The sequence below is a fragment of the Callospermophilus lateralis genome, chromosome 10 (genome assembly GCF_048772815.1).
Source record: "Callospermophilus lateralis isolate mCalLat2 chromosome 10, mCalLat2.hap1, whole genome shotgun sequence".
NCBI lineage: Eukaryota > Metazoa > Chordata > Mammalia > Rodentia > Sciuridae > Callospermophilus > Callospermophilus lateralis.
This window is the reverse complement of record NC_135314.1, coordinates 42,183,437-42,239,447: the sequence shown is the minus strand read 5'-3', so window position 1 is coordinate 42,239,447 and position 56,011 is coordinate 42,183,437. Positions and strand designations below refer to the sequence as shown.

At 37.4% G+C, this 56,011-nt stretch overlaps 1 protein-coding gene across 1 annotated transcript; it reads right to left on the bottom strand.

Annotated features, from left to right (window-relative positions):
- Positions 1–5,500: 5,500 nt before the first annotated feature.
- On the bottom strand, positions 5,501–45,922 carry Map3k13 (mitogen-activated protein kinase kinase kinase 13). The gene is made up of 13 exons (XM_076868293.2): positions 45,378–45,922; positions 38,168–38,351; positions 33,559–33,750; positions 29,333–29,491; positions 26,825–26,983; positions 26,148–26,256; positions 19,789–19,898; positions 15,856–15,972; positions 15,071–15,208; positions 10,820–11,606; positions 8,000–8,070; positions 6,760–7,057; positions 5,501–5,705 (listed from the first exon to the last, which is right to left on the bottom strand). The coding sequence occupies exons 1-13, from the start codon at positions 45,850–45,852 to the stop codon at positions 5,604–5,606; spliced, it is 2,901 nt and encodes a 966-aa protein (XP_076724408.1). The 5' UTR covers positions 45,853–45,922; the 3' UTR covers positions 5,501–5,603.
- Between the last annotated feature and the right edge of the window lie 10,089 nt (positions 45,923–56,011).

Below are 56,011 nucleotides of genomic sequence, written 5' to 3'. Positions count from 1 at the left end.
TCTAGGCTTTTACAGAAAACTCAAAAAGAGAGTCTAACAAACATGATGGCTCCTTTTGTGCTTGTGACTGAAACCCCAGGGTCACAGAAACCAACTTTCCCCATCATTTGTTTTTCTTGGCTGCAGAAAACCTACTCACGTAAAGTCTTTTATTGTCTGAAATTCTGACAAATACTGACACATTTGTTAAGGCAGCTCACAGGATACAGACAGTACCGTTCTAAAAAGGAAGAACCAGAAAACAGTGAAGTACACTTTTTGTTTAATTTCATGCATTTGTTTGCTTTGATAGTCATTCTCGTTCCATTGCTGTTCAATACAAAGAGGGGCCAGCATTGGAAAACAACACAAGGAGCAGGGGAATGGACAGTGCAGGTGACTGCAGGAGAGACAGATGAGGGAGTTCATTTTGAGATCTACCACAAAAGATTCATTTGCTCCAAATTAGAGTAACTCAAATTACTGTAAGAGAATCTTCCTACTTCCAGAGTCTGGGATGTGGTCACTCTGGAGATGGAGAGCCACTGGGATGATATGGTCAAGATGGGACATTTTCCTAACAGCTTGCAAGTCCTGGCTGGGGTTCCCTCTGGTTTGCAACCATCGGAGGACCATGGTCACTGGACAGCAGCCTGAGGCCAGGAGCCAGTGATCCCCTGAGTGCTGTGAAGTGGCTCTGGGCAGGCCTGTGATTCTGCTGGAAGCTTCCTGATAGTGGCCTTGCCATCTGCTTGATACTTGGCTTGTGTAAAATCCTGCTATCATGCCTTGGCCACATAACAGTTAACCAAAGCCTTAATCCAATTCCTTTTCCTGTTTCTCAGAGCTGCAATTTCAGAGCTCCCCTCTTCTGCCACCTGTCCCTGAGAAATACTCCAGGTTCCACAAGGGTCCTCCACTTAGCAGCTTCATCCATTCCAATTTGTAGTATCAGTTGTAACATGCAAATAAGCAAACTAACAATTCTAATGGGCCAATCTCTAAAGTGGGTAACATTGGTGGTGTGAAATTTGTTCTATGAAATCAGCAAAGAAAAACCTTGCTGCCTGGAAAGGCACTAAATTCATACTGACAGTACAAGACAAGTCTTGAAAAGAATGTCACGTTAGTCTCACAGCATCTTGGGAGGAAGCAAGTAACCAGGACTTTAACTTCCTGTTTATAGACAGTAAAGGAAGAACATGTTCATTCAACACAATTAGATGATTGGATGAGGAGACATTTGGAGGTTGATCCATCAGCGATTGGTGAGTGTTCAAGTGGAAGTGTGGTCCAAAAGGGCAGTGAGTAGAGGTAAGTGGCCTTTTCCCTGTCTTGGTACTGCCCCTGCCAGCCTTGTGTGGGATCCAGAAGGAAAACACTGGTGTGATCCTGTTCTTCCATCAGGGCAAACTCAAGAGCTCAAAAAGCTCAAGAGCTCACTTTCAGAAAGTAATTGTGAGTTTAAAGCTGGGATAGTCAACAGATTTCCCTTTGTTCACCAATTCCAATCAAGTGGTAATTGTTGCTCCAAGTGCTGTGTTGTGAGTAGTAGATGCAGTAGGAAAGAATATGGTGCTTCTTAAGTAATGCTGGTCTTCAGTGTTTAGGACAGAGATAGAAGAGGGTTGTATATGGTGGTTCTGGTTTCTGGCTTAGTGGGGAAACAAGATATACCACATATACTGAGCAGTAGGATAGGAATGCCTTGGATTCCAAATATTCTGTTCTGTTCTGGAGAACTAAGTTTTAGGAAGTTCAAGTAGGAATGTTTTAAGGAAAAAACTGAGACATAAAGGCATTAAAAAAAAAAAAGTAAAGCATCTCATCAATGAGGAAGCATTCACATACAGGATGCCAGTGCTCCACAATGGAGCGGGGCATTTAAATCTGGTAGGATAGTACCAGGGAAATCCAAAACCATCACATCTATTACATAGGGTAGGCTAGAAGAAAATTTAGCACAAGGAAACCTGGAGTAAATGTCCAGTACTTATTAAATCCTACTATATATTATCTTCATCCTAGAAGGATGAATTTGTTGATACTAAAGTTTTTAAATATTTGAACTTCAAGTAGGCCAAATCAAATCAACTTATGACACCTAGATAGCATCTTCATGTTTCTGGGTGGGAGCTCCCCACAGTCTTGCAAACAGGTCTAAACTTGAGTGGTGGTAAGAGATCCATTATAATTTCAAAGTCCTTCTACTAACCAATTTTAAGAGAAATTTGTATTTGAGGACATGATCTAGAAAAAGAATGGAGATCAAAACCAAATACTCATCTGCAATATAAATTGAAACTCATCTTGAAGTGAGCCAAACACAGATGCTCAATGAATGCAGACGTTGAACCCAAGAGGTTTAGACTTTCAATTGTGAGGAAGCCTGAAGTCATAGTCCTGTGAGGTCCCTTGAAGCACTACTCAGGCTGATAGGACCCAAAGAATACGCTCTTAGATTCCCTGAGCTCTTGATTCAACTCTTCTGGATTGAATTCAGTACATCACACACACTAGGCAAGCCCTGTACTACTGAACTACATCCCCAGCCCTCCTTTTTTTTGACTGAGGACACCATTCTTTTCTGAAAACTCTAGTCAATTCTACTCAAAAGTTATTCAATGTGGACTTTATTAAAATCTTGACTAACAAATGGCTGAAGTTTCAAGACTATCTATTTCCCTAACATGCTCAAAATAGTAAATCAAGATAAGGTGGCATTAGTATGACAGATAGCCAAGATGAGAATTCAAAAAATTGATCAAAATTATGAGACATCAGGGGTGGACATTCTAGGAAGACCATCACTGAAAGGTCTAAAGACAAAAATTGACCCTCATATTTCTCTGTTGACACTAAAAGTGGGTATAAACCTAAATGAACAAATGTGAGTATTTTGTATTGAACAGAAGACACAGTTGTAGCATTCTGCATTCCAAGGAGCAATGAACCACAAAGATGTGAAGTGCAGGGAAATCTGAAGTCAGAGAATGGAAAATAGCATCTTTCAAGGTACTCTTCTAAGCCCCATGATCCTTTACGTGACTTGGCCTCCTTGAATTTCTTTATTCATGATGGGATGACATCAAGGCCAGGAAATATATATGTATATATTCTTCTTTTAGTCTTCCTGCTCCTCTCATTTAGGAGAGAAGAATGGTTTTGTGGGCTCTGGCAGGAAGGAGATTACAAACCATATTGTCAATTCTTGAAATTAATCCATGAGTTCCATGAACTCTCTAGGTTTGTTCTTCTTGGGGGGATTAAATAATTCTTTTTGCTTCTAATGCAGTCCCATGATTTTATTTCTTAAGAAATTTGAGAAAGTTTACAGTTTTGAACAATTTGTCCACTCTCTTAGTCATCTGCCCACTGAGAGCTTTCATGATGGAGTCAAAACCACACTGTGCCCACTGGACTTCGGGGCAGAACATGCATCTTCAGATGATCATTGTACACAGAAAATTAGGGACACAACTACAGTGACTACCAGGGAGCTCCTAAGTGGCAGTCCCATGTTCACACCTTCATTAAAATCATAAAATCCATAATGATTCATGGTTAGCAATAAACACAATCATTGTGCTACATCATAAACTGCACCTTCTGATCGACAGAAAATGAGAATGATAATATTATAAAATAAAATAACAATGATAATAATGCCATAACTTAAGATCTTTTATGTAGTCCAGCTACAGAATTATACAAAATGGAATAATTTAATGCAAACAATACTGCTCTCTGTATAAGTTAAACATTTTCTTTCATCCTACTGATGAACTACAAATTATAGACACTAAATTTTAAATCAATTTATCAACATAAAGTGTAAACAAATGGAGGGATGAAATAAACAAAAGGAACTGCTCTAAATTCCCTCCTGCCTTTCCTTTTTGGCTGATGCAATCACTGGCACCCAGAGGAGGGTACCATTTACTTTTGCATTGGAATTGGTTTAGTATTTGCAAGTCTTTCCTAACATCCAACAGGACACACTATCAGAGGGTCTAGAGCAAGTGTATGTTTTCTTAGAGACAGAGACAAGAATTAGGTCAACATCTATTTGTACATAAAATTCTAGATAAAATTTTCCTTGAAGCCAAGGCACCATGAAGTACCTTTTGATGCTTTTTAGAACCCCTGTCCCTGGAGATAGGAAAAACCTCAAGCTTTTGACAAAGTAAAATCTTTCCAATTCCCTGCTCAGAATCAGTTGTGAAATTCTTTCCATGAATTTCCAAATCCAATTAATCAAAACCACACTGATTTAGAGTGAACTAAAACATATTTTACAAGTAGCATTTAACAAAAATGCTACTGTGGTTCGAAAAGGGTTGCTTTTTGCAAGTTGATTATTTTGCCTTTATTCTAATAATGACAGCCAGTCACTAAAGCTTCCAGGACAGAATGGGTTAATGAATCAAAACAAGGGGATGATTTGGGATTGGACGCTGGAAAGACAGACAGACAGACAGACACACACACACACACACACACACACACACACATCCTAGCTGCCTTCAAATTCTATTCTCCTATTTGAATCAATATGATTCTAGCAGACAAACCACCTGTTCTAGAGAGGGGTGGTTCCATCTTCTCCATATAGCTGAACTGACCATCCTGAGAACATGCTTTCACAAATTCCACACTTGCTTTTCTAACGTTGCTGTGGGTGGTCTTTCTCTCTCATCCTTGTCTCCTCAGAAACTCCTCCCTTTTTCCTAAAGGAAGTGGTCAACAGTAGAAAGGAAAAAAGCTATAGGAAAATGGCACTTGAATCTGAAAGATCAACACATTGGTCAAGGTAATACATTTGCCAAGGTAACGACAATGACAGCATTAAAAAGGGAAGTATTTGCCAGGGACAAGGTGTGATGCAATCTGTAAGCCTCACTACCAAATGCTGCTTAAAGTTTGAAAAATGAAGTCAGTTTCCATGTTAAGTTTTGTTTGTTTATCTCCTCCTAGAGGAAGTACATGCCTTTAATACTTCTGGTCACCGAACTTCTCTAGGTCATTTCCATCACCCACCTGGACAAGCTGGTTGAACTTAATGTGATCTGTTCACAAGTTAACTGGAATTGCGTTTTCCTTTGCTGTTCTTTGTGTTCTAAAATGCTCAATATGTCTTGCTCTGGCTCTTCAGTCACTTATGGCCAAAAGACCTGGTCCCCTGTTGAAGCAGCAATAATACCTCCTGGCCCCAAGTATTCCCAAGTATGTTGCTTTTTAAGTCCTCTTCTTTCTTTTTCTTTTTTTGCAAGAAATTATTGTGTCTCTCTCTATATCATATATAGTTCACTCTTTACAGTACAAAGTGTTAAAATGTCCAACAAAAATAAATATCAATGTTACAGTAGCTAGAATATTCAATAAAATAGATCCCTGCCATTCTTGATTGAAATGTTCAGTGAGACTTAATTTCATTTGGATATTTTTTTCCAGAGATTTGCGAAGTCTCAATGTTCCTGTTATTGCAGCTCATTTCTAGGGGTGGTAAAGATGGGGCAGTTCTCTTCCCTGACAAAAAGCAGGAAGAGAAAGGGAGGAGTCTAGGGGGTGGAGGATTTGAAACACCAGCATGCCATGAGCTCTTCTGGAGGGGTGTTCCTTCATTACCAGGTAGCAGAGCTGTAGTGTTTATTGGTCCTAACTGTGGCGTCAGAACACTCCCCATCTGAAGAGTCACAGTCTGATTCTTCAAACTGCAGAGGGTTCTGTAAAGCCAAGACAAGAGAAAACTCAGTTCATTTCTACAATTCCTCAGTGAGCCCAGATTGAACATCTCCCCCATGACAGGTACTGTGTAGGATAGGGTATATAAAGATAAATGAGACCAGGTCCTGTCCTTGGGGCTTATGGGGAAAAGAGACATGAAGTTGATAATGATGGTGGCTAGGCCCATTGGTACAGACCTCCACCTCCCACTTAGTGGTATTTACTATAGTGTTATCAGGCACTATTATTAAGTGCTTTACATCTGTTAATTCATGTAATGCTCACCACATCTCTGAGAGAGATCATAACCTCATAGATATGACAGGTAGTTAAGGTAGACAGATATTATTATCCCCACTTTACAGATAAAAAAATTGACCTTCGGAGAGATTCAGTGACTTGTCCATGGTAACACGTAAGTGGGAGGTCTGGGATTTGCTTTTAGACAGTATGATGCCTCCCTCTCTTGTCCTGCTTTTTGTCTGTGAAGAGAACTATTCCATTTTTTAAAAACATATATTTTTTTAGTTGTAGATGGATATAACACTTTTATTTTATATTTTTTATGTGGTGCTAAGGATCAAACCCAGTGTTTTCCACATGTGAGGCAAGCACTCTACCACTGATCTACAACCCTAGCCTCTGCTCCATTTTTATTACTCCTTTTAACCATGATGCTAGTCTGTCTCTCCAGCTGCATAATTCACGACATGCAATAAAGTATTTTATGTGCTGCAACAGCATCTTCCAGGGGAGACTAGGAACACAGAGGGAGAAGGCTCGGCTCCTTAACCAGATTGGGAGACGGCATGGAGACGAGGTGAGGTTCTGGTTAAATCTTGAAATGAAGGGTTCCTGAGCATTTCAGTGTTTATGCCTCATTTGGGGAAACTGGCCTCACTTCTGGGAGCTCAGTTATCTTGTGCTTCCACGTCATGGAGACAGCTGTCATATTTTATATGATAAATGGAAACTGTAAAGGCCCTAAGGGCTGGAGCACATCCTGGCCCAAAGGAACCAAGAGGGAAAGAGAGAGGAAGGAGTGGCGCCTACCTCATAGCCACGCTCCTCCACACACAGCTTGCCCAGAGACATCTGCGTCTTCACGCGGCGCACGGCACACTCCTTGTCAGAGAGCCCATCCGAGTGGGAGGATATCTCAATGGGGATCTCCGGAGTCTGGGACAGCAGGTCGTCCAGCTTCTCTGCCAGGCTGTCTTCAAGTTTATCAGCTAACTCATCAGGACTGTTTGAGTGGTCGCTAGTATTTCCCTCCTCTCCGTCAGACACAGAGAAATTCTCAGAGCTAAAGGTGGAATAGGACTGGCAGCTGCTGATGCAGCGATGGGGCCTAGAAGTAGGGAGAAGCACAAGAACTTCGTCACAGGGGCAGCTACTTTCTTTATCTGTCAGTCAGTCTTGGTGAGAGGTAATCTAGTTTATTTTTGCCATCCCTGAGGAAGACTAAAAAAATCAAGATGGGTACCATTTAATTTTAAAGTAATAGAGAGGTGCTAAGGATTGAATTATGTCTCCCCAAGATTCTCGTTCCTCATCTTTCCCTCTTTGCCCTGTGAGGACACAGCAAGAATGTGGCTGTCTGCAAGCTTGGAAGAGTGCCCTCACTGGCAACTCAATAATCAGCTATTACCTTGATCCCAGACTTCCAGCGCTCAGAATTGTGAGAAATAAATTTTTGTTGTTTAAGCCACCCAGTCTGTGGTTTTATTACAGCAGCCTGAGCAGACTAACTCAGGGAGGTCCACTAGGAACCAGTAAATGTACCCACAAAGAGTATGGCCATCCCTCCCACTGTCTTCTCTATTGTAATGGAGGATCTGCATTTACATTCCTTATTTTGAAGTTCCTATGAAATAAATTCTGATGAACTAAGATCTACTGTGTACAGGGAAATTTCAAAATATGGCAATGGAAGAACATAAGAACATGAACACAGTGAGATCAAGTTTCCCTATAAAGTGTCTGTTAAGAGTGACCTGTGGTTGCCGTGCAGGGTGGCACATGTCTGTAATCTCAGCAGTTTAGGAGTCTGAGGCAGAAGGACTTCAAAACTTAGCAAGGCCTAAGCAACTCAGTAGGGCCCTGTCTCTAAATAAAATATTAAAAAGTACTGGGGATGTGGCTTGGTGGTTAAGTGCCCCTGGGTTCTATTTCTGGTTCAAAAGAAAAAGAAAAAGAAAAAGAAAATGACCTGTGGGTTGAACAGCCAAATGCAACAAACTCAAGATTTACTCCATTACATTGAAAGCAATCATGGACAATTTGGTTTTACCTCTGTCTTCGTGGAAATTCAACTTCACTATCTACTTCCCCTTCTTCTTCTTCAGAGGAATCATCTCCACTCTGAGGAGAATAAGAATAAAAGGCTTTTATTTATTTTGGCATCTTTCTCTCTTCCCCACACCCTCTACCATCTGTAAAAAAATTTCATTATCATCAAAAACATTTGGTAGTGGTTGGCCGGATTTTTAAACATATGTATTCTTATTCATTCATTTAGTAACTTGTCCTGGTTGTCCAAGGTGACAGGCCCTATCCCAGATATAGAGAACATACAGAACTGAGTAGAAATTTATCTTTGCCTTCAGGGAGGAGAAGCCTCCAAGAGTGCAGTCAGAGGTGATGATGGAGGGGAACCAGGAGAGGCGGCCATGGACTTGTGGGCAGACTCTGATTTTGTCATTAGCAGTTCCAAGCATTATCACTGAGATTCCCCAAGAAGTGATCTCAGTTCTTCAAAGCCCAACAATACTTTTCCCCCTCACATATAATCACTTTTAACTAATATTATAGTTACACTAGGACATACATTATTTGAGGATCAGACCACAGCTTGTTTGTATTTTATTCCTTACTCCAATGCAATGCTGCAAAATAGGTGTTTATTACCCTAAATATATACTTTATTTATCACTTTTTTTTAAAAAAAGGTGGGGGCCTAGGAAGTAGATCAGTGATAGAATGCCTGCTTAGCATATGAGATGCTCTGGATTTGACTCCTGACACCTAAATAAATAAATAAATAGAACAAAGTGTTTCGTGCATTTTTATTGAATGAGCATGTTGGCAGGGACAAGGCGGCTATGTCTGGGACACTGAAGACCCCACAACAGCTGGGCTCTGTGGTCTAGCTGGAAGGCTGTGTAAGTGTTCCAGCTGAAAAGGTAAATTTTCCCTTCCAGGAAAAATCTCATTTGGCATCAAGGCAGAAAAGCAGCCACACTTAGGAACAACCATGATCATTGATGTGACACCCTGGATTATGTAATTTTGTGAGCTGGGTGACTGGGTCCAAGTCATATCAAATATTGAGGATAATTTACCTTTTAAAAAGCCAGTTCTAAAATCCAATTACTCTTATTCATTTGTATTCTGATTTGCTTTTTTGAATATGAAAGGCAGGGATGGAGTTATCCTGACTGCTGAGATGAGCAGTTTACCCTTGGAATCCACACGGGAGGGGATCTCAGTTACAGGAGGTAAGCTGCTCTGCAGGAGCTTGGGGTGAATGAGGACAAATGCGAGAGGTGTGTGTAGTGGGGCCTGCACTCCCATAGAGGGCATCAAAATGGTATCAGGATGGTTCAGAGGTTACATGTTATTTGTGGGAGACTGGGAAATGGGTTGACTGTCAAAGGGTATGGCATTTCTTTTTTGGGGGTGATGAAAATGTTAAAATTGGTTGTGGTGATGGTTGAAGAAATCTGTAGATAAAAACCATTAAACCAAACAGAGATATGAAAAATTATGCTCTATATGTGTAATAAGAATTGCAAAGCATTCCACTGTTATATATAAATAAAAAAAACAAAAACAAACAAACAAAGACAAAACAAAAACCCATTAAATCATACACTTAAAATGGAAGGACTGTATGATGTGTGATTTCGTCTTAATAAAATTTTGTCAAAAAATTACATGTAATTGCCCATAGGTGTGGGAGAGTGGGGAATGAATCAGCCCAAATCAACTGCTCCTCCTGAAACACAATTTTATCCCAGGAATGCTTGATCAGTAGCAGCAACACATGTGCAGGAAGAACATAGTTCTGAGATGATGGACCCCAGGGTCAACTTGTTTTCTATTAAGGTGACCAAAACATACTTATTTACATTTTAGACTCTTTCATTCCTTTAATCACATACCTGATGAACAGTGCTGAGATGAAACAGTACTTAGTAACTGGGTAGGTGTTTACCATGTTCTAAACACTTCTCCACTTTTCACATGATCTTTAAAACACACACAAGCAAGATGGGCAGGAGTTTTGGGAAGGTTGATACATTCCAGGCTCTGCTCTAACTGCTTCCTGTTTGTATTAATTCATTTACTCCTCACATTAACCCATGAGGCAGAGTCCATTATTAGGCTTGTTTTATAGACAGACAAATGGAGACAGTGGAAGAGGCTGGCTTTGAACTATGATCTCCTCCCAAGCTCATGATCTTAACCACTAGAGTAGACTGCTTCCCAGCTAATAAACCCCACACAGCCAGTGGACGAGAAAGAAACAAATTTCAATGACTAGTTAGCTCATTTCAATTATTAATTAAGAAAATATTTTCCAAAGTATACTGCAAAGAAAGCTAGTTCCATGGGGGATTAATAGATGCTATTTTTAAAACATGGTATGGCACAACAGGTAAGGAAAATGCTGGATTACAAAAGTTTTATCAAAACCTGGTTTCTCAAAACCTGTGGTGATGTGTACTAAGAATCTCCAAGAAGAGGCTGAGAATACTATTTCTCAAATTTAATTTTATGATTCAATCCTTCCAACAGCCCTCCAGATTAGAGTTCTAGGGTAGGGGTTTCCAAACCGTTCTGATTACATATCCCTGATATATGGTTATCCATGAATTATAAACAAATCAGTCCCTAGGTGAGTAGTTCTCAAAGTGTACTCCCCAGTCCACCGCTTAAGCAATGTGGAAAGTATTTAAAATAAAAGAAACTTCTATTTGTGTTTTTGTTGTCTAGTTCTTTTCCAAAATGTATATTTTTTATGTACATTTTATAATGTGCATAATACGATAGGCTCTGACATTCTTTGAAGGCAGTGACATAGACTACTCTTGTCATCACACCTTACCTTCTGAAGGGGCCTTGATTTTCGAGGTAGTGCTGGGGGGGTGATGTGATGAGGGGTGCCAAGGGATGATGCAGACCCACAGCTGTTGAATTCATTTTCTTCCATTTTCTCAGAACCTTGGGCATTTTCTGAGAGGGGATTGTGTGCTGGTGACTTGGAAAGATTGGGGCTCCTCCCGACTGGCTCAGTAGTGGGTATATCTAAGGACCCACACTGTTCTGGCCTGCATTGGAGGCAGGGGTCATAAGGGTCAGCCTGACAGCAGCCCCAGGGGTCAGCCTGGCCTTTGTCAGGCTCAGGACTTCTCCAGCAATCTGCTGCCATGGCTGTGGAGATGAGGTCAGGGCTAGAGCCAGGCATCTGTCTTTGAGCATGGTTGCTGAGAGGGCTCCGCAGGGCTGCTGCTGGGCCAAAATACCTCAGGTTGTTGGCGCAGGTTGCAATGTCCTGTCCATGCATACCAAGTCTGGAATGGTGACTCTGAGACATGGCAGAAGGGGGTTGCTGGTATTGCTGCTGCAGAGGATTATGGTGATGGAGAGAAGGGTTCTGGGACTGAGCTTGATGGAGGTAAGAGGGCTGGGGTGAATTTTCCTGGGCTGGTTGGTTTTTCAAGATTGCTGCAAAGTCACTATGGCTGCCTCTACTATTTCCCCGACGGTGGCGTGGTTTGCTCCGATATCGGCTCTTGCTGCTTGAGGTGGACATTTTGGGACTTCCAGATAAAGGGGATGCAGTGGGAGCTACCTCGGTAGTGGGGATACCTTCAGATCTCAACAGATCTGGCCTAGGAGAAAAGAACAGGTTTAGTTTTAGACACAAAAACATATTCAAGGGCTGGGGTTGTGACTCAGTGGTAGCACTTGCCTAGCTTGTGGGAGGCTCTGGGTTTGATTCTCAGCACTGCATATAAATAAGGTAACATAAAGGTCTATTGACAAGTAAAAAAAATACTTAAAAAAAAAAAAACACATTCAAGTTTGGGTAAATGTACCCCAAGCTCTAAAATATGCTCTTTGAATCAGCAGTCCCATGTACAGGAATTTATCCATTGGATATAACAATGTGCAAAGATGTATGTTGTTATATTACTGTATTGTTTAAAATAGCAAAAACTTGGATACAACCTAAATGTTCACTTACAGAGGATTTCCTTTGTTCCTCCTGGATTTTATTCTGTCTTCCTAATGTAGATATTCAGTCCTCTTAAAAATCATAATTTTAATTTACAGTGCTCTTGATCTCTTCCTCATAATCGTGTGTGTATATTGGTACCAATATGCCGAAGTAAGGGCCTGGGTGTTTACAGCTGGCAATCTGTCCAGTGATGGAGGATCCCTCAGGGCACCACATGGAAAGAAATCTGGTACCACAGAAAGGAAACCTCAGGTTCGCTGGACACGAGGCTGAGTTCACGGAGCCTAGACATGGTCCCTTAAACAGATGGGACTATGTTCTGTCTATCTTCATGTGAGAAAGGAGTCTTATTTATAGGAGTACTTAGTAAATTTTGAGGAAGAAAAGGAAGGGTCAGAGAAGGGGAAAATGGGAGAGAGTTCATTTTGAGCAGCAGCAGCAAGAAAAGGACTGGTGGGAAGTGACACTGTCATTCTTTTTTTTTTTTTTTAAAGAGAGAGAGAGAATTTTTTAATATTTATTTTTTAGTTCTCGGTGGACACATCATCTTTGTTTTGTATATGATGCCGAGGATCGAACCTGGGCCGCACGCATGCCAGGTGAGCATCTACTTACAGGGTAACTAGCTATGGTGATATTTAAAGGAAAGTTGAAGTGAAAGTATCTAAAGTCAGGGGAAGGCTGCACTTACTGAAGCTGGAAGTGCAAAAATCACAGAGTGTCCTTGTTACACAATTTGTAAAGCACTTTACAATATATAAAGTGCCTGGTTCCTACTATTTCAATGTCCATTTTATAAATAAGGGCACTGAGGATCACAGGTTACTTAGCTTGTGCTCATCATAGAGCAGAACACATAACTTGAACCCAAGGTGCTTAATTCCAAAGCACAGTTCCCATTTCAAGCTTATGACTAGTATATATTTAGACTATCTTCATGGATTATATTCACTTGGCTCAGAGGATCTAAAATTGAAATCAGCACTCCTTTAGTCCCTATCTAAACATGAACTGAAACCTAGATGTAAGGATGGTGAGTGGTTTCTCCTCTGATTACCTCATAGGTCACTGAACTTCTGATTTAGCAATCACAGGACTCTTCAAAAAATATGAAACTTTAATTATTCAAGGGGCAGTCTCAATGGACAGTACAACACTCTGCAAATTGCCTTCCTGGTGTTCTGTTCATATACTTACCAAGCTTCTCCAAGTCAACATAACAGCAAACATAGGTTCATATTTTTAAAAAGTTAAGGGATGGGGAAGTAGTTTACTGTATAGCATTTGCCTCGCTTGCTTGTTAAGAGACCCTGGGTTCAATCCCTAGCACCACAACAAAACAAAGAAGTTAAATAGAACGTCCCACTCCCGCCCAAACACACTCCTAGGTTATAAAACTGTAAGCAGAACCAAGGAAGATTGTAGGTGGACTTTGTCGCTCATTAGCACAAGAAAAGAAATAAAGGCCCTGGGATTTCCCTGAGGATTGTGCCAGGTGCCACCTGAAAAGAGTTTCTTAGAATTTGACCAGAAGATAGTAAGGGCGATAAGTAAAAGCAAAACTGGACTTCATCCATGTTGTTACTCATTAATAGTTTAGATTGACATTAGTCCTGCTGTGGTAGGACAGCCATCATTCAGACAGCCTTAAAATAATCCCTGGTTTGTGTTTTCTCATTACCTTTATTCTTACTGCATTTAGTTCAAATCTCACTATTGAGTCTACACCTCAAGTTTAGGAACACTTCTTTCTGTTATATTAATTTATCTTTATCTAGAATAGAGCCAATTCTTTGTTATTTTGGAGTTATAAGGCTCCAGAGTTTGGTAATAAAAAAGGAGTAAAAAAGTATGACCTTTTTTTTTTTTTTTTGTGCTGGGGATTGAACTCAGGGTTTCGTGCCTCTAAGCATATGCCGCTAAACTATACCTCCAGCCTCTAAGATTAAGATTAAACTAAGAGGGGCTGGGCTGTGGCTCAGTGGTAGAGCACTTGCCTAGCATGTGTGAAGCCCTGAGTTTGATCCTCAGCACCACATAAAGATAAATATAGAAAATAAAGGTATTGTGTCCCATCTATAATTTTTTTAAAAACAATGTGTACTTCTTTTTTTTTATACATATATTTATTTTTTAGGTGTAGATGGACACAACACAACACAATGCCTTTATTTTCATGTGGTGCTGAGGATCGAACCCGGGTCCTGCCTGTACTAGGCAAGCGCTCTACCGCTGAGCCACAATCCCAGCCAGTCCATCTATAATTTTAAAAATGATTAAACTAATAAAAGGCATTTGTAAAAATGGGAAAGGGTTTTTAAAAACTATTCAAAACACTATTTAAAATATATATATTTTAATTGTAGGTGGGCACAATATCTTTATTTATTTATTTTTATATGGTGCTGAGGGTCAAACCCAGTGACTCATGTATGCTAGGTAAGCACTCTTCTACTGCGTTACAACTCCAGGCCTCAAAACACTATTTTTTGAACACCTATGATTTGAAAGGTGATTCTACATTATTTAAAATTCACAAAAACCCTATGTAGCATTAGAATGAGGGGGACAATATGGTTAGATATAGGTAATTGTCAAAGCTCCTGCTTTTATCTTTGGTAGTGAGTTATTACATTATTAAAAAGAACTAAGTGTATAAATAAAAGTAGGCCATGTATGAACCATGTGTCATAAATAAAGAATTATGATTAACTCAATTCTGTGTTCTAGGGGTCATAAAAATAAAAATAAATCTCATGTACTGTGATTATACCATTTTACCCATAAGGGCACTGGGGTTGGAAGAGGCTGAATGGTATGGCTCAAGTCACAGAGCTGACAAAGCAGGGCTGGGATTTGAACCCAGGTCTGACTAGTCCCCACTGTATTTCTCTCCTCTATTCAGTTCTAGGACAATAAATATCCATGTCTCACATAGTAAAACCTAGATTTCTAGAGTCTAAGCCATTTTCTTTACCTTCCTACTCTATTTTATCTAAAGCTGATGTGCTATCAATGAGTTACAGAAGTTGCCTCATCTATCATACTATGAGAATGTGTTTTGGGGGATTATCATCCCATTTCTCTGAATATCAAGTGGGAATGGTGTCTCACCGCTTGGTCTGCACCCCAGCTTTGTGAGGCACTCCCTTTCTTTTCATGAGTTTCTCCATGGCATTGGGGTGGATTATTGGACGGACAGGGTGTCGTTTGTAGGTCCCTGGATACTTCTTTTCTACTGCTTGTTCTCGCCTGTAGGATGAAAGAAAAAGCCACATAGCAGTCACAGCAGACAGAGAGGATGGGCAGAATGTTTTCACAGGCGAATTCTACCCCTAAATTCTGGCCACATTTAACAGGTAAAGGCTATTTGAATAAAAAGGCTAATGATAATAATAAAAATGAAGATACTAAATTTAAATTAACCTGACTTCATTCTGCTTTTCAGCTCACAGACTTAGTTGGGCCTTTCTCTTCCTTAACACAACACAACGGCCAAAGTTCTTTTTTTTAGTACCTGCTGCTCTAGTCAGGACCTCAGGGATTTCTTGCCACCATTAGGGATACCTTGAAATATTTTTAGCAGCCATTTTACTTCCCCAGGGGGCAATAAGCTCTCACATAATCACACCAATGTCTTGAAATAAACTTGCATCCTCCTCTGAACCATGCAGGAGGGTGAAGTATTTAAAAAAAGCACGTTCCCAGCTCTGTACTGACTCCACTTATCTACTTGCCTGACCAGGGCAGGGACCTGGACATAGCACTTCCCTCAAGGAATGTTTGGTGAATAAATAAAATATCTTCCAGTTCTGAGTGGCAGCAACATACAAGAATAGTAATTTCTGTTGATTGACAGATTTGAATCAATAAGGACCTTCTTTGGTCTGGGTACATACTTAATGAGCTCCTTCTCCCGCATTTCTAGCTGCAGCATGATGGCACTCAGTTCCATATATAAATTATTAGCGCGCTCAAGTTTTCTTTCATAATGTTCACGAATATCCAAAGCATGCCTATCAGAGAAAACATAGAATCAGTGAGGCTAACTTTGGGGAGAACAAAGGTCAGTTCTAATGAAATAAGAAACAGGACAGTTTACTTCAAAAGCCAAGGACACTATTTTTAAAGCTCCCTTGTTTGACTCAATGATTCAGATAAGGAGTGAGAGATGGAAAATCCAAGCTTTTTACTTGGTTTATCCTTAAGGGTCCATCCAGCAGGACAGAAAACCAGGAGGGTCCTGGGTTTGTAGCTCAGTGGTAGAGCACTTGCCTAGCACATATGAGGCACTGGTTCGATCCTTAGCACCACATAACAGTAAATAAATAAAATAAAAGTATTGTGTCCCTATACAACTAAAAAAATACTTTGAAAACAAGAAGAAGAATAATGAACACCAATCCTCTTCAAATTATCTCATGAAATAGAAATGGAGGAAACCCTTCCAAACTCATTCTATGAAGCTAGTATCATCTGGATACCAAAACCAGACAAAGAACATCAAGGAAAAAAAAATTTCAGACCAATATCCCTGATGAGCATAGATGCAAAATTCTTAATAAAATAATGGCAAGTCACATACAAAAACATATTTAAAAGATAGTACACCATGATCTAGTGGGGTTCATCCCAGGGATGCAAGGTTGGTTCAGCATACAGAAATCAATAAACATAATTCATTACATCAATAGACTTAAAGGCAAGAATCACATGATTATCTCAAAAGATGCAGAAAAAGCATTTGATAAAATACAGCATCCATCTGTGTACAAAACACTAGAAAAACTAGGGATAGTAGAAATATCCTCAACATTGTAAACACTATATATGCTAAACCCAAGACCAACATAATTCTAAGGAGAAAAATTGAAAGCATTCCCTCTAAAAACTGGAACAAAACCAGGATGCCCTCTTTCATCACTTCTACTCAATATAGTCCTGGAAACTCTAGCCAGAGCAATTAGACAAAAGAAAGAAATTAAAGGGATCCAAATAGGAAAAGAAGAACTCAAACTATCCTTATTTGCTGATGACATGATTCTATATTTAGAGGACCCAAAAACTCCACCAGAAAACTTCTAGAACTAATAAGTGAATTCAGCAAAGTAGCAGGATATAAAATTAACACCCACAAATTAATTGCATTCTCATACATCAGTGATGAATCAACTGAAAGAGAAATTAGGACAACTATCCCATTCACAATAGCCTCAAAAAATATTTGAAAATCAATCTAACAAAAGAGGTGAAAGACCTTTATAGTGAAAATTACAGAACACCATAGAAAGAACTTGAACAAAACCTTAGAAATATCCTCCATATTCTTGCATAGGCAGAATTAATATTGTCAAATAGCTATACTACCAAAAGCAGATTTAATGAGAGTCCTATTAAGATTTCAATGACGTTCTTCACAGACATGGAAAAAGCAGTCATGAAATTCATTTGAAAAACAAGAGGCCCAGAATAATCAAAGCAATCCTCGGAAAGAAAAGTGAAGCAGGAAGCATTATGATACCAGACCTTGAATTATACTACAGAGCTATAGTATCATAAACAATATGGTACTGACACCAAAAGAGACTTGAAGTCCAAATAGAATAGAAGACACAGAGACAAAACTACATAAATAGTTATCTCAAACTGGATAAAGGTACCATAAACATACATTGGAGAAAAGATAGCCTCTTCAATAAATGGTACTGGGAAAACAAAAATCCATATGTAATCAAATGAAATTAGATCCCCATCTCTCACCCTGCACAAAACTCAACTCAAAGTGGATTAAGTGTTAGACCAGAGACCCTGTGCCTATTGGAAGAAAAGGTAGGACCAAATCTCCATCATGTTGGCTTAGGAACTACATTCCTCAACAAGACTTCTAAAGCACAAGAAGTAAAATCAAGAATCAATAAATGGGGTTATATCAAACTAAAAAAGCTTCTTCACATCAAAGGAAACAATCAAGAACATGAAGAGAGAGCCTATGGAATAGGAGAAAATGTTTGTCACCTGCGTCTCATATAGAGCATTAATCTCCAGGATATAATAAAGAACTCAAACAACACCAAAAAAAAAAAAAAAAAAAAAAAAAAAAACCAAACCACAAAACAAACAAACACAAAAAAGCAAAACAACAACAACAACAACAAAACCCCCCACAAATTATCTAATCAAAAAAATGGGCATAGGGACTGCGCAGACACTTCACAGAAGAAGAAATACAAATGGTCAACAAATATATGAAAAAATGTTCAACATCACTAGAAATTAGAGAAATGCAAATTAAAACTACACTGAGATATCACCTCACTCCAGTCAGAATAGCCATTATCAAGAATACAAGTAACAATAAATGTTGGCAAGGATGTCGGGGAAAAAAGCACATTCATACATTGCTGGTAGGACTGCAAATTGATGCAACCACTGTGGAAAGTAGTATGGAGATTCCTCAGAAAACCTGGAATAATGAAACCAGCATTTGACTCAGTTATCTCCTTGGCATGTATCCAAGGGACTTAAAATCAACATACTATAGTGACACAGCCACATCAATGTTCATAGCAGCTCAATTAACAATTGCTAAGCTATGGAACCAACCTAGGTGCCCTTTAATAGATGAATGGTAAAGAAAACATAGTACATGTACACAACTGAATATTACTCAGCCATAAAGAAGAATGAAATTATGGCATTTGCTGGTAAATGGATGAAACTAGAGACTATCATGCTAAGTAAAATAAGCCAATCCAAAAAACCAAAGGCCAAACATTCTCTTTGATGATGCTGACTCACAATAGGAGGTCAGGAGGGAGGAATGGGGGTTCACTGGATTGGAAAGGGAAGAGTAGGGGGAAGAGCATGGGGATGGGAATGGGAAAGACAGTAGAATGAATTGAACATAACTTTCCTATGTTTATATATGAATACATGACCAGTGTAACTCCACATCATGCACAACCACAAGAATGGAAGTGTGCTATATCAAAATACATTTTGCTGTCATGTATAATTAAAAAGAACAAATACAAAAAAGTTAAAAAAAACACTTAGCATTTCAAAAGGGCCTATGACACATTCTAAAAAAATTTAACCGATAAAAAATTGTACATATTTACAGGTATTTTATGATGTCCTGATACATGTATACATTGTATAATGTTCAAATCAGGGTAAACATGTATCTCCTGAAACAATTACCATTTCTTCCCTGTGTGTGTGTGAGGGGTACTGGAATGTACCAGATTCTCATGCATGCTAGTCAAGTGCTCTACCACTGTACATCCCCAGTCCTTTCTGTCTGATGTTTGATATAGGGTCTATTCCTGTTGCCAAGGCTGGCCTCAAATGTAAATCCTCCTGCTTCAACCTCCTGGGATTACAGGCAAGCACCACTATGCTTGGCAATTATAATTTCTTTATGGTAAAAATATTCAAAAATCTTTTATTCTATGTTTTTTTTTAAATTTAAAAATATATATACAGTACATTCTTGTTATAGTCACCCTACTGTGCAACTTCTTCTTTCTCTTATTTAACTATAACTTAGTATCCCTTGAAGAACTTTTTTTCATCTCTCCTTCCCCCTCAGTCTCCTCAGACTCTGGTAACCATAATTCTATACTTAACTTCTAGAAGATTGACTCTTTTAGATTCCACAGGAGAACTAACTATTAGGGGAACTTTTAAGCACAGGTGATAATAATAACAATAATAATAACAAGCACAGGTGAAAGGTGTGTAGAAAATGAAATGGTGATTCATAAGAAGCATTCCTCATATCTGAAGATCTGAGGTAGGAAGAAGTAGAGGAAGAGAGATCAGCTGACCTGAGTTCTTCTCTGCGCCTCCGAATCAGTTCTTCATCTAATCGGTGTATACAAGTTCCTTCACTTTTGATCTTCTCAAAGTGTTTTTTAACTTCTTCTCTCCATTCAGCCTGGGTGAGAAAAACTTGATTTTGTTAGTACTCAAGGTGTTTTAATCTCTGGTATAATCACAGGATCAGGCACAAGGTATTTTGCCTAAATGCTTCTACACGATTTTCTTGCTTTTTTCTATGTGCTTCCTGCACATTCCTAATTCAAAATGGGTGTTCAAGAAATATTAGTTGATTGATAGCAAAATATCTCATAATTGTGTCTGCATGCCCCTCCCCATGTTCTGTATATCTACTCTAGTATATGATGTTATGTCTTTCCCAGTTTCCTGGCAGCAATGGTCACCAGAAACAACACAGCTGGCACACTGGCCATCACCTCTGGAATGAAAGGACTCAATTTAAGTCAATACAGTGGCCAAGAATATGGCTAGAAAGAACAGCTCTGATAACCACTTGGGTACATGTATGTGTCTGTGAGAAAATGATCATCCTTAAAACTGGCACCAGAATTCCTTCTGTGCTTTGTTTAGGAAAATATCTGGAAAAAATATATGCCGTAGAAGATCCCAGGGCATACACAGCAGAAGATGGGAATAAACATATAGGAAATTATATAGAAATTGGGAACTGAGGGAGAAAACAAGGAGACATTATATAATTTTCCCAAATTATCTGTTTTACATCAATTTTTTATGTAGAAAATAATAGAATCATTTATAAAATGATCATCCTGCTTGCTTATTTACAATGTACTAGATTCTTTCTATATGTTGACTATTGGAGAGGGGTTTCTGCCAGCTGGTTGACTTTCACTGAGCAGGCACCAAACCTGCTCAACGTCTTCAGAAAGCCAGGATAAAGAATATACTATCGCATTGTTTGGCAAGAGTCTTTGACAGCATTTCAACAGTATATGAAGGTTCAGTTAAGCCCCCAGTAATGCTTCTCTCTGAATCATCAGATCAAAGCCATGGTATTGTATGTCAACTTTAATAGGTCAAAAAATGATAAACAAGAGATTTTAGAACAAAGAAGGATAAAGGAGAGGGTCAGTTTTAGGCCTGAAAACATCCTCTTTTGTGCAAAAACATGCTAATGGATTCCAGGGCAATACTTAAAGAAGGTACCAAGAAAAGGAATATCTCCCTCTGGTGGTAAGGAATCAGATTACAGGTCAGGTTTTAATTCTAGAGGCAGTAAACCTCCAGAAAGCTTGCTTATCATTATAGGAAACTTAAAAGATCATATTCCTAGAAGAAGATAATTTGGAGTTTTATCTCATGTACTTAGAATATGTTAACAGGAGTTGTGCCATTAATAATAATTAATCTGCCATTAAGAACTACCTGGCTTATCTGAAGAAATGGAGGGCGGGCAGGCCAGAACCCAATTTGCACAGAGATGAGGAGCTGCTGAGAGAAGGAAGAGTGTGCAGGAGCTTGGCCTACAACAGACCCACTGTCACAGGAGTGGATGGGACATTTCCATTGTTTCACTAACATACTTGTAAAACATCAGGCCAAGGCCACCTTTCACACAGTGTAAATCAACAGGGAAAGGAAGAGCTCATCACACAAACAGAACATGCAGCTTTGGAATCCTGGGAACTCTAGAGCTCTGCTGCAGCAGACAGCAGCTCCCAGAGGGGGAGGGCAGTCCCTTAAGGATATGGCAGCATCTAATGGATGACAACTAGGAATACAATCTTATAGCAGAAAACAGTGAGGGCTCACCAATATGGAAATGCCCAGCTGTGCCAGGAGGGAGAGGGCTGTGTTTAGTCAGAGTCAGGAGAAAGGACAGCAGATGACAATATGAGACTATTTGAGATCTCTCCTCCTCCCTGGGAATTCCCTGAAAATGCATAGTGTAGTGTGTAGATGTGGAAGGAGGAGGGTGCTTCACAAGTCCCGTGTAAGCAAGTAAGGGAACAATCAAGTGAAACCTGGATCACTCCATTAATGATATCCCCTTTACCTCCCAGAGAAGGCCTAGGGAAATCTGTGACATTTAGAAGGTTTCTATAGTTACTCAGTAGATGTTTGAAGCTTTTGTATCAAAAAATTGATTCTATTTATGTCCCATAATATAAATATCAAAATGAAGTCGAATCAACAGATGAATGGATAGAATGTGGTATTATACAATAGAATACTATTCAACTACAAAAAATAATGAAGTTCTGACAAATGCTGCAATATATATGAGCCTTGAAAACATGCTAAGTAAGTGAAACAAGCCCTACACTAAGGACAAACATTTTATGATTCCAGTTAAGTGAAATATCTAGAATAGGCAAATTCATAGAGACTGAAAATAGAATAGAGATTATCAGAGATCAGAGGAGGGAAAAGGGGTTATTGCTTAATGGATTGATGAAAATTTTTGGAAATAGTAGTGACCACTTACAACATTGTGAATGTAATGATGAAAGCCATTGAATTAGACACTTAACCTAGTAAAATGGTAAACTTTATACTCTATTTATTTTACATAATTTTTATAAAGGAAAAAAATGTCGAGCCAGTTCCAGGTTAGTTCAAGCTGGGGGCTTAGGAGTATGAATCATAGATTCTGAATCAGAAAAACCTTAGAGAGCATCCGATCTAGATCTTAACTGGCACTCGGTTCCTCTTTACTGCCTCCCCAGTGTGAGGACCTAGCCTTGGCACGTAATCACTCGAGAGAAGCACGCTTGTAAGGCAGCACAGGCTAGCCCCAGGACAAGTGCAGTTATCTCTTTAACCACTCTCTGGGTGGTTACAGTGTGGTATGATGGGATCTGGAATGTCCCCAAAGTCTCCTGTGTTCAGAGGTGGAGTTTGTGGTTAGTGATTAGATCACGGGGACTCTCCCCTTCTGGCTGAATGGACTACTGGGAGGTGGAATCTCGTTGGAGGAAGGTCACCGAGGGTGTGCCCGAGAAGGGTTTGTCTTCTCTCTGGCAATCCTCTCTCTGCTTCCTGGCTGCCAGGAGCTGAGCAGCTGTCCTCTGCCACATCCTTCTTCCATGCTCTTCTGCCTTGCCTCAGGCTCAGAGCTATGGAGTTGGCTAACCATGGATTAAGTTGTTTTAGTCAGGTATTTTGGTCACAGCAATGAAAAACTAACAATAGTGGCTTTCAAGAGGAAGCAAGAATGGTGCAAAAGCAGAGGATGGTGCGAGAATTTAGAAACTGAGCATAGGACCCAACTAGCAGCTGTTTTCTAAAGGCCAATATGAAATACAGCTGAATACCAGGAGCAATAATTGCCTCTTTGAAGAAATGGGTGATTGTCTGGGAATGAGTAACAGCCTTGGCAGAATCTAATATTGTGCTGAAATCCGTTGCTTTGTCATCTGTTCTATATGTATCTTTATACACGTGCTGCTGCTGAAGCCCTTTTTCTCAAGAAGGGGTCAGCTGGACACTTGGCAGCACTCCTGACCAACCAGTTTGGTGGAAGGTGGAGATCAGGAGCTAACAGCCACTGATTGAAAATGACACTGAGAACATCTTGTCAGCAGTCAAGAGGGGGCAAGGCCTCAGGTATAATACTGCTCTGGCAAGAGCAAAACTCTGTGTACATGAAACAATCAGATCTTCCCTATTGGGGCAGGATGAAGTCAAAACACAATTACTAGGAGTTTTTTTTAGCTACCATCTTATTCATCTCAGGAGTTCATCTGAAAAAGCACCCAGAAGGTAACAACTCAAAGGACGCTTTTTTTGTATAGCTTTGTGGGAGGTGAATAACATTTTATAATCACACAGTTCTTAATAGTTTATGCTGTACCTGCATTTTAATCTTTTCATTTGATTGTCACAGAAACTCCCTAAAAGAAGATACAATTATCTTCCTTGTTTGGATGGGTAAGCTGAGGGTTAGAAAACTTAGTGACTTATTCAAGGTCACGTAGTATATAGTGATAGGACAGGGGTTTACATTCAATGTTCATTGCTTTTCCTAGTAACTCACTAGACAGTTCATAAATATTTTACTAACATTAGTCAGAGGTAGTCTCAGCTTCAGACCTAGAGTCAGATCAGCTTATAAATACCTGAAAAAAAATCTTGAAACTAGCAAGAATAGCAGATTTGGGGTTGTTGAGGGAGAAGTGAAATTTTACATTGGAAGAAAAATGTGAATGTATTAATAAATATTAAAAGTGCTGTTATGGCCAGAAAAGGTGGTGCATGCCTGTGATCATAGCAGCTTGGGAGGCTGAGACAGGAGGATTGGGGGGTTCAAAGCCAGCCTCAGCAATGGTGAGGCACTATGCAACTCAGTGAGACCCTGTCTCTAAATAAAATACAAAAAAATAGGGCTGGGGATGTGGCTCAGTGGTTGAGTAGCCTTGAGTTCAATCCCTAGTACCAAACAAAACAAACAAACAAACAAACAAACAAAGTGATAACAACAAAAAAGGGCTGTTATGGTCTGAATGTTTGTACTTCCCCCACTCCAAATTCATATGTTGAAATCTTAACTCCCAAAGTAAAGGTATTAGAAGGTGGAGTCCTTAGGTTATGAGAACTTACCTATTTTTAATGGAATAAGTATCCTCAGAAAGCAGGCACAAGGGAGTTTGTTGACCCTTTGCCATGTGAGGACACAGTGAGAGGGCATCATCAATGAACCAGAACTTGGGCCCTTACCAGACCCCAAATCTGCTGGTGTTTTGAACTTGATCTTGGACTTCCCAGCCTCAGAACTATGGGGAAAAAATTTCTGTTGTTTATAAAACATCCAATCTATGGTATTTTGTTGTAGCAGCCCAAACTAAGGCAGATGCCCAATGTACTACATTTTCTCTTCAATTTTCTACCCAAAGAAACTTTCCTGAGCTCAGTGTAGAAACTCCATGCTTTGGGTATCTCAATACTAAAATAGGTTGGCCCTTTAAGGATACTGACTCTTGATATTTAGTTGCTCAAGTTGAACTAGCTTCAGAGTGGGAGAACCCCAGTAAAATTTATTTTACAGAGAACTTCAGTAAAAATCTGTTTAGAATTTGAAATTTTCCAAATATATACAATAGAACTGACTGTCTCAATGGTTTGTCAGTTAAGAGTACTTTAAAATATTTTTATAATTGGGATATGTAGTTTTATTGTAAAAGAAGCAAAGCTCTGATTGAAACCATATGCTAAGGTTTGAATGATTTCCTGGAGTATTCACTATCATTCTCTTTCATTTCACAAAAGGACTGTCTTTTCTGAATACTAGCAGAAGACATTTGAAAGATTTCTTATCCAGTGTCTCATACCTACATGTATTTGAATGGATGGGTTTTAATAGTTCTCAGGGAATTTCTCTGACTACATATCAAAGAATACATGAACTATAATGAAGTCAACCTCTTAATCATCTTATTTTCTGTATAAACAAACACTTTACTTACATAATAATTTCTCAGAAACACTAAAAAATATAGGGGCAAGTCTATTTATAGACATAGCTATGGGGAAAGTTAGGTTCAAGGATCATAGAGAATGTGTTAGAACTTTGACTAATAGGATAAGTCTCTGATTTATTATTCCTTAGAAACTGCAAAAACAAGCCCATACTAGCCTGTTAAAGGATTAGAGGCCACACAGAGGAGAACGGAGGTACTCCAGGTTAATAGCCAGAGTATCCCCAGACTTGTGAATAAATCTGTCTAGAGCCAGCCAGCCTCCTGGCTGACCTGGTAACTGACTGCAGACATGTGAGCGTACCGAGTCAGAGGCAGCAGAAGAATCGCATAGCACAAATCGCCATCCCACAGGAAATCTAAATAAAGGCTTACTGTTTTAAACCATGAGTTTTGGGAAGGTTTTAGTACAGTGAAGGCAAACAGATACATTAAATTATATTTTATTTGGAACTATTACTAGAATTAGAGAAAATTAGAGAAAAGGTTTTCTCTGGGCTTAATTGCCTCATCGGATCTTTCTGGTATTCAATCTCTTTCCTCTGTATTTCAGCTTTTCTGCTTCAAGGAAAGCAATGCTTTCATGAAGATCAGCCATAAATTCCAATTCAAATGGAGGTATATTATAGGTTTAGCATCCTCTTTTCTTCTTTTTTCTTCAATAATTTTACCAGAACCCACTATAAGGACAACATTCAAATACATGTTCTTTTCAAATGAGATAATGTACATCAAGTGCTTAACAAACTCCCAAATGCCATATGTGTGAAGTATCATTATTATTTAACAATGAATAGGATTATTTAATTGTTATAAGAATGAAAATGGCCTCCTTCTAAGAGTTACCCTTTTTCCTAAAAAGTTCCCTGTCTGGTCAGTAGCATCTGTTAGAAGGTTTCTGAGCTTACCTGAGACTTGAAGTAAGTTTCCTGTGGGGTGGCAAGTACATCTGCAGATGCAATATCTAAATGCATGAGTGTCTGCCGAAAAGAAGGTCTGTTGCGAGGTTTACTTTGCCTAAAAGTAAAAAAGACAGCTTGTGCATTTCAGAATTTGTGTCCAGAAAGATAAAAATTTTATTCTACTTTATGAAATACACTATTTTAACTCCAAAATAGCTATATCACAAATAGTTTTGATGTACTGAAGGGCAAACAAAAAATACAATTTAGAGATACCTCTACTGATGAAATGGAAATCTAGGAGCAGTGAGCTATTTGATAATAGTCCACTAGGCCTGGTAAAATAATAATAGCTATCGTTAACTAAGTCCTACTATTTCAAGATATCATACCAATTTCTTCACTTATAAATTTTAATTAATCACAACACAACTCCATGAGCAAGCGCTTTCTCTACATGAAGACAGATAGTTGGATGACACGCCCGAAAGAAAAAAGAAAGAAAAAGGCAGGGCCAGCATTTGAAATCAAGGGTTTCAGACTCTAAGGCTCTAATCTTTCCACCACCAGATGGTTGACTGCAAACACACATTAGAGACTTACCTACTTGTTTTAGAGAAGTTCTATTATGCCTTTGAAGAAAAAAGTAAAAGAGAATGCTGGAAGAGAAATGTATTTCTTACCATGTCTGTTTCATAAGGATTTTGAATCCATCAGGGCAAGTAGAAGGAACTGGAAGGTGTAGGCTATTGCTTCCAACACCCCAAATAATGGCTGATGAATCTACATCTTTGTAGGGGATCTCTCCTGTCAACAGCTCCCAAAGCACCACTCCAAAAGACCTACAGTAGTACCAGGAACATGTATAGAAGACATTTCAGAAAGACTGATTTATATTTTAATTTTTAATTAATTTTTGGTCCAATTAATTAATATATATATATTTTAAAACTGGATATATATTATATATATATATATATATATATATATATATATATATAATATATATCCAGTTTTAAAATTAGAATATATTGTTATTAAAAAACAGAAAAATTCATGGAACTTTTGAAAAAAATCAATGAAGAGTAACCAACACTTCCAGATATTAAGACATTATAAAGTCTCAATAATTAACTCTGGTGCACGAATAGACAAACAGACTAATGGACTAGAATTAAAATCTAGAAATTAATAAATACATTCAAGAACTGAACATATAGTAGAAGTGGCATCACAAACTAGTGGGGAAATTTGATTAGTTAATAATTGCTATTGGGAAAACTGGGGAAAAAATTAAATCTATCCCTCACCATATAGTGGTGTATGCCTGTAATCCCAGCAGCCCAGGAGGCTGAGGCAGGAGGATCACTAGTTTAAAGCCAGCCTAAGCAACTCAGAGAGACCCTGTCTCTAAATAAAATACAAAAAAGGGCTGGGAATGTGGCTCAGTGGTTAAGCGCCTCTGGGTTCAATCCCCTGTACACACACACACACACACACATACCAAAAAAAAAAAAAAAAAAGATAAATTCTAAATGAATCAAAGAATTAAATGCAAAAAAAGGAAAATAAAACATTGGGAATTTTTTTATAATCTTAAGAGTGATGAAGGCTTTTCTAACTAGGAAACCTAGAAGATAAAAGGAGAGGTTGATAAATTGAGCTATATTAAAACTATTTTGGCCTGAGAAAAAATGCTATAAGCAAAATAACAAATTGTAAAAAGTATCTGCAATTCATCTATACAAAAGACAAATTTCCTCGACATATAAAATGCTCATAAATTGTCCCAGTGCCTTGGGAGACTGAGGCAGGAGGATTGTGAGTTCAAAGACAGCTTTAGCAAAAGTGAGGCTCTAAGCAACTCAGTGAGACCCCGTCTCTAAATAAAATACAAAAAATAGGGCTGGGGATGTGGCTCAGTGGCTGAGTGCCCCTGAGTTCAATCCCCAGGACCAAAAAAACAAAAACAAAAAACAACACCTCATAAATTGATAAGAAAAAAGATCAGAAATCTGAAAAAAAGGATGTGAATAGTTCACAAATAAGAAATGATGAATGACTCTTAAGCATACAAAAATGTATAACCTTACTCATAATAGCAGGGATGCAAATGAAAACTGCTTCCAAGATGCCATTTTTGATCTACATAATAGTTAAAAATACAAAAGTGTAGCATATTTTGTTGAGAAAACACTCTTATACATTTCTGATTAGAACCGAATTGATATAATCCCTAGGAGGACATTTTGTTAACTATCAGAACTATGAATACTCTATCTTATCCCACTTACACAGATGCTATATGCAATTTTAACATATGCTATTATTTTCTTAAAGCCTAAAAGTTTCCAGTAGCCAATTTTAAGGGTGGGGGGAAAAGCAATTACAGGGAAAATATTGCTAAAACTAAGGCTTATGACCTCAGAGGAAATGTTGATAAAGATAAAATAAAAGCATATAACTGGGGTTGTGGCTCAGTGGTAGACTGCTCACCTAGCAGGTGCAAGGCCCTGGGTTTGATCCTCAGCACCACATAAAAATAAATAAAATAAAGGTATTGTGTCCAACTACAACTAAAAAATAAATTAAAAATAAATAAATAAAAGCATAGTTCATAGGAGTTACTCAATAAAAAGGCAAACAGACTTATACACTTCAAATAGGTCTAGAGCACAAAACTGTATCATAACAAAGTACATTACAAATATGTGTAATGATGATGTGAATCATCAAAAATAGGTTTTTCTTTTCTTTCTTCAGGTACTGGGAATTAAATCCAGGGGTGCTCCACTACTACATCTCCAATTCTTTTTTCTGTTTTGAGACAGGGTCTTATTATGCCTCTATGCCTGGCTTAGCAAATGTAAGTTTTGTTTAATGTATTTTACTCAAAAGGGTGAGAATTATGCAGTACATTTCAGGAAGACTATACTAAATGGTCATTTGAAATAGACTTTTAGTTTTCCAGAAAGGTCAGCATATTTTCTTAGGGAACTGATGACTTACTAACTGGATATTTACCCTAATTCCTCTTCTGATCCTTCCCACCATATAGCACCATACTGGGTACTACCTTAGGTAAATAAGACCAAAATCAACCAGAAGTGAACAACAGTAATGAATATTCTGGGTAGTAAAACTGTTGCAGGAAGAAAGGGTTAATATTTGGCACAGATGGCATCACTCACCATATATCGACTTTTTCAGAGACAGGTTCATTCCGTATTACTTCTGGTGCCATCCATGCAACCGTGCCGGCAAAAGACATCTTGGTACTTTTATCACTGAGTTCCTTAGATGTACCAAAATCTGAAATTTTTACTGCATCTGTGTGAGTCACTAAAACACTTTAAAAAGAAATAAAGAAAACATCCAGATCATTAGTAGTAATGAAAATCATGACTCTAAATGGCAATTAAAGATTTTGTTTGCTGCTTCCTGTGGAGTTCAATTTGCAGTTTCCAATGTGACCAAGGCATTAGCTATGCACTGGAAATAGCAAAATGAAGCAGCTTATCAGAATAGGCTTTTAATGCCTATTTAAAAAAAAATAGTTCAAATGCAATTGTTTATTTGTTCTAATTAGTTATACATGACAGTAGAGTGCATCCTACATAAACGGAGTATAACTTCTCATTCTTCTGTTTGTAATGATGTAGGATCACACTGGCTGGGTAGTCATATGTGTACATAGGGTATTAGTTTCCAATTCATTCTGCTATCCTCATAATGCCTAGTTTTATCCTGCCTCCACCATTTGCAAACTGTGTAACTTTCCCAAGTTACTTAACTCTTCTAAACCAGTTTTCTAATCTATGAAATGGAGACAATTCAGGTCATAATATCTTATTCACAATTCAGAAATGTAAAAGGTCTCAAAAATACTTTTCATATGTATAAGCCAAAATCATTATATCTCATTTTATTTGAATTTCATAGATTTTGCCACAGGTACATACATAATGTGGCTGATTAGAGGGAGTTCCTCTACACTTCCTTGGATGTCTGAGGTTAGCACTATATTACCTTTTTGAAATAATCTGGCTGTACAAGTCATGGATAAGATATTATGTGCCTGTAATAATGGTCCCATAGAATTTTCACTTGAATTAAATGAGCTTAGATACATAAGACACCAGTGCTCAATAGTTTTGGTTTACTCCCTTGCCAGTCTTGGCCAACCCACTAAGGAAAATACCTCATTTAAAAACATTATTTAAATAATGGCCAGTTATGTCATGCAGTGGACCATGACACTAGATCCATTACATTAAAAGACACATATGAATGCTGGCACTTCACTATTGCTGAAAAGAAAAAGCAGGAATAAATCTAAGCTTAAGTAGCTTCCACAGAAGTCATGTTTTACTTTTCATAGGACTTTTCTGAAATGCATCATGGAGCATATGCTTTTGCTTGCCTTAAAGGTGAATATAAATCCAAAGTATGGGCAGCCTCATACACTAGGCTGAGTTCACTCCAAAAAACCTGTTCATAACTTCCGAATGTTAATGAGTTAGGGTGCCAGAGCCTTAATGATATAGGGACCTATTAAAAAAATTTTTTTCATAGTTGTAGATGGACAGCATGCCTTTATTTTGTTTATTTTTATGTGGTGCTAAGGATCAAAACCAGTGCCTCATATGTGCCAGGCAAGTCCTCTGCCACTAGGCTACAGCCCCAGCCCTAGGTACCTATTTTTAAAGATAAGAAGCTTAATACTCAAATAGCATCAGACTCAAGGAAAATAGAAAACAGAAAACTTCTGAATTTGTTCCTGCCCTTGTCATTTGAACCAAGGACTTCACACTTGCTCACCTCCACCCCCAACGCCAAATGACTTGCTACTTACTCAACAGCTTTGTGCTTACAGTTGCTCTGGAATACCTCCATCCACATCCTTCCCCTGGTTTTGCACCGGATATGTAAAATTTACATAATTTAGGAGCTTTGATTTTATAGTCTTAGTGTAAATTCATGTGGATTAAAATATTATGAGCTATCTGACATAATTGGAGCATTGATAGTATCATATGCCATGAAATTCAAAAAACATGATAGGACTCTAGGAACAGAAAAACGGCAGGAACTTCCTCTTCTGACTCAGTTGGTATGAGAAAAGGGAGGAGATTAGAGATGATATAACACTGAAACGTTTCTGAAATCTTCTGAGACAATGTTGGGGACACACAGATTGCAGATTTAATGTTGGTGAAATTTTTCCTTACAACATGTCAGGTTGATCTTTGTCTTCATATATATATGTATATCTTATACATTTGCATATATATACATATATATTTAGTTTTAGGTTGATATAATATCTTTTTTTTGAAATCATTTTGAATTTTAATCATAGCAAATGTGTTTTAACAGTAGTCATAAAATCAACATTACCACATATACAAAGGACAAGACACCAGTTTGGCATACAAAAATACCATATATTAAAATTGGATTCATTGGAAAAACTCAGGATTGGCTAAGACATCATCTATAACAGAGAGAGCAAGCAAGAATGCTTTTAAGACATTCAGATTTATAAACAGCAGCTTGATATCCCCTTTATGAAGTCAATATTTGGCAAGTTTTAGGTTGATATAATATCTTTATTTTATATTTATGTGGTGCTGAGGATCAAACCCAGTGCCTCATGCATACTAGGTGAGCACTCTATCACTGAGGCACAACCCCAGCCCTGATCTTTGTCTTCTTGAAGTTCGATTGAAACCCAAAAACACCTCAGCCTCTAGGGTTAAGGGTGGCATTGTTAACACTGGATGACCAACTTACTATTCTAACCTTTAATTCTCAAGGAGAACATGTTGGTTTCAAGATACCATTTGAAGATGCCTTTAGTAAGTATTTTGCATATTTTATGTGTACAGGGGATGAGAAAGGCAACAGATTGTGTTAAGAATATGAACAGAAGGAATGAACGCTATATAGTAATGTTTATTTGCAAGTACAGGAAGGAGTTTGTTCAATGAGCTAACCATTGTAATAAACATTGTTGAGAATGATGATGATAAATAAGAGTTGCATTAACTTTTTAACCAAGGACTGATTTTATCTTTCCTAGAGGAGAAGAGGCAGGATTCATTATGAATCCCTTATCTTCACATAATGAGGTAGGATGCTGTAGTCTGGCTCAAAAGTTCTAGGTTCAAGTCCTAGTCCCTTTGGGCTGAGGCCCACTTTCTCTTACATAAACAAAAATAATAATGATATTATCACTTCTAACATCCACAGTTTTTGATACAGTCAAAGATATGATAATGGCTATAAAACATGTTGTAAACCAATAAAGCACTATGCAAATGTTTTTGAAAAAACAGTCTTTCTGCTTCTGTAAACCAAAATGTGATGAGAAATAATAAAAAAAAAATGTTTAAAAAATAGAGTTACATGGACATATGCCATTTTACCAATTCATTTCTTTCCTTCATGAAATTTGGGGAGTTGAATACACACTTAAGTGATTATTGGCTACCAAGGAATCATTTGGAAATCAGAGATTAACAGAAATAGCTCTGCTTCTCTTAAATAACTATGTTTCTTATGGCCACTTTGTAACTTGTACCTGTTTATTTTCTCCTTTGTTTAGACTCTCAGAAGCTCAATGCCAAATTTATAGTTCTCAAAAACACCTGTACAGAATCTTATAAGATACTTTTTTCTTTCTTTTTTTAGTAGTGGGTGCTTTACAACTGAGCTACATCCCAAGCCATCTTTTATTTTGAGATGAGATCATGCTAAGTTGCTCAGGCTGGCCTCAAACTTGCAATCTCTTGCCTCAGCCTCCAGAATAGCTGAATTTATAGATGTGTGCCATTAACACACCTATAAGTTTATGGCATATATTTTGTGAACAAGTTTTGGTACTAATGTTTTTATGTTATTTTTTGCCTCTGTTTCTTATCACCCATTTTTACTCTATTGTATACACTAAGACTATAAAATCACGATGAATAATTTGAGACCACGATGAATAATTTTATGGAGGTGTAAATAATTCATAGAACACCTCCTGAGTTCAGTCCCCGGTACTGCAATCAACAAACCAGTAGGAATACAACAAACCAAACTTTCTGGTAGAGAAGTTTGGTATTAATTATCAGAGATGATAGAAGTTGAATAGTTCATATAATAATGAATTTTGTACAATTATACGATTTAAAAGCGACAACAAAAAGGGGAAACTGGTGTCAGGTACCTGAACATATCTGCCACATGTAAGGTAAGAAAGCAGCTCAACAAATATTCCAAAAGATAGGCAAATAGAATTACCCGCTGTGCTGACTTTAATCTGAACTCAAAGTATGATGTCTGAAAACTTCAATTATAGTTGATAAAAATTCCTTATTTCAAAACAACAAAGCAAAATACGTGAAAAATAAGCTTCAAAACTCACTTAGGTGATTTGAGATCACGATGAATAATTTTATGGAGGTGCAAATAATTCATTCCACTTGCAATTCCTGTGGACCAGTCTACTAGTAATCGAGGTGTGATCTTCCTGCCAGCTCTCAAGACTTCATAAAGTTGTCCGTGGGCACAGTATTCCATGATGATACAATAACATGGGGCCTGAGTACAAACACCCCTTCCAAAAAAACATAAACATGTACATACATATACATATACATTTTTATAGTTTAAGAATATTTAATAAAGACAAATTCTTTTTCCAATTGATTTAAAAGGTGCACATAGTTAATAGTTCCTAGTTCTTTAGAATTAAAATCTCTCTAGTCTATAGGTTTGGCTATTATGCATATAGACAATTTTTATTTTGTTCTGGTCACTCTAGATATCTATAGGCTGGGCTGTCTGATAGTTTTATGTGGAACCATTCCACTCTGGGACAAAGAACACCCTTTTCTGAGGCTTATATAGGCTGGATACTGTGTTGTTTTAGATTGTTTAGAATAGCAATATATCTTTGTTAAGAATAAAATATCTTCCTTTTACACTAAGATAGAGGGTATTATATAGAGGGGACTGAGAATTCAATTTATTTTTATTATTACTTAATGGATTTTAAATTAGTTGAATTTAAAATAACTAACAAGTCCATTTTTAAATGTAGTCTGAAAAGCATTTTATTTAGAATAAAAGTAACATTATATAACATATTATATACATCTATGCAGACTATATTTCCATCTTTCATGAAACGTATCCTGATTATTCCAATCTGAAAAGATCTCTCCCTTCTCTAAGTTCCTATAACATATAGCAGCCATGAATATTTTACATGCAGTTTTTCTCTGCTCAGAGATATTATAGACTTCTTGAAGGGAAAGGTCTTCAAATTCTTTTCTCTCTCCCACAAGACTTTGAAGTTCTTAGTAAGTCCTTGATAAATGTTTCTTGACTTCACCTCAATACACATAGCTGAAGAAAGCCTTCACAGTAACATGTGCAGAGGCATGGAACAGGAAGAATAATAATATCAGGAAAAAAAATCTTATATTTTTCAGACATGTTTATGTTTATTTGTCTTATTTAATATCCCACACAGTTTGTCTTTTTTAAGATCTGTCTTACAAACTACTGGAAGATAGGTATTATCTCTTCCACTTTTACAGGTAAGGCTCAAAGTGAAAGTGACTTGTCTTAATTACAACTAGTTCATGTAACTAATAAGTGACAGAAGTCAGTTTCAAACTCAGTCTAATTTCAAAGCCTGGCTCCTTCCTCTTTCTGTATGGTACTACCTTCATTTTAGCTTTTAAACTTCAATATAGACAAGCATATTGGGAATTCCTATATTAATTCCATTAGCTCACAAAAGTGGGAAAAATGATATTAAGTCTACCTCACAGTTTTGTTCTCAAGACAAAAGAAGAATAATTATCATCTGCAATTCTTTGTGTCCCACCTCTTAATGGTGTGTATACCTCCCTTAAAATTTTCTAGAAAAGTTCACAGAGTACTATCTATATGACATCCAGTTAAAGTCTTGAGCCAACTACCAATTCATATCGTATCTCTTAGGCTGCTGTGAGGAAAGAACTTAGAGGCCATGGTTTGAGGTGCTGATAATGTGAACATCTTGTTATAATTAAAGAAATTTAATTAGACTTCATTTTTTGTGCCTTGATGTGCTTGTCAAATGCCACAAAGCTACTTCTATTACTCTCCTATTATTTTCTAGGCTACTCAGAATTCTCATCTTGACTTTTCATGCAATTTTTTTCAAGTTTCATATATAACTAAAAAGAACAAATTTAAAATTTTTTTTCAGGTTTTTATTATTTGACCTTTAAGAAATCTCAAAAAAAAAAGAACTCAGAGGAGAACACACACCAACTACAAATAGATAATTTAATTATCATTGTAGAGAAATAATGAATAGGACTGGGATTATGTAAAATAAATTTAAGAATATCAAGATAAATATTTGTTTGAAAGTACTCAGCATCCTATTCAACTATGCTTTATTGTCACTCAAACACAAAAAGGGTCTAACAGTGATACATTATAAATTTTTCATCTCTCTTCACTGACGAATGAGAAGTGATCATTCCATGTACTATGACAAGGTTTCTTAGTTGCTATAAATAACAGCTTTATTATCACTTCTAATTGCTACCTTTTCTTCCTTTGGTACTGAATTTATTAGGAACAGTCAGGTTGGATTTTCTTAAAGGATTACTAGAAAAAAATGGAAGAAAAATATATAACATTCTTATCTTGCACTGCCCTTTCTACACATAGTTCTTACTAACTTCAAAAGAAGCTATAAGCCCAGAAATTAGAATCCAGGGACATGTATTAAAATCTAATAATGTCCTCATATCTTCCAGACGGTCCTGAATGTGATTCACTGGCCAAGCAACACATGGCACAGATGGCTGCAAATATAACACTGCACAATGCCCCAAATGCATGGTGTAATGGGCCAGGGACACAGTCTCACTATTGTTTGCCATGTGGAGGTAAAGGCAACTGGGGATCTTCAGCTTAAATGGCTGGGGAGCAGTGCAGCAGAACTTGCCCAACAATGCTAAAAACTGCAAATACAGGTAGGAGGGTCAGAGGATGAGGTGGGAAAAAGACTGGGAGGAAGAAGGAAGAAACAAAAGGATGGAAGGAAAGATAAAGCTTCTTGCTCCTTCATCCTCTCAGGGATACATTTCTACCTCCCATTACCCAGGGCATCGTCCTTGGAAAGATCTCTTACCTGGGACACACAGCCTAGGTCATTTCAGGAGACCAAAAGCCCTGCTAATCTATCAAACACTCTTTGTTTCAACCCACTGTTCTATTATCTGAGTTTAGAAGTTCTTGGCCCTTTCTCCCATTTAGGAGGATACAGCATAGAGGGAGTCTGATCATTTCAGTGAAATAAAATGAAGAAAAGAAGATGGGGTCTCTATTAGCTGCTTAAAATAATTATCCTGTTATCTTTTGAAGTATATCATCCGTGGAAAATTATAATTGGTCTCTATAGCACTTAATTTTAGTCATGCATCCTCTTAGCCGTTCTAGGGCAACAAATGATGAAATTATGACAGAAATTGAAGCTCACTCTCATGTACTCTACATGAATGTTCTTTGCATGAGGAAATACATCCAAACACTTCCTTTGTCTTTGAGTATGTTTTTCTCCTTTTCACGTTTTTCCCTTTCCACAGAGTCTTCTTAACCTATGTACTCATTAAAACACATTCTACAAAACCTGAACCCAAAACTTCTATTCCTTACTTTGGGGTTGTGATTCCAGTTAAGACTTGTCACATGACATTTTTAGCTTTGTAACATGAGTTTTTTTTTTTTTTTTGAGGGGGGTACTAGGGATTGAACTCAGCAGCGCTTGACCACTGAGTCACATCCCTAGCCCTATTTTATATTTTATTTATAGATAGGGTTTCACTGAATTGCTTAGCGCCTCGCTGTTGCTGAGGCTGGCTTTGAACTCCTGATCCTCCTGCTTTAGCCTCCTGAGTCACTGGGATTATAGGCATGTACCACCAGCCTGGCTTGTAGGGTGAGTTTTATAGTGAAAAGATCCTCTTAAGATTGTTGGGAAGGTTGCTCCTACTTTAGGGAAGAGATATGTAAGTTATTTCACTTTTAGCTATATCTTCATTGGTTGTACTACTCTCCAGGAAGGAGAAATATTATCAAATATGCCAGAACCTCTAGTTTCTAAACTTTCATCCCACCTAAAGCCAATTAGCATTCATTTGTTCAATACTATGGCAACATGTAAAGGCTGGTGAGAGGGGGAACTCAAGGAAAAGGTACAGGTAGAAGAGGTTAAAATATTTTAGAGCTTAGCACTTCCAAATTTGGTGACTTCCACAAATTTACCTTTGCCTCTCTTCCTTCTGTTAGAGATCCCAGTTGATATTAAGAAATAATAGTCTAGACTAGAAATATATGCTCACACACTCTTGAAAACAACTACTTTGTGAAAGGAATATAACATAAATTAATATCATCAATAACTCCACTGTCACAAGATTTAGAAAACTTTTGCATTGATAGAAAAGGGATCTAGCAAAACCTGAGATTATGCTCTGAAAGTACCTGTTTATTATAAGACAATATTAAGAAGGAATGCTAATAGAAACTAGTAAATATCTATTACACAGGGATTGGATATTCTCTGAACACTTCAGACATTAGCTTTTTTTTTTTTTTTTAACTGAGTCTTGGGATATTCAGCTTATTTTGAAGTGACCTCTGTCACCCCGTTGATAAATGAGGTTGTTGCAGAAGGCCTGACTGCTTGGTAGAAACCCACTTCCTTCCTCCCTGCCCCACGTGTGTCTCTCCCATGCAGTGCACGCTTGTGCAAAATGAACTTTTAGATTAAAAGATGTTTCAGGACATGACTCAGATTTAATAGTTCTTTAATGTCCTTCCAATCAATCTAGCACAGTGCTAAATCTATCCAGTGATTTTGAAATGTCTTTCAAAGTAAGAACCTAAGTACATATATCGAGAGAAATAAAATATCTCTATTTCTTAAAAAAAAAAAAAAAAAAGATAAAGCCTTGACCTACTTGAATGCGATGATGTTAGGGTGCTTCAGCTTCCTCAAGTGCTTGATATCCGTCTCATTCTGTTCTCTCACTTTCTTGATGGCCACTTCCTCTGCTCGGAATTTGCCCAAGAAGACAGCTCCTTGGGCTCCACTACCCAGCCACTGCAGCTCTGAGATCTCCTCAAATGGCACTTCCCAAGTATCTAGGCACACAAGTGAGAAACAAACTTGAAGAGATCTTGAAATTTGCTCAGGGACCATTCTATGAGGCCATTCTGAAGGTACCAACATTACCGTCACTGGAACTCCTACCCTCTGACCCCACTGAAAGACAACTTTTCTATGCATCTTGGTATTTTATTATTTATTATTATTATTTTTTTTTTGTGTGTGTGTATTTTAAACCACTAAAACTGAGCAGATTAGAGATATCTTTCAAGCAAAGTATGTCCTAATACTTCTCCAACCCTACCTTCTTACCCTAAGCTTATTTCTATCTCTTTTTCTACCACAGGTCCTTGCTCATTGCCCATTATAGATGTGATTTTATTCCTCTTTAAAATCCCTTCTAGTTTTTAGGTTTACAGCTATGTAAAAGTTGTAGTGATACATACTATTTCATGTATTACAGATTCTTCATCTACTTACTGTTTTCATTATAAGTGAGGAGTTTACTAGTTTTGCTGATAGTAGCAATGTCTGAACCTGCTGGTTTCATCACAACTCTGCCAGCAGTATCATCAATTAATTTTTGTTCTAATCTAATTAGGTATAAAATAGTGTTTTATGAGTTTGAACTAGTTTAATTGTCAAATACAGACCATTTCCTCACATTTGTTTAATACACATATCTGCTTTGTATGAATTGTCCATTTATCTATCCGGATCCAGACAGGGTCATTCTAATAAATTTGAAGAAGTTCTCTAAATATTTTTTGATAAAAATGAAAATAATATTTTTCTGGGACTGCAAATTGGTGCGGCCAATTTGGAAAGCAGTATGGAGATTTCTTGGAAAGCTCGGAATGGAACCACCATTTGATCCAGCTATTCCCCTACTCGGTCTATTCCCTAAAGACCTAAGAAGAGCACACTATAGGGACACTGCTACATCCATGTTCATAGCAGCACAATTCACAATAGCAAGACTGTGGAACCAACCTAGATGCCCTTCAATAGATGAATGGATAAAAAAAATGTGGCATTTATACACAATGGAGTATTACTCTGCATTAAGAAATGACAAAATCATAGAATTTGGAGGGAAATGGATGGCATTAGAGCAGATTATGCTAAGTGAAGCTAGCCAATCCCTTAAAAACAAATGCCAAATGTCTTCTTTGATATAAGGAGAGTAACTAAGAACAGAGTAGGGACGAAGAGCATGAGAAGAAGATTAACATTAAACAGGGATGAGAGGTGGGAGGGAAAGGGAGAGAGAAGGGAAACTGCATGTAAATGGAAGGAGACCCTCAGGGGTATACAAAATTACATACAAGAGGAAGTGAGGGGAAAGGAGGAAAAATATAAGGGGGAGAAATGAATTACAGTAGAGGGGGTAGAGAGAGAAGAGGGGAGGGGAGGGGAGAGGGGGGATAGTAGAGGATAGGAAAGGCAGCAGAATACAACAGACACCAGAATGGCAATATGTAAATCAATGGTTGTGCAACTGATGTGATTCTGCAATCTGTATATGGGGTAAAAATGGGAGCTCATATCCCACTTGAATCAAAGTGTGAAATATGATATATCAAGAACTATGTAATGTTTTGAACAACCTACAATAAAAATTAATTTAAAAAAAAGAAAATAATATTTTTCATAAGCATTTTTCTTCTAATTTTATTTTTTATCTTTTATAGTACTGGGGATTGAATCTTGGCCTTATGAGTAATAGGCAAGTGTTCTATCATTGATCTATATCCTGGTCCCTTTTTAAAAATTTTTAAAAATTTCAAGATAGGGTCTCACTAAGTTGCTGAGGCTGGCCTTGAACTTGTGATCCTCCTGCCTCAGCTTCCTGAGTAGCTGGAATTACAGGAAAGTGCTACCATACCCAGCTAATTTTACTGTTTTTTAAACAAAATATTTCTTTATAGTTTAGTATTTACTTTGTAATTTTTTCCATTGTAGAAAATGTAGTCTGTCTTCTAAAGCTATCTAGAGCTGATATTTAAAAATTTAGCCTTTATATCCTTCTGCAGTTTATTTTGGAGTGTGTTATGAAGGCAAATATAAAGTAAATTTTATGGGTATTGCTATTTAGTAATTCCTAAATCATTCAATTAATTAATTCATCCTTTCTCTTCATATTGTGTTATGATGCTTACATTATAATCACTATATTTTTAAAAATAATGCCTAGTATTTAGTATTTTTATAAAATGAATTATAAGTGAATTATTAAAATGAAAATTGCAAATATATTTGGCATTCAAATATCAACTGTTTATGGTATTATAATAAGGAATAAAATTCTCTTTTTCCAATGATAGCTCATGCCTGTGCTATTCAGCTATATTCAGTCAAGCCTTAATTACCCATGGAAAAAGAAAAGGGATAGCACTGGCCATTCAAGAACAAGAGTATAAAATAAAGAAAGCAATATTTCAACCATGTATCCATCAATCTTTTAGTTGGAACTAATTACCAGAAGTAAAACTAATTAATGTAAATTTAGTCCTGTCTGCTTCATCTTTCAGTCCCTGTTGGTATCCAGGAGAAAGCCAAAGATTGGGAAAGTAGCAGGAAAGAGAAAGCAATAAGGACATATAAATTTGGATAGCTGGGTAACTTGACAAGGCAAGATAATTAACCTCATTATAAGACAGAACTGGCTATATTCTCTCTAGAGTTAGTTCCAAGAATTTTTGCTGCTCTTATATCTATCCCATTTGTACCCTTTCCCAACTTCTCTCTCACACTCTTTTTCTCTCTCTCTCTGATTGATTGATCACAATAACTACTAACTTATTTCCAATATCTACTGTGACTCATAGGACTGAGGAAAACCCTCACATCACCCACTGTTATAATTTGGGTGTGAGGTGTTCCCCAAAAGCTCATGTGTGAGACAAGAAGGGTCAAAGGAGAAATGATTGGGTTGTAAGAGTCTTAACCCAATCTGTGATTTGATCCCCTGATAGGATTAACTGAGCGGTAACTGAAGTGGTAGGGTGTGGCTGGAGGAGGTGGGAAATGGGGAGTGGCTTTGGGTATATATTTGTATCTGGTTAGTGGAGTCTCTCTACTATCTGATCATGATGTGAGCTTCTTTCCTCTGCCATCCTCTCCTGCCATGATGTTCAGCCTCACCTGGAGCCCTGAGGAATGGAGCCAGCCTTCTATGGACCAAGACCTCAGAAACCATCAGCACTCAAATAAACTCTTCCTCCTCTATAATTGTGTTGATTGGGTCCTTTAGTTACAGCAGCGAAAAAGCTACTAAGACACCTACTTTAAGGCAAAAGTTTTCTTTTGTTTATTTAGACGTGGCCATGATAATACCTGCTTCAAGATGGGAAACTATTTGTCCATAAAATATTTCAATAACACATACTACCTTACTTGGGTTTCACTATGAGGATACTTAAAAGGGAGATGAGGACATCATTAACATTTTTAAAAATCTAGTAAAATTTCCTCTTAAATACCAAGAGTAGGGGGATACATCTGTTATATGTGTTATTCTGTGGTTGATTGCAATGTAGGATTAAAGATTAGCTCCCTGATCTCAGAGCTGAGAAGGAAGCACTATATTCAGTTTCTGGCTGGTAAATCTCTCTTCAAGCCTACAGCAACACTAGCCCTTAGTGCCTAACTCTTTGCAATCTGCTGAGGAGCTGGGCATCTGCTGTACTATGTTGAGAATTAATGCTGATCAGGTCTGTTTCTTAATTTTTCCTGAAATAAGTTTTCCTGAAAGTCACATAATTGATTGGAACACAAAATTGAATTCAAGTTTGTAGAACTAAAAAAAAATAATAATAAAAGGCTTCATTTAGCAGATGTACAGGATATGTTTATTGCCCCCTTTTATGAGTCTGAACCTCAGTGATGTGTTTGGACACTGAGATGTCCAAATTATCACCAAAATAAGTACAAGACTGGACAAGTAAAAACCCTCAAAACCAAATATCGTTTTTTACATAAGTGGGTGTTAGTTTTTTATTAGGTTTTATGTCTAAGCAGAGAAAAGGGAACTTTTAAAAAATAATAAGTTAAATATGTTTATTAAGAATGGATTTTGGACAGATACAGATATAGATGAGTGGTAGGGTACTTGTCTTGCATGTGCAAGACCCTGGGTCTGATTTTGAGTACCACAACAAAGAAAGGAAAGAAAGAAGGAAGGAAGGAAGAAAGTTAATTGTAGGATGAGAAAGAAAGAAAGGGTTTTAGGATGACAGGTAATTTTTATTTTCTTTTTTGTGCTTACCCTTATTTCCTTTTTTTTGTACCTGGCATTGAATAGGGGTGCTTAACCACTGAGCCATCTCCCTAGTCTTTTTTATTTTTCATTTTGAGAGAGGGCCTCACTAAATTGCTGAGGCTGGCTTTGAACTTGGGATAGCCTCTGGAGTCACTGAGATTACAAGCGTGTGCCACTGTGCCTGGCCCTTATTTCCAAATTTTAATCCATATTGCTATTTAGTACTGCTTAACAGAGGACTCCTCAAACTTTGTGTGACAAGAAACAACTTTAATTTCCTTGGAACCTAAAAATCATGGAAGGCAGCTGAGAGTAGAATGTGTAGGGTATTAGTGTATGCATGAAAGAGAGACAGGCAGACAGAATACGTATAATAAAAAACTGATGAAGAATTTCTGCATGCAGCAGGAATGGATGCTGTGGCTGAAAAATCCTGAAAAGTACTTAGAACTGTTAGATTTACCAGTAAATCCTAATATACTTCTGGAGGATGGGTACAGAGAGAAAGTTGGTATTTGATTTATTTGGTATTTTCCTATTTCAGAAATAGGAAACACAGATGCATGAGGAAAGGGACTATGGTGACTGATGTCAATAGGTTCTTGTGGAAAAACTGTCCACATCTTGACTGAAAGATGAACAGACTGAAGGGAGGGTCACAGAGTTTGAAATTCAGTTATTTACTTGTAAGATAAATAAAACAATCTCAACTTTGGTCTATATTTTTTTCCTTCCAGATTTTTTTTTTTTTTGGCAGGGAGATATTGGGGATTGAACTCAGGGGCACTTGACCATTGAACAACATCCCCAGTCTTATTTTATGTTTTATTTAGAGACAGGTTCTCACTGAGCTGCTTATTGTCTCACCCTTGATGAGGCTGCTTTGAACTCACAATCCTCCTGCCTCAGCCTCCTGAGCTGCTGGGATTACAGGCATGCACCACCGCACCCAGCTCTTTCCAGAATTTCTTGATGCTAGCACTCGAGAAAAGAATCATTTAAATAAGGCCACAAGGACATGTATCAAAAACTTTAAAAATAAAAAATCTGGGCTGGGGTTGTGGCTCAGTAGTAGAGTGCTTGTCTTGCAAGCATTGATCCTCAGCACCACGTAAATAAATAAAATAAAGGTATTGTGCCCATCTACAACTAAAAAGAAGTCTTACAAAAACAAAAAAAAATCTGTTGGACTTAATGATTGTTCATCTAGGAATTAATACTAAGAACTAAACAAAGATATATGCAAAAATAAAGTGATAGACAAATATTCATTGCAATGTGACTTACGATCTCTAAAAATAAAAACAAATTCAGAGTTGAGCAATAGGAGATTCTTTAAATAAATGTTAGCACATTTGGACAATTTAATATTAGGTAGGCATTAAAAATGATGCTTAAAATATATTTAAGAAATAGACACAATGTTCACAATATGAATGAAAAAAATGCTACAAATACCATGTCTCCATTTTTTAAAAGTATATACACATACACAAACAACATACATGCTGATTTTTTTTCTTTTGAGGCACTGAGGATAGAACCCAAGGGCTTCGTTCATGCTAGACAAGTGCTGAGCCCAACATAACATATTCTTAAAACATTAATGGTAGTTATTCTCAAGAGAGTAAGGATCATAGATTATTTTAACATATTTTAGGGAAGTTACTTTTATTTTTCAAATTTCATACATATGTTGCTTTTGTTATCAGTAAAAAGTCCTTTTAGAGAATAAGGTTATAAAGAACACGAGGACCACGTGTTCCCCCTACTTCAAAAGTATAATACTTGAATTCTAATATATGAATACACATGTTATACAATAATGGCAACTGAAAAATCACTATTTAAAAAACTGTGGGATCTAGACATAATATTCTTCTCAAGATTGGTTAGATATTTTGTTCTTTCCTCAAAATGTGAGCTTTCTATGCCTTTACCATAAAGTAATAATTCTTTTTTACTGTAATCTAAGGTAGTCCTATGATCTTCAAGGACATTACCATGTGACTTCTGCTTGGTAATGAATTAGCCCAATGACCATCAGACTGTTTTTTCTTTTCTTTTGAGATGAGGTCTTGCTATGTTGCCTAGCCTGTCTTCGAACTCCTGGACTCAAGTGATCCTTCCACCTAGTCTCCGAGTAGTTGAGATTAGAGACTCATCAGACTACCCATCAGACCTTTTTTTTTTTTTTTTAATTTTTTTTAAGTTGTAGATGGACAGAATATCTTTATTTTTAATTAGTTAATTTTTTTTATGTGGTGCTGAGGATCAAACCTAGGGCCTCATGTGTGTGAGGCAACCTCTCTACCACTGAGCTACAACCCCAGCCCAGCCATCAGACCTTTTGATTATATAGGCTAACAGTAACAAAAAAAAAAAATGCTTAAACATGCACCCACTATGTGATTTATTTAAAAATTGCATATCTACACAACTATATTATAATATCAAATATATCTGAAGGCATGCATGAAAACAGAAATTTTAAAAGAGAGAAAAAGAGGAGTTATAATATTTTTTTCTTATAAACTCATGGATTATGTTGTATGTTCTCTACTTTGGATACCACTAGACAGGATGACCATATAAGATGGGTTCCAACCAAAAAAGACACACCACATGTGCATCTGGTCTATTTAGAAGGTCTGAAGGGAACTGACACGGGGTAGTCATCTGACCTAGTTCTTTAACTGACCCACACATCAAAGGTTATCTAGGTTTTAATGTTGGAGGGAATGGTGCTGCTGGTGCACTCATGCAAGAAGTCTTTGCCCCGCCCACACTGTCTTACCTTGCTGCTGTAATTTGTAATCGGTGGAGTACGCCTTCCCAATGATGTTCCACACAGGCCTTAGGCAGCCGAAGAGTCCTTCAAGAAACCCCCCACTGCCGCTGCCTGACCTGCTGAACTGAATCTTGATGTCTTCAGTTGCACCCGTGTTCTCCCCGTCCACGGTGTTGCTGCTCCCCTGAGACACAGCCATCTCTGATTCATCTTGTTCCCTTAGCTGAAGAACACTGTTCTCGAACTGGTCCCTGGAATCCTCACTCACGCTGGTCAACACTGTTGTGGTGACGGGGCTGTTCATGCTGTCGCTCGGCTCTGTTCGCACGACCCCCTTTTCCTGGGGGTCCTCAAGGAGCCTGGGTGGAGGGTGGTTCCCCATGGCGGCTCGCTCATCCTGTAGTCCACTGAAGGTTTTGTTTTCACTCGAGGGGAAATGCGGCGAAGAGGAGCAGCTCAGGCGCTCCTGAGGGTTGGCCATGGTGCCATGAGTGTGACCGAGGTCCTGAGATGGCACTCAGAGGACTGTTAGAACAGAGGTCTGATGCACACGAGGGCTCCCAAACCTGGGAAGACAAAAGCAGGGCCTGAGATCACTGTTTCTTTAGTGTCCTTACTACTACATCTGTTTAATAATAAAAACATTGAAATGATGAGGAGGATTAAATTGTGGTTTATTCTATTTGATGTGATACTGTGCAGCAATGAAAAATTATGTTGTGAAAGAATAATTATTAACATGAAAAATTGTTCATGGCATATCATTTAAAAGGGTTGGAACAATATATATAATATATATGTATTATATATATTCATTTAAAAGGATACACAAACACACACACAAGAAAAAGACCAGAAGGATTCATCCAAAGAACTAACAATAGTTAATTGGTTAGATTTGGGAGCAGTTTAGAGTGTTGTGATTTTCAAGGTATTCCAAGCATTCTGTATTTATAACTATTATTCCCCCAATCCCCTTTGCATACTGGGGACTGAATCCAGGGACCCTCTATCACTGAGCTACACCCCCAGCACCTGTTATTTTTTATTTTGAAGTAAGGTCTTGCTGAATTGCCCAGGCTGGCTTCAAACTTGTGATCTTCCTTCCTCAGTCTCCAGAGTCACTGGGATCATAGGCATGTGCCACCATACCTCGCTCTGTTATCTATTTAATCAGATAAAATGACTTTCTTTTCCACAAGGGAAATCAGTATATATGTACTTACATTATTATAATTTATGTTACTATAAGTTACAACTAATTTTTTTCTCCTTGTTTTTTAAAGTCTTATCTTACTGGGGCACTGCTTTACTTTCTAAGACATTCATTAAGTCATGTAGACAAATGTCTTCTGTGTATGACAAAATAACTTCCTGAGATATCAATGTGTTTTATTATACAGCACCAAATCTGGAGCAACACAACTGAGCCCCAGCTCTTCAAACATGTTCTTTACTTCTGATCTGTACATGAGTAATATGGGGCTATCTAAGCTTTCAAACAGATTTGTTCTAGATCAGCCAGATCATGCAACATCATTCTTAAATTTGTTCAAAGCAGGATAAGACCCCAAAAGCACAGGAAACACATGAAAAAACACATAATCAGGATTTAAACTAAAATATTTTGCACAGCAAAGGAAAAAATATCAACAGAATAAAGAGACAACCTCCAGAATGAGAGAACATATTTGCAAATTATACATCTGATAAGGTGTTAATATCCATAATATATAAGAAACTCAACTTAACAGCATAAAAAGAAATAATATGATTTAATATGGGCAACAGACCCATAGACATTTTTCAAAAGAAGACATGTAAGTGGGGCTGGGGATATGGCTCAAGCGATAACGCGCTTGCCTGGCATGTGCGGGGCGCTGGGTTTGATCCTCAGCACCACATAAAAATAAAGATGTGTGTCCATCGAAAAATGAAAAATAAATATTAAAAAATTCTCTCTATCTCTCTCTTCTCTCTGTCTCTTAAAAAAAGATATACAAGTGGCCAACAGGTATATGGAAAAATGTTTGACATAACTAATAATCAGGAAAGTGCAAATCAAAACCACAATGAGATAGATATCACCTTTCTCCCATTAGAATGGCTATTCTTCAAAAGATAAGTGCTGGAAAAGATGTGGAAGAAAAGGTAACCCCTATAAACTGTTAATGGAATGTAAATAAGAAGAGCCATTATGAAAAACAGTATAGCAGATTCTCCAAAATTTAAAATTAGAATTACTATATGGTCCAGCAATACCACTACTGATTATTATCCAGAGGAAATGAAAGCCATGTTAAGGAATCTCTTGCACTCCCATTATCACTGCAGCACTATTAATAAGAAATGGAAACAACCAAAGTGTCCACTGATGGATGAATGAATAAAGAAAACATGGTACATTTTTAATAATGGAATATTATTCAGCTATGAAAAAGATTAAATCCTGTCATTTGTGACAACGTGGATGCAACTAGAGAATATTATGTTAAGTGATGATGAGTCGGGCACAGAAAAACAAGTGCCATATGATCTCACTCACATGTGGAATCTAATATAGTTGATCTCATAGAAATTGAAAATAGAATAGTTACCAGAGTTTGAAGTTGAAAATAGAATGCTAGTTACCAGAGATTGGATCAAGTACAGGGGAGGAACAATGGAGAAAGGTTGGTCAATAGGTTATTAAGTTACAGTTAGAAGGAAGAAATAAGTTTTGGTGTTCTATTTCACAGCAGGGTGACTAAAGTAATGATAATGGATTTATTTCAAACAATCTAAAAGAAAGGATTTTAAATGTTTTTCCACAAAAAATTGATAAATGTTTGGGCAAACAGGTTTACCCTGATTTGAGTGTTATACAATGTGTGTGTGTGTGTGTGTGTGTGTGTGTGTGTGTGTGTATATATATATATATATATATATATATATATATATATAAAAACATCACATGGTTCCCCATGGATATGTACAAAGTTTACATGTTAATTAAAAATAGATTTTAAAATTTTCATGTGAGGGCCTGGGTCAATCTTCAGCAACACACACACACACACACACACACACACAGACACACGATTTTTAATTAAAAAATCATTCAAAGTATTTTTATGAAATATTTACTTTTTTTTTGCATTTCCCTATATAATATTCATTTGCTCCTTCACTCTGTATTAGGCACCTAGAACATGCTAAAGGCCAGAGTATAAAAATGACTTCACTTTAATGAAAGCCAAAAGACAAGACTGGCAAAGATTTTCATTGCAGTGCTTATCATGAATTCAGTGCTCTGACAACACAGAAGAGGGAGGGATATTTCAGGGAAAGTGCTTAAAAATGGTAACTTTTGATTCATTTGAAGGAAGTGTATGAATTCTTCAGGTGTGAGTGAGAGAAGACGGAGAAGGCATTACTGGTACAGGGGAAAGTGTGAATTAGGGCAGGGATGAAAGACTCTGGGATAGATGAGAAATCCAGAGTTGCTGGAATGTAGGCTACTTGGTGTGCACAGAGAACGACTTGAAGAACAGACAGGGGCTCGACTGAAAGGAGTTTTGGATTTTAGCCTGAGCCATAGTATCCTCTATTGAGGATTATGGATAAAAATAGAGCATTCCTATTTTATTATTTTCCCTCCTCATTATTAAGACCCACATCTTAAGCCTTTTTTTCCATTTCTATAATTTATGAATAATGTGTGTTTGTGAACCAATGAAAATATCCTATCTTCTATACTCTCATTCATTCAAACATTTAATGAGCTCCTATTATATGCTGCACAATGTGTTAGGCGTTAACAAATGGTACTAGATTCCTACCATTTGGTGCTTACAACCTAGAGGGAAAGACCAATAACAACAGCCACATGGTTACACATTGTATAAACGTATGTTCAAGGTGCCATGGGAGCTCAGAAAAATACTTGGAATACATCTAGAGATGTTATGGAAGAAGCTTCGAATTGGGTGTTGAAGGGTTAATTAGGGAGTCTTTAGGAAAGAAAGACTGGTTATTCCACACAGGTTTGGGGAACAGTAAGAGACAACTCTTAGAAAAGACAGGCAAAAGTCAGACTATGGTGGAGCTGAGTGATAAGCTAAACCTTTAGATTTTATCCTTCAGGCAATAGAGAGCCATTAATAAGTTTTGAGTAGGTGAGGGATTTGGTCCCAAAATAAAATAAATTAAGATCATATCTACAGAAGTGGAAATTGGATTGAAGGGAAAGGTTAAAGGTTCAGTTAGGAGTTCAAGAAAAAAATGATGATGGCCCTAACCAAGGCAGTAACAATGGCAATGAAGAGAACAGGACAGACTTGAGAGGTTGAATTGGTAAAGGTTAGGAATTGATCATACACATGAGAATGGAAAAAAGGGGAGAGGGGAAGGAAGCCTTTTCAAGTAACTTATTTGGGATACGGATAGATGGACAGGGTTGTTAACTGAGATATGAAAGACCAGAAGAAATGAAGGTTTAATAAGGAGATAATTAGCTTAGTTAAGGAAGTAGAGAATTTAATTAAGGTCCACTGTGTGTCATGCACTAAAATAGGCTTTTATTTATGTTTTCTCATTTGAAAAGTAGACTTTGTAGAGAAGAATTTAAAAAGAGGTAAAGATGAGGGCTCATTTAGCTCAGGTACAGAAGTTTCTAATTAGTACAAGTTAAAGATGTATTTAGTAAATGTACTTGGAGCAGTTCCATGCATCAGGTTAGGTTCTATGGACACAGAACATTATCATTACCGTTACTATTTTGGTGGGATGGACCGAAGATTGAACCTGGTGTGTGCTCTATCACTGAGCTACATTCCCAGCCTTTTAATTAATTAATTTATTTTTAAATTTTGAGATAGGGCCTTGCTAAGTTACTGAGTCTACCATGGAATTTGTAATCCTTCTGCCTCAGCCTCCCAAAATGCTGGGATTACAGGTATGCACCACCATGCCCAGTACCATTATTAATTTTAATGATAAGTAAGACAGTGCTTTATAATTGACAACACTGTTTGCACTTTTCAGCTATGTACTGGTAAATCAACTCTCCAAAACAATAGGCATCTGATTTGTAGTGTTTGCTTATTTCCCCAGTATAAATACTCCCACCATAGCAGATTTAAGCTAATAGTGGTTTAACATCTTGCTTACAAAGTTTCTAAATATTTGACAATTGGCTCCTACAAACTGGCATATAAACCAGCTCTATCACCATAATCCTTGTCATACTGACATTCACATTTTGCAAGAGAAGTAAGAAAATTTTATAAGGCAATATATTAAGTGGTGGAGCATGAATTAAAATCCATCTCAAAATTCAGGTTCCCAAATCCCCTTGCCTTTTTTAAATGGAACTTCTTATGATAATCCTTCACTTTAGAGTTCTTAATAAGTTAAAAAATGAGGTTGCCTGTAGTCATTAGATATAAACATTTGATCACCTGTGTAAGAAACTCAGAGCATGGAATCATAAATCCTCATTTTTCACAGAAGGAAACTAAGGCCTGGAGAGAGGTATATGCTAAATAAAGATCATAGAGCCAGCACCGAAAAATCAGATTATTTTTCCTAACCCCACTCTCTTCTGTACCATGCCGTCTCTGGAAAACTTTTCTATCCTTTCAAAGTTCACAAACCACTTGAGGAGTCATTAATTACATTAAGGGGATCATTCCCCTCTCCCCATGATGAATGAACCATATTCTGTTATACAGAACTGGGAGGGAAGGGAGACGATAATGAGGGCAGGATAAATGACAGAGGTAGGACTTGAGATGAACCTCTGGAGACCATATGTGATAAAGGTAAGGAAATCAGGGAGGAAGAAGCATTAGCAGAGGCAGGGAAGCAGGAATGACCAGAGCATGTGTGAGAGGGCAGATGACCCAGAAACAATGAAATAGCGACTAAGGTTGAGGAGCAGGGCAGAACAAAAGGAACCCCTGCCTCCACACATGGGCTCTGAGTTTTTGATCCGATGCAGGTGATTCTTCCTATTAAACACGTTTAGAGAGATCACTTTAACTGGATGAGGTTAGGTTAAGAGGAATTTAAATCCTAGGGCATGGAGAATTCTAGGTATTGGGAAGCTGCCTGGGAAAATAAGGTTGGAAGAAAAAGAAAAAAGAAACAAAAGTTGGAAGCCTTTTTACAGCAGGAGAGTTGGCTAACTGACCTCCATTCTCCCTACAGCCTCCTCCCCGCTTGTTTCTTGGTGCTCATTTCTAAGCTTTGACATTACAGATCTCCTCGTTTTGTTTTCTTGCTGTCACCAGTCACAACCTTGGGCTGTCTCTTGTCTTTGACCTTTCTGACCTTGCTCTGCCTCCTCTCTTCTAAGACTGCTGACTTCATACTATCTGACTGGCCACTGCCTCAGCAGTTATTTCCAGTCTGCTTTGCCGCAGGGACTCCTGCCTATCCTAGATAGGTCAGGACATACATTAGGCTATTGGCTTACATCAAATTGGAGAATCCCCAAATGTAGATGTGAATTTCAGTCAAATATCTATTTGTACAATTTATTTTTTTTAAATCAAACTATAGGACTTCATATTAATTCCTGGTAAATTTCTATTTTTTTCTGTTTTTGAGTTTCTGCCTGATGACATCATATTGCAAGGAGCACATACACTTTTATTTCATAATCTCTTCTCATTTCTAGGAGGGTAAGGCATGTGTGTTTGGGTGTTTGTTAAGCAAAGAGAAACAAATAGCGAGATACCATGACCACTGATGGCAGAAACAATAGTAATTCAGAGTGTTATTCTAGGCCTGGGGTGTGGCTCTGTGGTCGATGCTTCCCTATTCAAGAGGCCCAGGGTTTAATCCCCAGCACCACAAAAACAAACAAATAAAAAACCCAGTGCTATTCTAGATGTTTTAAAGCTATTCCCAAACACAAGCACCCAGAACATCCTAGAACATCCCTGCACCTCTCCACAGAGCAGTAGAGATTGCTACTATTGGGATCCGGCACTCCTCTGGGTGGGCAGAGGTTAGGTCCATCTCAAGGTGTGTGTAAAGATGCGCAGCCAGATAGGCTTTCCTCATGTTATTCATTTCCTCATGATATTCACCAGGAATATCAAGTCCAACGTGAACCAAGAAAGGCAGAAAAATTGAGAGGCACAAGAACAAAGGGAAAGAAAAATCATCACCATGACTATATTCAAATATGATCAGAACTGACTCTACATTTAAGAAGAGTGTAGGAGGATAAAAATATCTAAATTTTACCTGTGTTTGTATGTACACCCACACGCTGCCACTGCACGGTGAAGAAACTGGCAAGTGGAAGCAGAGGGAATACAGGAGGCCCGAATCGGGCTGCCTTTTGCTCTCTTAGCTCCTCTCTCCCTGACCCAGTTTGGTTTAGATACCCTCAGGGCAACTGATCATTCTTCTTTGAATTCATGAGTGTTATGGTTTGGTTATGAGGTATCTCCCCACAGCTCTTGTGTGAGTGAAGGAATATGAGAGTGTAGCTTCAGCAGTCCATCCTAGTTGAAGGGATTAACTGGGGTGGACTGTCAGCAGGCGTGGTGTGGCTGGAGGAGGTGGGTTACTGGGGGCATGTCCTGGAGGAGTGCATCTGCCCATGACCCACCCCCTTCTCAGTTTTGTTTTCTCTCTCCCCCTCCTTCCCAGCTGACACCAGGTAAGCAGTTTTTCTCTGCCTCCACCCTTTGGCCAGGATGTTCTGCCTCAACTTAGGCCAAAGAGGTTGGCCAATCATGGACCAGATCTCTGAAACTCTGAGCCAAAATATACCTTCCCTTCACTAAGTTGTTCTTATCATGTCTTTTGGTCCCAGTGATACAAAGCTGACTAACAAAATGAGAAATCAATGCTAGTAGTTACTGGAAGGAAAGGAAATGAGGCAAGATTTTGAACCACTGAGAGTTAAATGGAAAAAAAATAAGGACTGTCAGAGAGGTAAAGGGCAAGGTTAGAATGTCACCTTTCTCAGTAGGACTTGCTATGAGAAGCCCATAGATGAACCAAGGTGATACTTCTGCTGCTACCCTTGTGACAGGTTCTGGGTCTACAGGGAGCACAAAGTGAAGCTCCGTATCTTCCCTTGAGGCACATTTCCCCTGCCTTTCGAATTTCTTGGCCCCAAAAGGAGGAAGTGGTTTATGCAAAATTAGTAGGCAAGGGTTGGAGACAGCAGCAGCTGTGCATTTGGCAGAGCCTTGCCAATTTCTGGAAATTACCTTGGCTTTGTGCCATGATCCCAGGACGCAGCACAGAAAAAGGAATGGATGGGGCAATTTGGGCACATGGCCCTCAAAGTCTCAGGTTTTATTATACATATTTCCCCATGTTGCTAATTGAAGATAATGATCAGAATTTGAATTTTATATCATAAATAAAGTAAATCAAATATTTTGGAAAGTTGAACACCACAAATACAGTCTTCAGTGTAACTAAAATTGAATAGAATTTTAAATTAAGCATTATTTTTATGAGATGAAGTGACTGATGATGAACTTTACCCAGCTGATCTTCTCTTGCTTTTTCTTACCTATTTCTTAGATAAATGTACTATTGCCATCTTAACTTTCTGGTCACTTCTCTAAAATTCATATACCAGACTTGAGAGGATAAAGAGAATTTCTGCTATAAGGGGTAATCAATCCGATTTTAAAACTGGGATGAAGTTATTTATTTATAGTAATAAAAAATGATCTTTCTAGCATAGAAGTCTGTCACCCAGATCTTGGTTTGAACTTTAAAAAGTTATATAGCTTTTTCAAATGGAGTTAAACAATGTAACTATGAAATTTCAAATCAGATAAATAGAATGGCCTACAATTGTGCCTTTACCCCACTTGCTCTCTTAACAGAACCATATGTTAGACTCCTTTTTGAAAGGGCAATGATAACTAACTTCACATCAACCAAATCCACTGACCTACTATCTCATTCCATCTTCTTAATAATGCTATATTCAATAATCAGGAATTCAAAAATATTGATTCATTGCTTACCATGTGTTTATATTTTTGGTAAAGACTATGAATGCTTAATAATATCAATGTACAAATGGTCTCTAACTTACAATGTCTTAGCTTGCTTATTTTTTTCTATAATGGTGCAAAAGCAATACACATTCAATAGATATTGTATTTTGAATTTTGATCTTTTTCTGGACTAGTGATATGTGGTATGACATTCTCTCAAGATGCTGGGCAGCCTCAGTAAACTGCAGATCCCAATCAACAATGTGACCACAAGTTATGATGTTTGTCAGGTTAGGTATATTAAATGTACTTTGATACTTCAGGAGGTTTATAGGGAAATAATCCTATAGTGAATTGAGGAGCTTCTGTAAGTTGGAGTCAGCAAAAAATAAAAATTACAAAAGGACAAATCCTCCATGGTGATGGATTACTTCTGCATATCAGATCTAAAACTGTGATTGAAGTTAAAATAAATTTACAGTAGATTTTTTGTTAAAACTAGGAATTTGTCCCAGAGATGCTGTATCTCTGAGCTATACTTCCAGCTGTTTTTTAATTTTATTTTGAGACAGGGTATCACTAAGTTGCTGAGGTTGACCTTGAACTTGTATATGGTAGGTTCTTTTTCCTCCACATTTTTTTTATTGGTGCATTATAGTTGTACATAATGATGGGATTTGTTGTTACATATTAGTACATGTGTACAATATAACAATATAATTTGGCCAGTATTATAGTTGGTTTAAAATGAATAAGATGCTTATTTTCAGAGCTATAGTCTGTAAATTCATCAAAATACAGAAATGTCTATCAATCCCCTGGGTTCAATCCCCAGTACTACACACACACACACACAAAAAAAAAAAAAAAAAAGCAAAACAAAACAACAACAAAAAACCTCAACAGTGGTTCTGCATATGTCCCTAAAATTTCTATAATTAGCATGCATTATTTGTTTAATCAGAAATTTCAATCCAAATTTTTGTTGCTTTAAACATTTAAATTAATAAGCCAACTTTTCTACATTTGCAGAAATGAAAAATGATATGAAGTTAAGAACATTGTCAGGAAATCATTGTCAGTATATGCTGTCAACAGGTTTAAGAATAATTATAAATTCAAAACAAAAAATGAATTAAAACAGATGATAATAAGGAAATAAAAGTTCACAGCTCCTCTTTGTGTTTACCTTTTCTAGTGAGAATCATATTCAAAATATAAAAGGTAGAGCAATCATGACTAAAAGAACTGAAATTCAACATGGGTGATGATATAATAAGAACATATGATTAATTCCAAGTCCTAGGTCCAAATGAATTACATGTTAAGGCACTAAAACTCCTGCATTTAGGATCCACCAAATAATGTTTTTTAAAGAATTATCTTTGGTAGCTGTGAGCAAGATACTTATTCATGCAAAAGCAGAAGGTAGAGAAATACTCTAATTTTAAAAAAAGGAGTAATAAATATATAGAACTATGAACTTGGGTTGGACCTTGACAAAAGCATCAAGTATACATTAAATAATAAATTCTAGTTCCTTTCTTTTCATTTCCTGTTATTTTATGACTTTTCCCTCTTTTTATGGAATTCTATGAGAGTTATATAATTATAAATAGTTTAGGACAACAAGGATTGAAATAACAATTGGAATTATTTAAACATTATTTT

What these genes read in the sequence shown, in the direction of transcription:
- Map3k13 (XM_076868293.2), bottom strand. Translation starts at nt 45,852, where the DNA reads ATGGCCAACCCTCAGGAGCGCCTGAGCTGCTCCTCTTCGCCGCATTTC. An exon ending in GCTGGGGTGCAGACCAAGCG is followed by an intron (nt 11,607 to 15,070) that starts GTGAGACACCAT and finishes CTTTTCTCCTAG; the next exon opens with GCCAGATCTGTTGAGATCTG. An exon ending in GAATTTCCACGAAGACAGAG is followed by an intron (nt 7,058 to 7,999) that starts GTAAAACCAAAT and finishes CCCTACTTCTAG; the next exon opens with GCCCCATCGCTGCATCAGCA.